This window comes from Coptis chinensis, chromosome 7, assembly GCF_015680905.1.
Source record: "Coptis chinensis isolate HL-2020 chromosome 7, ASM1568090v1, whole genome shotgun sequence".
Classification (NCBI taxonomy): Eukaryota; Viridiplantae; Streptophyta; class Magnoliopsida; order Ranunculales; family Ranunculaceae; genus Coptis; species Coptis chinensis.
Window position 1 is genome coordinate 92,148,879 of NC_141462.1, and position 72,089 is coordinate 92,220,967.

Sequence of the window (72,089 nt, forward strand, 5' to 3'; positions counted from 1 at the left end):
CTTTCCCCTGATTTCTCATCTCAGCTGCCTCTTGCTTAGCTTTCTTTGACCTTTGTTCTACTACCCTTTTGCTTCTCCTAACCCATCCAACTCCCCCATTCAACACCATATCCCCTTCCTTGACACAACTCAGATCTAATTTTCTCTTTTCTTTTCTTTTAAAGATCTCTCCTTGCTCCCTTTCGTCTCTTTCCAGCCTTGCTTTAAGCTCAGCTCTGGAGCCCTTTTCTCTTCCACCTCGAGAAACCATGAGTTTAAAGCCTCTACCACGTGTTGGTCTGTTGTGGTTGGTTGCTTGCTTGCCAGCTTGGTCCTCTTGCATATGTAGCTTCTGGCTTGGTTGGCCTGATACAGATCTTTTGAGGCTCGAGGCACCATTTTTGAAAACAAGCGTAGGTTTTTTGGGAGATGGATAATCACTCTGCTCACTTAATCTATCTTCCTCTGTCCTACTCCTATCGCACTCATCAACCATTCCTTCCACCTGATCTCCTTTATAAGCGGTATCCAAAACCCAAACCGCTTCTATGTGAGAGGCCTCCATCTTATTATCCCAAGTATTTCCAGAGTGGGCTAAGCCCAAAGTCGTTTGAGCATCCATCATCATGAGACCTAGACTCATCTGGTTAACTTGTGGGCTTAGGTGTTTCCCCCTTTCAGTTAGGTCCTTTAGCCCACTTCCCTGTTTCTGTACTTCTACCTTTTGGGCCTGAGGCCCATGTCCTTGTTCCCCATTTGAATTGGTCTCAGCTCCCATGGCGACCTTTGACTCACTAGCCGTTGGGGTATCCGTTGAGGTAGCCGTTGAGACTGTAGTTCTGAATCCTGTTCCTGACACCACTGCTCCTTCCTTGTTTTTTACTTTTTCTTCCCCTGTGTCAGCTGCCATAGGCCCTACCCAGCTGTCCTGTTTATTCCTTACCATATTTTTCCGGCCACCATATTCCCAGATCATTCTTTCTGATGCCGGAGTTTCTTCAAATCGTAGCTTATATGGGATCCCAGCTATAACGAGAGATTGTTTCCCCGTAAAAGCAACTCCATTGTAAAACTTATTGGCTTTAATTTGGCTGTTAAAATTTTGTTTGACATCCTTCAAAGATCCTCCACATTTCATCAGATCATATCGGTGTTGATTGCGCAATCTACATGCTAGCTGGTCGTGTCCAATAACACCGCAGAAATAGCAAAACAACTCCAACTTCTCATACCTGAATCTAACCACTATCTCTTCTCCTGTTTCCAACTTGATCTGTTGGTCCTTCTGCAGTCTTTCTTTAACATCCATCTCTATTTGGATCCGAGCTACCTGTTGATTGAACTCAAGTGGACAGGATATGTCCACTTCCAAGACCTTCCCCAGCCCATCCCCAATCTTCCAGACATTAACCTTGTTTATTCTTTCCTTTGGAAGATCCCAGACTTGTACCCAGAAATGGACTAGGTCAAACTGGTAGTCATCTAAACTCCATCCTCTACACCATACCTTTACAAAGAATACCTGACCTTCCAGCATCCACGGACCATTATGTAGCACATGTTGCCATTCCTTATCAGATTCAAAAACCATCTTTACATGTTCCCTATCCAGGCGCTCAAGAGTTATTCTGCCTTTTGTTTGCCAGATTCTATGGATATCTTTTCCGACCTCCTCCAGCTTTAGTGGGTATCTACCAAGAAACTTTCCAATCAGAGTAAGCTCCTCAATGACGGTTTCCTCTATATTAATGCAGTTGAGCTCTATAACTTTATTCCTTTTCTTTCCAAAGAACAGGTTTTTCATGTTCTGTTGAAGGGTCTCAATCTGATTGGTGTTGCTATTATCTTCTTTTTGGACTATTTCTATCTCAGTTGAGATGCTCATGGTTCCCCCTGTTCACCGCTAAACCCAAAAACCTCACAACCAGAGTTAGAAACTCCACTATCTTCAGGCCAGGCCTTGGTTCCAAGCCAAAGAAAGGGTTTGGGGGAGGAGAGAGGGAGGAGGAGGTTTGAAGTTATGGCTAGCAAGGTAGCCCCAAAGGAAGAGGAAAAGTGCTGCTATCTCCCATAGCAAGGAATTCTTTTTTTTTTTTTTTTTTTTTTTTTTATAGCAAACATGCACTCAACTAGATAGGCTGCTGCTACTATTCTTCTATAATTTGAGCTCGAGCTCAGCTCATATAGTTAAACGAGCGAGCTCGAGCTGAGCTTAAACGAGCCAAGCCCAAACCGAGCTCCGATCCCTCGGCTCAAATTCCACCCTTAATAGCAAGGAAAAAAGTTGCACCAAATATAGTGAAAACAACAATACATTATGGAACCATGTGGGAAGCTGACAATACAGTACACTGTTCCTCGGCTTCCAATGAATACTATTTCCTCTCACTCCCTCTATAAATACCACGTACACTCTTGCTTGTATTATCATATCACTTGATAGCTCCTCGTTCCTTTTTTTAGCTTCTCTTTTACAATGGGTTTTAAATTCATGAGAAAGTAAGAAATTTCTCTATCCCTCTTTTTCAGATTTGTGTTACCATATCACTTGACAGCTCCTCGTTCCTTTTTTAGCTTCTCTTTTACAATGGGTTTTAAATTCATGAGAAAGTAAGAAAATTCTCTATCCCTCTTTTTCAGATTTGTACTGATTGTTTCTTGTTTGGAGGTATCTGGTGAGGAATCGTTGTTTGTAGGTATATCTGGTGAGGAATCATAATGTAGATGTCCTCTATCCCACTCCGAAATTAAAACAAATCTCTTTTTCAGATTTGTACGCTGAATTGTTTCCATAACTAAGAAATGTTGTGTTTATTTAACTATAATGAGTTTACTGCTTGATCTTTGTACTTTATTAGACATTTTACGTGAAAGCTCTGTCAAGGCTCCTACACTCCTCCTGTGAAGCCTCCCCGCCAAGGCCCCCTGTTAAGGCTCCAAGCCCAGCCTCGGTCAAGGCACCTGCTCCATCCATAAAATTGTTGCCTCCGGTGCTGCATAACAGGTGAAATAAAATGCCTTAATTGTCTCATTTAATTAAGATCATGTGATCCGAATTCCCAAGTCCATCTTTGGACCTAAGTATTACTTCACGACTCTTAATTGGACCATTTTAAAGAGGTGATCATGGATCGGGTTTCACTTTGCTACTTTTGTATTGTGGTGAAAATTTTGTTTAAAAGCAAAAGCCAATGCCAATGATGGCTAGAAATCATCGAAAGGTGTCAATTAACTTTGTAGGATGTTGATGATATTTTTCATGGTTGGTCGCGGTGTCCAACACTTTGTGGAGGAAGGTGCAAACCGCATTCGAATTAGGCACCGCACAAGAGTTTGTGTTACATCTTTGTCGTGATGCAAATGTGTTCCACCTGGTACATTTGGCAACAAGGAGATGTGTGGGAAGTGCTATCTTGAAATGACTACCCATGGAAATAGGCCTAAGTGCCCTTGAAGGTATTTCTTTGAAGCTTCAACACTCTTATGCACCCTAGTCTCAATTAGTAGCAAGGACATGTGCCATGATATGTATTATGTAATAGTTCTAAATTTCTAGGTGCCATGATATGTAAAAGTTTTAAGTTTCTAATTAACAATGAAAAGTATTAATTTCAGACTTTCAGCTACTTAGGTCTGTGATTTTACAATTTTTTTTTTCTTCCAGTTTTTTCTGTTTTTTCCATTTGTTTGTCCAAGTGCGTGCACAACCAAATGGAGTTTGGGTTTGGGACTAAAGATGAAGCATTATGCAGAGTGTGTTTAAGACTTAAGTTAGAGGCCTTTTTATTGGTAATGAAAACTTCATGGGCGGGGCCATGAGAGGTTTCAGCCTTTTATTGATCTCGACATGATTATGAGTATATAACAACTAAATAGGGATCACCAATTTTAATTTTAATTTTAATTTTGATTTTAATTTTAATTATTATTTAATTATTTATTTTTAATGGAAGAAAACATTCAAGCTATATGGTCCTCGTAATCTCTTATGAGTTACTTGAAAAGTATATATTATGCATCCTTAAATATTATAGTCAAGTTATGTTTTCTGACATCAACAATCTAAGAACACGAGGGGATCTTAGTATCTTCAAGCCATTTAGGCATATAGGCATCACTACTTGCAACTTTGCAAGTTACAACTTTGGGGCTGAGTTTACATATTGGAAAGATAGCGATATACCCAAAACCGATATATATCGGAAAAATCGGATCAAGTTTAGAGAAATTACATATCGGAAAGATAACGATATATATCGGTTTTGGTCCCTATAAAATGGAATGGTGTCTCACAGGTTTTTGATAGAGTGAAGTTCGACGCTTTGCTTAGTTTAGAGAAATGGCAAATTGGGTAAAAAAAAATTAAAAAAACATTAAGTCTTGTGCAAGCATACATCATAGTATTATCTGCAATGTGTGCCAAAATAATAAGGCGGTGGGTAGCTACAAAGGGCTACAAGCCCACAGGAAATAAATGCATAATACTATGATGTATGCTTGCACAAGACTTAAGAATTGGGATGACGGAACAAAACGGGCGTGCGGATCTCTGTTTCATACTAAGAAGGAGTTGGATATGCATCGTCTTAACGACTATGCTCACAAGAACAAGAAAGAAGAGTAACAGTCTGTTTTCGTTGTAATAGAGTTGGGGGAGTGGAGGTGTTTTGTTTTATTGTTTTCCTTTTGTAACAGAAGAGTTGGGGGATCAACTCTGAATCCTAGCTTGTTTATTATGTTTATTTGATATATGGTAATAGCCACTTATTAAAATATTTGTCTCTGTTCTGTAAGTTAGCATTTTAATATGAAGAAATTTAGTATTTGCTACTTATATATGCCTTTTATGAGGATCGATGAAATTCCAACCATCAAACTCAACATAGAAGACTTTGCATCGAACTTTCTGAATTATATGCAAAAGAACATGGAACTCCAAGATGGTGACGTGTCAAAGGCTTTAGTAGCTTTAACTCCGAAAGTCGCTTCTATCCCTACAAAAATTTGAAGAATGTGAGCCAACTTAGAACTGAGCATCAAGTGTAAGTAGTTTATTGGTTGCACCGTCTTCCTACATGCACGCGATTTACAATTGAGAAGTTGAGAAAATAGTAATATCAGAGTTGGTAGAGAGAAGCTTGTACTCCCAGTAATAACTTACACTATCTTTTGCTGGATGTAGCTATGAACTTCCAGGCTCGCATCCTCTTCTGAAAGGAGTCAGTTATTTCTATCCACTAGTCAATTTGAGGGTAAAACTTGCATGATCTATATGAAAAACTTTTAATTGGTTTAGGTTTCTAGTTTACAGATGGATAAAAGAGTTCATGGTGAAGTTTGTTCTTATCTTCTTGACTATAAGGAGGCAATACCATTAGATCCAATAAAACAGTTTTCATGTTAGTCACTTGCATAATAAACCATGTGGTATGTCAAACTTACTTAAATAATAAAACAGTTCTTTGTTATTTGGCCAAAAATGATTGTGGTTCATTCGTTTGCGTGATGACAAATTCATCAAAGCACAACAACCATTTCATGATATTGCTCACAGTGATTTCAGACGGACAACTAATACTTTACCAACCTTTTGCGACTAATTCTGTACAAATTGTCAAGTGAAACTGCTGAATCCATTCAACCACCTGAAAGATGTTGCGGTTCACAAATATCAGGTGACCTATGCAGTGAGAAAACATGTTTCTCATGCAACGGTATACGAGAAGCAAACGCACAAACAGTCAGAGGAACACTTCTTGTAAGGACATACAACTGTGTTCTTGTAGAATCCAAATGTATCTCTGATATGTGGGTGTTTTTATACTCACACTTGTTATGCATTGCCAGATACCAAGCAAGACGGCGATAAGCAGGGGAAGTTTTCCGCTCAATGGCGGCACTTATTTTCAAGTTAATGAGGTACTCCTTTACTAAACAAAGGCACAGTATAGAATGCAATTGCTAGACACCTAGTCCATATTCTCTGACATTTTTCATTCTATATCATCAAATAATTCAATCGTGTGTACATGTTTTTTGAAAGAAAGAATATTTTCTTGTAGGTATTTGCTGATCACGCTTCCAGTCTTAAACCAATTGATGTTCCAAGAGCCTGGCTATGGAATCTGCCACGGCGAACTGTTTTTTTTTTTGGCACCTCCATACCAACTATATTTAAAGGTATGATTCATTTTTAGTAGTCCAGCCTTTTATTTCATTATTGGGAAAAAACCTAATTTGACAAAAAAAAAAATCTAGGCCAAACAACAGAGCAAATTCAAAGTTGCTTCTGGAGAGGTATGGGTGACAACCCTTATCATTACACCTATTAAAGATTTAAAGCAAGTCTATGATTTTGAATTTTGAAGCTCATCATCTATCATAAGCAAATGAAGAATGCATAAGCAAGTGAATAAATAAGTTGGGATTAATTATTGTAGGGAAGACAATAAACTTACTTTGCATGCAATAAATTTCTGTACTACTTCAAGCACAACAGACCTCTAGGTTATCCATACAAAATGGAAATGTCTCTGACTGATCATTCTAGTTGGCCTATTCTCATTTTTCATCGACTGACTGCTGCACATCTGAATCTTAGTTGGCTACTGTGATTGATTCATCCTATTCTTTCAAAGGAATATGAAAATCATCCAAAGTTTTGATGTGATCTCAACTTTGCCTCAAATTTCTCGGTCTAAGATTAGAAAAAACCAACTACTTTAGCGTTTGCTGTAGTTTCTGAAATTAAATATGATGCAGGGTATGTTTGCTTATGGGGGTTTGACCAAAACACTAGTGCACCGCAGCCTCTGTTAGCTAGGTTACACTTTCCGGCAAGCAGGTTGGCAGCAAATATTAAGCGAAAAGAATTGAAAAGTAGTCATCAGTGGTTTGGAAGAAGTTGGTGAAGATGATCAGGATCTATTTGATGTCAAGGAACTGACCAAAGTTGCTACACAGTTAATGGCAACTTCAGTATGGGAGGCCATTCGGCAGCAATGACAAGCACAGAGTTCTTGGACAATGAGAGAAAAAGAGGCAAAACTAATGTATAAAAAAATCCCATCAGAAAATGGATTGTAGTTTTACATAGTCAACAGTAAGATGATTAGTTCATTTCTGCTCGACATCGAGCCATTCATCCAACAGGTAGTTGACGTCACATGGATGTCAGGTGGGAGTAATCAGCTCTTTCTTCCCATTTGATTTTCAGTGTACAATCTGCTAACTTAGAAAAATAAATTTATGTATCACAGGGAGATGAGGTATTTGCCTCTTTATTCCCATTTGGTTCCTACCGTACATCTTTACTCTGTAAAGAAAACTCTTCAAGCAACAGTAGTGTTTTTGGTCGACTGGATTTTTTGTTTTCCAAATTTGCCCTCGTTCATATTTTCTATTTACAACAATCTAATCTGATTTTATTTGTAATTTGTTGTATTTGACAAGAGTAAATATGTAAATGTAATATTCAACTCTAATTAGAGTGGTCAACAATTGCAGGCTGGGCTTCTACTGGAATTTCGATGGGCTTTTTGCTACTAGGTTTTGGTTTCGCTTATTTTGAATGGGCTTCGGTTGTAATTTCTTAAAAATCAACCTTGCCACATTGACTGGTCTTTTGTTGGGCTTGCTTTCGTGGATTGGTTAATTGGACAGCTCTCAATTTCGCGTGCCCAAAATGCTAGTACTGATAAAGCCAACTCCATCCCTTCTCTCTCTCCTAGTGTTGATCCCATTGCAAACCAAAAGGATTTATTTTATTTTATTTTTTTCGATAATAATCCTGCTCATATTAGATGTTTCCTAAAGGTGTTACTGAGTCATAGACCCATACAGGAGGAGGGCCAATGCCCGCATATTTTTTAGCCAATTTACATAACTTATGGGCTCTAGTATTATCATTTCTCTTAATCTAACAAAATAGTTCATTAGAATCCAAAACTGCATATCTAAAAGAATCAGCACTCCTGATTATTGACTCCTAGAATTGCCATCCCGCTCCAGCTCTTTTATTTCTAAGCATCTGCATAAGGTATTTGTTGTCACCCAAAATAAGCACATGATCTAGCTTCAGGCTCTTTAGTAGTTCAGCTACTATCTCAACTCCAATATATACACTCTGATTCTAGTGCATTAGCTACTACTGCCACCAACATATTTCCACTTTTGTCCTGACACAAAGCTGCAGCAGCTCCACGACTAGTATTCCTATCATAAGCACCATCAAAGAAGGTCTTATTCCAATCATAATAAGTAACATTCCCTATCCTATTTTCAGAAAAGTTAAATTCAATGCCATTGTCAAGATTATTCTAAGAGTTAGAAAGTTCTTCTGAATTGTATGCATTAAGAGCCTCTAAAGTCCTTCTTCCCGCTCTTTCATAAATCAAATGGTTTTGAGGGGCCATTTTTTCAAACCAGAGAGAGTTCCTACTCGACCATATTTCCTTTAGCAACAAGATACTATAGTAGCCTGCAAACCTAAAATCTTGATCCTCCTTTGTTATACACCAATTCACAAACTGTTCGATCTATCCATTTTTTTCAAAGATCTATATTGCTGCTCATCTGTTCTCATTCTCACCTGTGATCCAAACCAAAGCTTTCTAGCCCATTCACAATGGATCATTAGGTGATCATCTGTTTCCATAGCCTTCCAACATAGCTTACAATAGTGTCTCTCAACCCGAACTCTGTGTAACCAAAAAGCAGATACTGCTGCGTCAAAATTTGTATACTCAAGTCACTTCTATGCACTTCATACCTAGTCAACTAACAAACCTAATCATTCTAATCTCCTACCAAACGAGTACTTATACATCAACTTGTGCTGTTAGTTTGTGAAACAATTTAATTGTAAAGTAAATTGTGAAAAATTGAACACGTAGATTCGAACCTTGGCCTGTCACTCTGGTGGCAGTAAACTAGCTCTAAAACCAGCCGGCCAATACTAAACTTATGAGGTATATTAACAAATATAATGATATAACACCAAGCAATGACCCACTGATTAAACCAATCACCCACTGGTTGAATCGATGACCCAGTGCCTTTGTCGGGTCGGTGTCTGGGCTGGGTCTGATAACAGTGTATACACTTTATGTTTAATGATTAATCACAATATTTTTAAAGAAACAATGAATCCAAACGAACAGAACAATCACATATAATTAAATCCAATAGTTCTAAAATGTAGCTAACCTCTAATTCACTAATTAAATAAAAGTTAAGGTAGAATGAATAATACATACATGAAATTGCATATCGTTAAATCTCCATAACTTGCTCCGTATTCCATTCATGACTCCGTAATCCGTATCATACAATCACTAAAAGTGTTTATGATTGGTAGATTTGTTCACATAAAATGAATCTAAATTTTAACTAAAACAAACAAGTGTGTTGCCCTTCACTCATCAAACAAAGGTTACGAACTATGAGGTAAGTATTGTCAAAGAGTTTAATATAAGGAGTTAGGTTCTCAGGTAACTTGAAGGATACACTTCAACGAGTTCAAAGCAACAGTGCTTATATTAGCAGTGGGAAATGTTTCAGAAGAAAGCTTACTCGAGAAATCTGTGTACAACTTCTCACTGTCGTTTTATAACGAAAGAACCAAAAAGTCAAGACACTGCACAAATGTACAGTATCTGTGTGATCTTGCAAATTTACTCGGTACCTCATTCCATAGTACAAAATATCATGATATAGGTATTTATCGATATTCAATTTCTAGATATGTATTGTGGATATATCCTCTTCTTTGGGGATATTTGACATTGTTTCATATGTAAATATCATGGATATATCCAAAATATCGACAAATATCGTAGATATTATGGATATTTATTGATATATAATGATACATTATTTATATTTATTTAAAATATAATGGTAAATATTAAATAAAATTATTATATACACAAAATATTGCAAAATATCTTCAAATATCATAAATATTGTCAAAATATCACCGATATTTATAGTCGTATATATCTCTAAACATATTGTGATATTTATATATCTTTCTCTGAAATCTGGATAGATATCTCTAAATATCACAATATATCGGGATATTTTGTACTATGATTGTTATTATCTAGAACGACTGATGAACCGATGAACCTAAATTGTTAGCTGCTCAATTTGTTTTGTCTGGCTAGAAACATTGTTTCATTGTTTCTAAGAATCCTCACCAGTAGAAAGTGAAATCTCACCAAATGCTCTCCTTCTCTCTACCTAAACGAGTTTCTTTTAGCCTTTGGCAACTTCATTTTACTTTAGCTTCTAACCGAAGTCTCATGATAGCTTCCAACAAACATCGTTGCTTTCAGCTTTCCCACCACTTTTAGTCTGCTTTTGATTTCTTCTTTATCTTTTATTATGCAAAATCCGATTTTATCATTCCAGCTTTTTCTTTAACTTATAATTGTTCTAAATCTAAAGCCATATATAGCAACTACGAGATGTATAATTTGCATCCTCTAATATGTGAGGCCTGCTAGGGGGCACTCCCACCTTTTTTGTTAAGACGTACACTCCACTATAAGATCACTTTCTTTTTTTGTTCGATTGCAACATATAGATCACGCGTCCACTTATCTAGATTCTAGATGCATAATCCATCCACAAAATTTGCGGCGGGGATTATAATTATTTTGTGAGAGAACTATCTGATAATTTTTGCTTATAATAAATACAAGTTACACACTTTCCAAACTAACAAAAATATTTTTTCATACACCCTTACAACCTAATCATTACCTAATATCAGACTAATAAACTCACTTGGTATACCTAAAACTTATATTAATTTGGAACTTACCCCACATTTGAAAGTTCTTTGAAGAGATATGCAACCGTGTTCATCCACTATCCACGTACATTAACATAAGCACTACACATTACACATTTCAAACTTTCAGTATTTATCACGATACATGTGAATTGCAGGGATTTAACACATTTGTTTTATTTTTGTGATTATGCTTGACTAAAATCTTTTGACACAATTGATGAATTTTGCTTTGATGGCCTAAGAATTTGGCACCTAGCATTTGGGAGGAAGTAGGAACAAGTCATGGAGCGAGCCCATTTTTGCTGCAATTTTGCTATGCCTAGTTTGCTTCTGGCCCTATGAGAAAGCGCCACGTGCCCATAACTAAAACAGACTCCGCCCAGTTTTCCCAAAACAAAAACCCAACCAAATACAATACCAAACTAACCCCCAAAAACCATCTAATTACCAAACATACCACAAAATGATTTTAGATCAACTGTAGCTTTGTCTTCCCAAAAACACTTCCATTCCCACCCCAGTTCATTTCTTTTAGTGATTCTTCATCTTCATCCCCTCAACTTATACAATTGGGTTTTAAGAAATTAAACTTTTTTTTTATCAAATGTTATATTCAACTCAAACTTTTTCGATTAAAATTCTAGAAATTGAAGAGTGGGCTGTTTTTTTTTGCCGGCGAACAAAGCCGACGAAAAAGAAAAAAAAAAAACAGAAAAAGTGGTGGTGGTGGACTGGTTGGTAGTGGTGGTGGTGGGAGAGGTGGATAATAAGGGCAAAATGGGGAGTTTATTATTACATAACAGTACCAGTTTTTCTAATTTAATTTCCACGCGTGTTATGTTTTGGTTGGGCTGGAAGCAAACTAAGCATTCCAAACATTGCAGCAAAAATGAATCCGTCATGGAGCTATGCAGTTTAATCGGTGAGTAAACGTGGCTTTGAAAAAGTGCCAATTTAGTCCGATTAACTGCACACTCAATTTAGTTCTTCTTATTTTCCATTATTCATGTTTATAAATTTAATATATATCAAAAAATTGTTTATTGTATTTACTATTTAATTAAGTAGTCATTAAATACCATAGTAAATAAATTAAATTAAAATTAAAACTAATCCCCGATTAATTGCTATAGGTTCTTGGAGCGATTTGATTAATGCTTAAACTGCACAGTCATAGGAGCACACATTATCACGTCTACCAACCAAAGATTATTGCGTTTTTATAACATTTAAAAGTCAAAATTCCACGTGGGCACTTGGCTTAAAATCGTAACCCAAAAAACAAGGCAGCAAAAGAAGTGGCGTACTGAAAAATGAAGTCACCCATCTCTTCATCTTCTCTTCGAAAAGCTCGTCTTTCTTCCTACTTCTTTTCCTTACTAGCTATAATCATTCTCTTCATTGTTCTCTACACAGAAGATTACACTTATGTCTTCAAACAACACCCTTCACGGTTCGAACCCGAACTCGAAAACCATAAACTAGACCGACCCATTACAAGAAAAGGTGAGTATGTTTACATTGATTAGTGAGTTGTTGTTTTTTCCGCAATCTGAGATGGGTTTTGTGTTTTTTGGGTAGAGAAGAACAATGTGGCATTTGCAGTTGGAGAGACGGACAAAGAGTGTGATTTGTTCAATGGGAAGTGGGTCAGGGATGAGTTAAATCGGCCCATTTATGATGAGTCAGAATGTCCTTATATACAACCACAACTTACCTGTCAAGAGCATGGAAGGCCTGAGAAAGATTATCAGTTTTTCAGATGGCAGCCACATTCTTGCAATTTACCAAGGTTGCTTCTCCAATTTCGTTTATTCTTCTTCCTTCATTTTTAATCAAATTTAGACATTTAATTAATTGTTTTCTTCTAACGACATTGCACAATTTCATATTTGGCTATAAATGCATGAAAACAACTAGTTGCATACCTAACACCCCTTATAATGCCGAGGGCGTGGGCTAAAATATCACAAAATAATACCTCATCGAGTTATCTTTTTTTCGCTAAAAAAAAAAAGAGAGCGCGAAAAAAATAATACAGTTTCGAGTTCGATACTGTTGAACTATGATTATACGAAATATTGAATTGATATATTAAGTTCCAGGCAAAATTGAGAACAAAGCAGTAAAATCTGTCGCTTACCTGATACTTTGGTAGGTGTCACTGATATATATTTCGTGATGTGGAGAGTATGGTGCTTCTCTTAGAATAAAAAGCGTTGTTTCTTCTAAGCAGTCCCCACTTTCTTACAATAATTGGGTACGGATACATGTGGCCATTTCTTCTTGTTTAGAGATGGCCATAGTTCGTGATTCCAAGTGAAACTTCAGAATTTCGTCTGAAATTTCAGTTTTTTTAAAAAATTGAATTCCGAATATAAAGTTAAAATATCCAAATGTGATAGGAGTTGAAATTTAATAAATTTCAGATTTTAGATTTGTCGGAATTTCAAAAATTTCAAAATTCCGAATTATGGAGATGGCAACTCATAATTAATATTTATTGACCGGCATTTACTTCTCAAGGAATGCTAAGAAACAACCCTTCGGAGTTGAATCGTCTAGACATCAATTTTGTGGGGGATGTCCGAAGTGGCACAACGCACAATGCACAATGCAATTTTTTTGCTTAGGCGTGTTGATATCAATATTTGTATAGAATTAAACAACTAATTAAAGAAACAACACATAAAAATTTATAGTGGTTCATACCAATGCGGCAACCTACATCCACAGGAGAAGAAATAATTTGCTTGATGATTTTGATTTGTATTACAGAGTAGGGGTGGGCAATGGGCCGGGTCGGGCTAGCCCGGCCCTAAACATTTAAAGCCTTTCAGATATTAGGGTTGGAATTCGATGGACCCGCCCTAAAGTCGGCATAGGACCGGTCGGGCGGGTCACAAGTCTAAACCTCAAGCCACGACCACGACCACTAGCCCTCTTTAAGGGCTTTAGGGTCGAGCTTTAGGGCCGGCTATATATATTTTTTTTTTTTACTACATCGGGTTTAAAACTCATTTATATTACAAAATGTACAATAATCTACAAACTCAAAATCCAACCAATCTAGTAATAATCCGTATAAGTCCAAAAATTTAAAATGCACATCCACAATCTAATGAATCAAGTACATCGAGAGTTGAATTTGTTCTTCCTTGTACTCAAACCTATTTTGAAATTACATTTAACATTGAAATACATAGACAAATAATTATATTATCATTTTTAAAGGAAGAAGTAATAGATATAAAGAAGAAACATAATAGTTTTGGTTAAGAGTCATGGAAGTTGTTAAACTATTTGTAATATCATAAATTATTTCTATAATAGATTCAAACAAATATAATATTACCTTTCTTCTAATTTAAAAGTGATTCAAGCTTTGTATATGGAAATGAAAATATTGGCTTTTGAACAAGTGATGGAGAAAGGTTTGAGATTACAAATGTCATTTTTCTGACAAAGGGTGTTTTTTGGTTTCTATGTTATAAATGTTTGTTCTGTATTTTGCTTTAATGGTGTGGAAGGAAACCTTTAGTTTTAGACTTGGCTTGGATGTGAATAAAAATATAATTTATAAGAAATAAGTGAGAAAAGAAATTGAGAATAATAAGTTATGGACTTTGACTTGATGATCAAAGGAATAAAGTCTTATTTTTATTAGGCTAGTGCTCATTGTTCTTCATAGGCTGCTTAAGTTGACAAGTTTTTGTTATATAAAACAAGTTATTGGAAGTACCCTTGGGTGTAAGTGATAAATTACAAAGGACAATGTTATTTTAATTGAAAATATTTAACAAAGAGTTGGACAATTATGGTATGTGTATTTATAGTGAAAGTATGAAATAGGGCCGGTTAGGGCTTGGTTAGGGTCGGGCCTATGTTTTAGAATCTTAGCCCTAGCCACCGCCTCTAGAAGGCATTAGGGTAGGGCGGCCCGACCCTAAACTCTATGAGGGCTTTAGTTGTGAGGGCTTTATAGGGCTTAGGGTCGGGTCGGTCAGGGCCGGGTTAGGGTCGTTAGGGCCAAATTCCCACCCCTATTACAGAGGTGTCTATATAGCACAATATGAAAACATACGAATCTATCAACCTCTGTCAAAACCAACTTAGGCGCAACCCGCGCTCATATTAGTCTTGCTCAAGGCGCGACCCACGCTCTTGTCTTGACGAACTTCCAGGCAATTGAGTGCACCCCGCCCTCGACTTTGCCTGGCCAAAAACGCGACCCGCGCTTTCTCTTACTTCTCCCACAGTATGGGTTGTCTACTTTATTTTATTTTTAGTAAAGATGGGTTATCTACTTATCTACATAGTCTTGCTACGAATTAGCAGAAAAATAAATAAATGAAATCTCTACACTATATGATAGCCGGGTTTGTAGGAACCACACTTCTCAACCGAACCGTGTATTTCTAATATCACAATTTTAAGATTTTAGAACCACCTCCCTAAGTTTATTTAAATTACATCTCTCCTCAACCGAACCATGTATTTCTAATCTCTCAATTTTAAGATTTTAGAACCACCTCCCTAAGTTTATTTAAATTACATCTCTCCTATTTATTAATAATTACAATTGGCTCCCTGATCTCTATTAAAATTGAACCACCTTCTTCTTCAATAATTGTAGGATAGTCTTCTTAATTTAAAAGCTAAAATTTATTTATAGGAATTGTATATCTTTCCCATTTTTAGAAAATTGTTTCTCTTTTCTTAGTGAGAGATTCACAAAAAATTGTCTCTCTTTAGTTTTTTTAACAATTTTCATTTTAGTTCTTTACAACTTGGCGAACTGATGCTTAGCACAGGACACATGCTAGTGATTAAGGGAAAGTTACTTCCCTCCATCCTCTCATGTCAAGGTGTAAAGTTACTTCAAAGACATTTGGGCCCAACCAACCAAGGTTAGTCAGACTAATCTTTCTGCAAGGGATCGCTCCGAGCTGACAATAGTAACTTTTTTTTCTAAGCCGAGTGCTTCGGCTTCTCATCAAATCAAGGTGAAGTTTAGCACTAGAAGCCCAGATTATACCCCGAGGCTTTTTTGGACCTAAACCTGTTATCCAATCTTTGTTAGGGCGTATTGGTCAGTATTATCAGACCCAGCCAAGAGGTCAACCCAGTGAAGGAACTGCGGGTTATTAGTTGGACCAGTGGGTCACTACTTGTAGTAAATGTATATATGTACCTTTATATATTAGCAACACTTTGTGGAAAATGTGGCACATCAGTTGAAGAATAAGATAAGTCGGTAGTGGAACCAAGGTTTGAGTCGGTTTGTAAACAATATATTTTAGATTTCTAAGAATAACAGAATTAGCCAGACCGGTATTAGTCCGGCCCACTAGTTAACCATCTGGTTTATCTGGGTTAATAGAGAACTGCCCGAGCTAACCAGCTCCACACTGAGTCAACTGCTTAAACAATCTGATCATAAACCCAGCCCGATCAAAGATCCGGGTCTGATAACACTGGCATTGGTGCATACTGGGTTTGAGCCCAATTTTTAATTTTCTGCCTATGTGCATTGAGAGACTCTTGTGACGTTGTTTATGGGCCTCTGAAACGACAAACAACATTTTCTTGTGACGAATTACATGAACTGATGAACATTCCCATGTGTTAAGCATTTTGTCACCGACCGATGCGTTTTTGTCATTTAGAAAATTTCATGATTGGTCCGGTCCATACATCTTCCTCATGGCAAGTCCAAGTGCCACCCAGAGGAAGTGAGAACATTTAAAAAATCGTGATTCTCATGTTAGTCTATGTCTGTGTGGATGATGAAGTGTAGCAGGTTTAGTCCAAGCCATATTAATTATTAAGGTCTGTAGGCCCACAGCTATTAAAAAACCTTGTGCAAGACTAAACTTCCCACAGGAAGCGTTTTTATTACAATTTTGAAACAAAGGGAATTATTATAATAACTGGCAACCTTATCCAACACTAAACCCACCTCACCACCTTTATATACATATATATAAAAAGGCCCAGCTAGATTGTATGAAAGTTGAATAAATTGGAACTTGGAAGTGATAGGAAACAGTTTGGAAGAGATTATTTCACTTGTCTTTAAGAGGGAGAATAAATATGGCAGATATAGCTATTTTGATTGCTGAGGAGTATGAGAGGAGGGTCAAGGAGTATCAGAAGGGTGAGGATATAACTTTGGTTTCTTGTGTTTCTGTTATGGGACAGAGACTTAATGAGCTTTCTTGGGCTAAGGTTGAAGTGAAGACAGAACTTGCAAAAAGGGTCTTGGATCCCAAAAGCTCTTTTGGTTTAGCAGCCTGTAATGGATTATTTTCAGCTTGAAGTTCAGTGTGTTTTCCGAAGTACTTGCATGATCTTTTTTAGCTGTTATATATATGATTATTGTGTATATTTGAGACCTCGTTTTGTAATTAAGTAATACTGTATGTCTGTATATTGTTGAAATAATAAAATGTGTATTATTCAATTTTAGGTATTTTTGTAAACAACAAATAGTGTCCTTTATTTGAATGGAAAAAACAAAGTTCTACTAGACCCTGGAAAACAGTCGATGCAAAACAAAGTTGCCTATTTTTTGTGAGTTATGGAATATAATGCGCTTGAATAAGAACCAGCATCATATGCCACAAGTTCAGAGCAACATTCCTGCTGGGAGTTATGTGTTCATTTTGAAATCCGAACTGATTACTCAGTCTGCAAATCTAGAAACAAATAGTGGGTTCCAGACTTCCAGTTCAGGCTTAGCTCTAATTTGGAAAAAAATTAAGTACTGGCTATGAAAAGAACCTTATATTTTGGTGAGTTCTGTGCACAACGGCATTTAACATATTTGGCATTTTTGGTACTTAAACACAGATTCAATGCAACTTTCATGATGGAAAAGCTTAGAGGAAAGAGGATGATGTTTGTAGGGGACTCCTTGAATCGCGGTCAGTATGTATCAATGGTCTGTTTATTGCACAGAATTCTACCTGAGAGTGCTAAATCCATGGAAACGTTTGACTCACTTACAGTTTTCAGAGCTGAGGTAACGTTACTAAATCATTCTTATTCCTCGAAAACTATATATTCATGTAATTTAAATATCTTTTTTTTTGTTTAATATCTTATTGCATGCTTTTTGCTTGATGATCATTTCAGGAATACAATGCAACCATTGAGTTCTATTGGGCTCCATTTCTTTTAGAATCAAATTCGGATAATGCTGTAATCCACAGAGTGACAAACAGAATTGTTCGTAAGGGTTCCATTAATAAGCATGGTAAATACTGGCTGGGAGCTGATATTTTGGTGTTCAATACCTACCTTTGGTGGTTAACCGGCATGAAGATGAAGATCCTGTAACTTTCCGTGTCCACACTTATACTGAGTTCTTGGTTAATTTTTAAGACTTATTAGCTAGTTGCTTTATGTTTTGGATACTGAACACATGGTTCTCCACAGCAAGGGATCCTTTGATGAAGAGAGGAAAGATATATTGGAGATGGAGACAGAAGACGCCTATCGCATGGCCATGAAGAGTCTGGTGAAATGGGCACAAAGAAATGTGGATCCTGAGAAGACTAGGGTCTTCTTTACCGGCATGTCACCATCCCATGGGAGGTAAGGTCAATTGTCAATTTTTTTTATAGTTTATATGCTAGGTCCAGGGGCGGATCTATGAGTTGGCTGACCCGGGCTGTAGCCCCCCCTAACTTTGCTCAAAACCCAAAAGTACAGTGGTAACTATTCACTCCAAAAAAAAAAAAAAAAAAAAAAAAAAGTAGTGAGAATTAGTGTTAGTAGCCCCCCCTATTGTTGAATCCTGCATCCGCCCCTGGCTAGGTCTATTGGCCCATGCTCAGTGTGGGTCTTTTTTGATCCAGAATATAAGAGGTTTTTTGAGGAGAATCAATGTTGTATCTATAAGATTAGAAATTTAGAATAGTACGTGACTGGAAAGTTGTAGATCTAATGAAATAGTATCAGTGTATGAACCGTTGCATCTGTCTTGGTTCTTCATATATGTACGTATCATGCACTGATGCTATTCGGCATTCGGAGAAGCTCACACTGCCAGCAAACTCTATATTGCTTATTGGGCTTAGGCCCTTACCCCCAGATTAATTTAGAAATACAGTTGTCAAGGCCTCATGTGCCAGGCTTGGACGTAGTATGTTGTAATGATACCAATAACCAATTCACCATTTCCCAATAACCCAATCAGGTAGTTGCAAATTTTCCTTAATAGACCGGTCATCATCGATGAGTTCTCTATGCAATGTTGATTGGTATCATGGGAGCTTCCCGTGTATTATAACTGACCCTGCTTTAAGTACTCATGTCGCAACTTGGTACACCCGCGTTATATGCAAGTTCCTAAGTATGCTGAAATAGATCGAATTAAACAGGAAGCCCAGTACTGAAATTATCAAATTGTCATTTAACATCAAATAAATCATAATCTAGTACTGATTTTGGATGGCATGGCAGGAGCATTGAGTGGGGCGGTGATCCAAATGGAAACTGTTACAATCACACTTCTCCCATTGAAGATCCCACATATTGGGGAGAGAGTTCGCGCAAGAGCATTATGAAGGTGATTGGAGAAGTATTTAGTAAATCTATGGTACCAATTACGTTCCTCAACATCACACAGCTCTCAGAGTATCGGAAGGACGCACATACATCGATCTACAAGAAGCAATGGAGTCCATTAACCCCTGAACAAATAGCTAACCCTGTAACCTATGCTGATTGTGTGCATTGGTGTTTACCTGGACTGCAAGACACATGGAACGAACTCTTGTACACTAAGCTTTTCTATCCTTGAAAATCTTCAACCTTGCTCATTTTGCGTTTTGTGTATTTATTCATGTCAGATGGCAATTTTAACTCTTCGTTGAAGGTTGTGCCATTTTTATAGGAAAAGCTATATTGTTGATTGCCCCTCTCCCTCTCCCTCCCTATACATATTTTGATTGTAAAATGTTTGAACCATCAAGCTAATTCTTGGGCAGCGGTATTAACACCCTATAAAATGGGATTAGCATCTCTTGACTAAAATCACTGGTATTGGTACTCTCTTTTAATTGATACTTTAATTGTACAACTCTCTATTTAATAAAAATAACGGGAAAATGATATCAATCGATCTCCACTAAGATAGTTTGTACTTGAACAATCTACTACTTCAATCGAAAAATCTAAACTTTCACTACAACCAACCTAGCAAGTCCAACACTCTAAACAATCAATAACTATCACAAAGAAAATAAAACATACCATAACATAAGATGTAACGTGGTTCGGCCAATGATACCTAATCCACAAGAGCAAATCCTTTATAAGATTGGGAAGAAAGATTGCAATCACTCTTCACAAGTCTTTTCAACACTTACTAGATCTCTCTTCTACAAATCTCTCTTTTACAAATTTTATCTCTTTGCAAGGGTTTTATCTCAATTTTAGTTGCTCTCAAAATTGGTTTTTCTTATTTCTGTGTTATACTAACATATGAGAGTATTTATATACTCCCAAGTTCCAATTTGGTTTCCTAAAAGAATTAGAAACCCAAGTCCAATAGGCAACTCCAATTGGTTTCCAAAATGAAACCATTTTCCAATACTTCACGAGGTGAGGGACCAACAACACCCCAATCCAATTATCTCAATCGGCCAAGCCAAAGGGAAAAAAAAACAAAAACTAAGAAAGAGGCCACAAAAAAGAAAATTTCATGCCAAACTCGTGACAACTCTCCCCTCCATAATCAATCTCTCCACACTTTTATACCTTCAGTAATACTATCACAAAGACCAAATAGAAGTTGAAGAAGCAATAGAAGAGATTTGATTTGCATTTTTCAACAAGTTTTGGGTTTCTGCCTGATGTATGAGATCTTTAAATGATACAAACACTTTATCTTAGTTCATAACTTGATTACTTAGAGTTGGTTAATGAAACTTCTATAGTTCTATTGTCCAATTCCTTTTAAAGCGTTTGAAGCGTAAATACCAATCATGATAAATTCTAATCCAAACTCTCAAAAAAATTGGGGTTTTATTCTGTTTGGGGAAAACTCATCAAAGAGCCTCAACTCTTTTGGATTAGTGGCTAGCTTGCTATTTTGATTAAAAACTACATAAGAAAAAAGGGAGCTACAATAGTGGGTTGTCATGGGTGTTGACTTTTGGCGGCATCCTTGTGCCATGAGTTTTTTCTGTTGCAGGATGTGTCTGTTGTGGCATTCCAGTAGAGTTAAAAAACAAAAGAAGCGACGACAATGATATGTTGTGGGTGCTGTCTTTTGGCGGGCACTCTTGTGTCGTGGTTATTGCCTTTTGGTGGCACCTTTGTACCATGGGTTTTCTTTGTTGGCGGAATGTGTGTGTTGTGGCATTTCATTATGGGTAATAAGAAAATATGAGCTACAACATTGGGATGCCGTGGGTATTACATTTCATCACTTATATTTGAAGGAAGTAAATTTTGGAAGATGAGGTATCCAAAAAAATCATTTGCGGCAACTCGTTACCATAGAATATGGGATCTCGCAGCAATCCGATGTCGTGGAATGCGAGATCTCGCGGCAACTCACTACTGTGAAACTATCGAATATGTGAGTTGTAAAAGAACATATAGGAAATAACCATTATTTTTGTACCATTTTACCAAAGGGTGTCAATCCTATAAAGGTGTAAATACTGCGACCCATTCTTTATTTAAGTTTTTCAATTTTTATTTAGTTTTCACCCTCCATTTAAAATAGTCTTGATTCGATCCCCCAAGTCTAATTAAACTGTCAAATAGTGGTGTCAAATGAGCCAGGCCGGGCTAGCCCTACCCTCATTTACCTCGAGGGCCGGGTCAGGTTGGGCCAATGCTTAAATCTCGAAGCCTTTACCCGCCCCTCAACCCTCTCGAGAGGGCTTGAAGGGATGGGCTTAAAGGCCAAACATAAGGGCCGGATACTATGTTATATATTTGATTTACAAAATAAATTTAGAAACATTAGTTAAAAATGATTAAATCGAATGCACTTCACAATTAAAACTTCAAACTACTAAAAAAACTTGTTAAAGTTGTATTAGTCAATTAAGATCAATTAAATTCATTTCATAAAATATAAAAGATATAAATATTATAATAAAATTATAAGGTTGGCAAATTTAATAGATAAACGTTCTTTTAAGTGATTTTTAGCATATTAATGCTAAAATGAAATATATTGTAAAAAAATTTATTAAAATATATGTAATAAATATTGAGGGCCTAATGAGGGCTAGTTTTAAAGGAGGGCTTAAGTTTCAAAGTCTAGGCCCTTATGCTCCCCTCAAAGGCTTGAGAGATGGGTAGGCCCAGCCTATGAATGTGTGAAGGCCTCATTTTGAGAGTTTTTTCTGCCCATGGGTCGGGTCGGGACGGACAGGCTGAAAGTTTGAGGGCCATTTTGACACCCGTACTGTCAAATAGCCTGGGTGGCTGGTCTGCACCACACGCAGGAGACAAGAACCTTGTTTGTCCCTTTTGCTGCCTGAATAGTTTACTTTGACAAGAAGCATAAAAGAAATATCTTCTAAAAAAGTAACTACAGAAATCGATCAGATGCATGCACAGTGGGTTGTTGTTATTGATTACTAGTACTTAATTGAAGATACCCCTAACTCATCCAGAGAATATTAGTGTACCGTTTAGCTCATTATCGGCATGAATCTATGACGAAAGTTCCATAAGACTTAAATTATATATACATTTGGTGCAGTTGCATGTTGCAACTATTTTACTAAAGAAAGATTCCGCTTGAAGCAGAAAACTCTCAATTTGAGTGATACAAATTTTTCCTACTTGATGAACTCACCATAGAAACCGGTCAAATTTAAACAATGTTGATTAAATGAATCTTTGGATGGGTCTAAATTGGATGAATACATTGTTCCACAAACCGAAACTGAAGTCGGAACCTGTTTGGGAAATGGTAAGTCATGTTTCCAGCTTGAAATACTTATTCCGTTCTACATCATTGAGCACACACCAGATTTTGCAAAATAAATTAGAACAAAAATTTTCATCAAGGGGATTTATGTGCGTGGCAAATAGCTAGTGAAATTCCAAGAATCAATGGAAAGCTCATTTGTGTTGAGTGAAAAAGTCAAGAAAATTATGGTTCAACATAAGTGGCAAGTGCACTGTGCGGATATTCCTTTCTTTTTCAAGTGAACAAATTTGTTCACTCTCTCAAAAAATATGTACAGTGACACCGGTGGTTAATAATTAGCACCGAAGCCTTTACCGGTTAGAACTAAAAACAACTACGCCGTGTATCAAAACCAGTGGTGGTTAGTGTTGGAATCTCTAATGAGTATTTCAAAATACTTGTGTGTTGTTTAGTCCCACATTGGTGAATCACCATTAGCAAGTGAGGTATATGAGGTGATCCTCTAGCATAAGGGCGTGCTCTTAGGGTACAAAGGCTTTTGTGTTAGGAGGGAGGACTTACCCAAAGCCACACACACGCCCGCACCGAGCCGAGTCGTTTCGGGATTGGGCTTGAACTTTTTGTCTAGTGGGTAGTGAATTACCAATTGCCTAAACTTTTTCTTTTTGAACAAGTTTCGGCTGGAGTCCCACTTCTAGTTGGATTATGTCTCATAGCTTAAGAGTTCTACTTCAACTTGGTTTTGTGAAACCGACTTGGAGAGGTGTCCTTCTCCATCTATGATAACCGATCATACTCTATATAAACACTGCTGTGTTCATAGAGAGAGATCAACACAGAACAGAGAGAGAGAGACGCAGAGAGAGAGAACTCGTGTATATCGGTCGTCTTCTTTGGCCGCCTCTATATTGAGAGAGATGTAGTCGTCTTCGCCGCCTCTATACACACCAGCGAATCCAATTCAAGAGAAAACCAGAAATCATGAATACTCTATCTGTCTTCATCCCACTTCTCATAAACAGAGATTCACACCTATTCTTCTTCTCTTCTTCCTATCACCGTTGAGAGAGAGTTATATTGTCGTTCTAGAGGGTAGTCTATTATTCTAGTGCAAAGTCAGACTCAAGTTAACCATTGAATCATGTGAGGAAGATGCCATCGTTGCCTTCTCGCACCATTGGAAGGGGCTTAAATCTTTCATTAAGGGACGACCTAATCCGCTTTGGTTATTACCTTTTATTCTCGTCCTTGTCTTCTATTGTTTTCTTTTATCTGCATACAACAATCTTAAAGAAAGATCAAGATGTCTACACCTGTTGACACCACGCCGATCAAAGAAACCAATTCTGGAGTCATGGAAGTTACTTCGTCTATTAGAGATGCCGCGACCTCTGAATGCTGCATAAAGTTACCTAATGTGTCAAAGATTGAATCCTTCAACGGTTCACACTTCAAGAGATGGAGAGAAAGGGTGTTCACAGCCCTAGATGTACTCAACTATGCAAAGTATCTCACTGATACAACACCCGTGGAGGGTTCTTGTCGCGTCTCGGTTTTCCAGACAATTGAATATTCCGATAAAAGAGCTCGATCCAAATATTCAACCGTCTAATAAACCAAGACGTGAGCAGGTTTGACTCATACGAGTCCAAACTATAACTAAAATATAAAAAAACCCCCCTTTGAACATCGCGTTCAAAGAAATTTCGACAGAGTTTCCTCTGTATTTCTAACATTTCATAAATTTACAACCTGCTCTAACCTGAAAAATCAAATAACACACTTCCATTTATCATATTAAGACCTCAACCGTAAACCCAACTACTAAAGATATTGATTCGTGGCACCGACTACTTAACCATCTCGACAAATGCCAGTTAAATCAAGTAGCTACAGCGCCCCGAAACAAATCTCATACCCCAGATCGGTCTTTCACAATTGACGCTAATCCCTGTCCTAGTTTCTAACTAATGGATTCATTATTAAAGACAATAAAGAAATACTAAATTATTACAAAACAACTTAAATGAATAAATTTATAAACAAGAAAGAGCTAAAAGAACCGCCCCGCCAATCAGAGTGCACTTCACGTTAAATTGTTCTTAATTAGCCCGTACACCTTTTCTTGTCTTATGGGAGCACCTGTGAAGATATTCCAACGCTCAACGTTGGATACGTAGTCAATATATAATAATCAACTTGAAATGAAATTGAAAACAAAAGATGAGGTTAACACATACCTTTAGCTGCTTAATACCACTTACCGTTTCCTTATTAAATCACCGTAATTATATCGATTAACATAATCTAAAAAAAAAACGTTAGCATTCAATATAATTCATACTCACAAGATTTCTATCATGCTTAACACATAGGCAATTGAATTGTACTAGAATTAACCAGTAATAAAATAACTTGAACAACCGATTTTCTTACTACAAGGGGTGGGGGTTTTCCTATGGAAGCGGCTGAGCCGGGTGGCTGCCTACGTACCCTTTTAGGGATCAAGCCAATCGTAGTTCTCCAATTCGGGTAAGGATCTATGGGAATGGATTAAGCCATTCCGATGAGGACGGCACTCCTGTTCTAATCATGTTTCTCTGTTAACAACTATTCACGGTTCCTCCGTAACTAATCACTAATTGAACCCGCTATAACTATTTACGGCTCCACCGAACTATTCAGCCTATGCAAATTATCGCACTAATACTATTTGATTTACTAATAATAACAAATATTCTCATTCTAACGCCCAACTTTGTAAGAAACTAAGAATCATATTACCAAGATATCATTAATAATATAAGCAACTTAACCCTCTATTCATCAATCTAGTGAAAACACTATCACAGACTTTAAGTAAGTCGTTAGCTAAGTACTAGAATCCTAGTTCACTATCAAGTAAGGATACCTGAATTTATCTTATGTTAAAATGCTACTAATACAGCTATAATAATACAGCTATAATACGATGATGTTAGCGTAAAACGTGAGACTTTCATATACTATCAGAAACATGATTCTATATCAACCTAACAAGCTAATAAAACTAACCAGCGCAGTGTATCCTCATCAGTACCCGATAACCATATCACTCTATAAAGTACTAAGAGTGACCTACTTCAATGTAAAGACAATTAAAATAATAACTATACCCTACTTCTATCCTGTACCCAACGTTCTTCCAAGTCGTTGTTCCTTCACCTCATGTGTTCAGCAAGCCAAGCAACAACTAAGCAAGACCGAATTAATCTATGGTTAATTAGTCCACCAGATTATATAAACCCAATAAATGGCGCTTAACCAACATCAATATCCAGAGCAACCACTTACATATTAATGAAGATTGTTACTGGCCTTGAGCGCAAGAAACTATACTTATTATCAAGTACTCACTTATTAATATCTGCTTCGACTATAACCAATCCGACCAATATGGACAAGTTAACAATTCAATGGGCGTTTTGAACCAGTTAGACATCGACTTAGTTCTTTGATGGTTTATAATGCTTTCCTCGTTCAAAGTAATTAAAGTTAGAAAAAGAGTAGGAAATTAAATAACCCCAAACAATGTAACTGAACAAGTGTCTTCATAAACGAATATAATTCGAAACCCCTTTTTTGTTTTTCCATTGCATGCAACTCTCTTTATTCATAAGATACTAAAATAACTAGCTTGATCCCTTACCTGAACTTACCTTTGATATACCTAACCTGGTGGCGCTCAAAGTGAGGGCCAGAGATCCCATATTCCAGAGAGCGATAGAGAGAGAGTCGTCCCCCAAAATCTTCAATAATCGGTAACCAGCGCATCTTTTTTTCGAAGCAGGAGGTGTTTCTGCTTATCCCCTCCATAAGCTCTCTGTCGCTCTAATAAAACGGGCCCAAACATATATAGCCCACTCCCTAATCTCCTAGGTCCACTATACTTAACAGGCCCACTAACATAAAAGGTGGCCCAATAATATAGAGCAAGCCCAATAATTATCTAAATGACCCAAATGTAATAACAAGCCCACTACAATAACCAGCCCAATATAAAAAAATAACCATCAATGAAAACCCCATATCAATTAATCAAGCCCGCCAAATGATAAATGTTCAACCTCGCCATATACGTAATTACCTAGAGTGGCACTGAACTAACACGAAAAATGTCCGGTTTACCCGTAGGTAAAATTCCGGGTCATTATAGTTCTAATGATTTCGAAAGAAATCAAGCCGTTTGGCTCAATGGGAATAAGGTATGTCGTCATGCTATTTTGAGTACCTTGTCCAATGAAATTTTGATATTTATTGTTCAAATAAGAATGCACATGATATATGGGAGAGTTTGAACAAGAAATACATAATAGAGGATCTTTGGTACTTAAATAAATATGCTATTGGGACTTTTCTAAAGTTCCATATGAGAGAGGATAGAGATGTAACGCCTCAAATCCATGATTTTCATGTGCTGATTAATGATTTGAAAACTGAGGGTATTAATTTACCCGAAACCTTTGTTGCTGGATGTTTGATTGAGAAACTCCCCGAGTCTTGGAAACACTATAAAAATAGTATGAAGCATAAGCGTAAGCAGATGACTCTTGAGGATGTGATCATTCACATTCACATAGAGGAAAAGAACAAGACTCGGGATGAGGTGTTGTCTAAGGAATTTCATTCTAAAGCCAATATCATTGAAGGTAATCCCAGCAAATCTAACAAAACCTCTAAAAAGCAGAAGTACAACAAAAATAAGAATTTCAAGGTCAAAGGCACTTCTTTTAAAAGGAGTGGTACTGGCAATGGAAATTGTTATGTTTGTGGTAAACCTGGACATAGGGCTTTTCAGTGCACACAAGAAAGACACTGATGATCCTCCCAATGCTAATCTAGTTGAGGGAGATGATATTGTTGCTGCTGTGGTGTCACAAGTGTTCATAGCCACTGGGAAGAGGAACTGGGTACTAGATTCTGGTGCCACCCGCCACGTCTGTGGTGATGTTGAAGCCTTCTCAGACTACATACTAGTGAAAGATGAAAAGGTCTATATGGGTGACTCTAGGTCTGTTCCTGTTGAAGGAACAGGCAAGGTTCTTCTGAAGTTAACTTCAGGGAAAACCCTTTCACTTAGTAATGTTCTTCATGTTCCTCAGATTCGTCAGAATCTGATTTCGTGGTCACCACTTGGGAAAAGTCAAGGTCAAGGTGACTTTTGAGAGTGACAAGTTTGTTCTGACAAAGAATGAGGGTTTTGTTGGTAAAGGTTATTGTAATAACAGTGGTCTTTTCATGTTGAATGTACTTGACAACATTATTATTAATAAGAATGAATCTGCTTCTGCTTACTTGCTTGACTCTTTTAATATATGGCATGGTAGACTAGGACATGTGAATGTTCAGTATATGAAAAGGATGAAAGCATGTGGTTTATTGTCTGATATTTCTGATTTTTCTAATGATAAATGTGAGATATGTGCTGAGACTAAAGCCACGAAGAAACCCTGCAGAACTGTGTCTAGAGATAAAACTGGATTACTAACTCTTATTCATACGGATTTGGGTGAATTCAGAAGTACCATGTCTAGAGGGGGGAAGTTTTATTATATTACATTCATAGATGACTTCTCTAGGTACACCATGGTATATTTACTTAGACACAAGCATGAGGTAGGTGAGATGTTTCTCAAGTACAAAGCTGAAGTTGAAAACCAGCTTAACTGTAAGATTAAGAGACTTCGGTCTGATAGGGGTGGAGAATATGAGTCTAACCCCTTCCAGGACTTTTGTGACAAGAGTGGCATTATTCATGAGACTACTCCACCATACTTTCCTGAGTCTAATGGAGTAGCCGAACGGAAAAACAGAACACTAAAAGAGATGATGAATGCTATGCTTGTAAGTTCTGGAGCTTCCCTGAACTTGTGGGGGGGAAGCAATCATATCTGCTTGCCATATACAGAATAGGATACCCAATAAGAAAACAGGGAATAAGACACCATATGAGTTATGGAAAGGTCATGTACCTAACCTGACATACTTAAAAATGTGGGGGTGTCTTGCTAAGGTTCTTGTGAACGAACCTAAAAAGAGAAAATTGGGACCTAGAACTGTTGATTGTATGTTCATTGGTTATGCTCATAATAGTGCTGCATATATATTTTTAGTAATAAAATCTAATATTAACCTTGTCGATGCTAACACTATTATAGAGAGTAAAAATGCTGATTTCTTTGAGAATTTGTTTCCCTTGAAAATTGGCATTGAGAGGTTGGTTGCTCCTAGTGAACAACAATCAACAGATCCTGAAATTTCTGAACAAGAAATTCGGAAGAGTAAAAGAGACAGGAAATCCACCAATTTTGGTGATGACTTTTACACATTTATTCTTGATGATGATCCTGTGACGTATAATGAGGCAATCAGTTCTCGAGATGCTCCTTTCTGGAAGGATGCTATACACTCAGAACTAGATTCGATTATAGCTAACCACACATGAGAGATAGTTGATCTACCTCCTGGGGCGAAACCTATACGTTACAAGTGGATCTTCAAAAAGAAATTGAAACTAGATGGTTCCATTGAGAAATACAAGGCTAGACTTGTAGTCAAGGGATTCTCCCAGAGAAAAAAGGCATTGACTATTTTGATACTTATGCTCCTGTAACTAGGATTTCTTCTATAAGAGTTCTAATGGCTCTAGCTGCTATTCATAATTTATTTATTCATCAAATGGATGTAAAAACTGTATTTCTGAATGGTGATCTTGATGAAGAAATATATATGATCTCGAGTGGAATGATAGTACCAGTGGAATGAGCATAAGGTATGCAAGTTAGTTAAGTCTTTATATGGGTTGAAACAAGCCAAAACAATGGCATGAAAAGTTTGACAGTGTCATGATGTCTAATGGATATCACATAAATGATGTTGATAAATGTATTTACTTTAAATCTTTTGATGTGAATACATATGTGATTATCTGTCTATATGTGGATGACATGTTAATCATGAATCCTAGCCTTGATGTTGTGAGAAACACCAAGATATTTTTATCCTCCCAATTTGAAATGAAGGATTTGGGAGAAGCTGATGTGATTCTTGGAATCAAAATCATCAGAAACTGTGATGGCTATACGCTTTCACAAGAGCATTATGTTGAGAAGTTTTTTAAGAAGTTTAACTTTTATGATAGTAAGCCCGTGGTCGACACCTTATGAGGCCAAATAGTGAACTTCAGAAAAATGCTCAACATGGTGTCCTTTCATCTAGATATGCCCAAATTATTGGTAGTCTCATGTACTTGATGAATTGCACTAGACGACATTGCTTATGCAGTTAGCGTGCTAAGCAGATACACTTATTGTCCTAGCCAGGAACATTGGAGTGTCTTAGAGAGACTAGCCAAGTACTTGAGAGGAACAATGAATTACGGCATAAAATTTAGACAAACTCCACCTGTGATAGAGGGTTATTGTGATGCAAACTGGATATCTGATTCTCATGATATCAAGTCCACTAGTGGTTATATTTTCACCCTAGGTGGAGGTGTAGTTGCTTGGAAATCTTCTAAGCAGACCTTGATAGCTCGTTCAACCATGGAGTCCGAGCTTATTGCTTTAGATAAAGCAAGTGCTGAGGCTGAGTGGCTTAGAAACCTCTTGGCGATCTTCCTATTAGTACAAAACCGCCTCCAAATTGTACCTATGCATTGATCGCCGCAATAGCAAAGGCAAAGAGCAAATTGTATAATGGGAAAAGGGCATATTAAATCGAGACTATAGTCTATAAAGCATTTCTTTGAATCTGGAGTTGTGGCTCTAGATTATGTGAGGTCGAGTTAAATTTGGCCGATCCTCCGACAAAACCACTTAACAGAGACAAGTGGTTGATACGCCGAGGGGATGGGACTTTTGCCTTAGATAGAGGGCTTACATCGACGGTAATCCCACCTATGTGATTGGAGATCCCATGAAGTAGGTTCAAAGGGAAAAACAAGTCACCCCGCCGCCCGGTATGCTATTGTCTTTCTTTGAGACGTCCCACCCTATGACTAGATAGCATTATTGTATACTTTGTATAACTTGAATAGCAATGAGAAAAGGATGAGTTATTTTACTCTTAATGGAATCCATAGTCCATTATTTTTATGAGATAGTGTATTTTAACTGCTATGTACACTTGATGGATATCCACCTACGTGAATGTAGAACTGGGTCGGTTCTTATGAGTATTCAGGCAAGTACTCTAGAGCATTCACATAACACAGGCAGCGCAAGGGCCAAAAAGCGCAACACCGCAGAACAGGCATATAATGAAAGAGCAATGTGGGTGCATGTCCTCTATTTTACTACAAGGGAATGTTGGTTCAAAGATTTTTTAATCCACCACTTTCAAGTATTATAAGACATGTTACCCTATGTTGGTTCAAGCCGAAAAGCACCAAGATCTTATGCATGGTTTTTTCGATTCTCTCTGGCATTTTGTTAACCCACTTCTTTTGTAATATCCTATTCCAAAATAGTGGGGGACTATTAGTATTTTGAAATAATGGGGGATTGTTGGAATCTCTAATGAGTATTTCAAAATACTTGTGTGTTGTTTAGTCCCACATTGGTGAATCACCATTAGCAAGTGAGGTATATGAGGTGATCCTCTAGCATAAGGGCGTGCCCTTAGGGTACAAAGGCTTTTGTGTTAGGAGGGAGGACTCACCCAAAGCCACACGCGCGCGCCCGCCCGCCCCGCACCGAGTCGCGTCGTGTCGGGTTCGGGCTTGGGCTTGGGCTGTTTGTCTAGTGGGTAGTTGGATTATGTCTCATAGCTTAAGAGTTCTACTTCAACTTGGTTTTGTGAAACCGACTTGGAGAGGTGTCCTTCTCCATCTATGATAACCGATCATACTCTATATAAACACTGCTGTGTTCATAAAGAGAGATCAACATAGAACAGAGAGAAAGAGACGTAGAGAGAGAGAACTCGTGTATACCAGAAGTCGTGCTGCTGCTGCCTCTATATCGAGAGAGACAGAAGTCGTGCTGCTGCCTCTATACACACCAGCGAATCCAATTCAAGAGAAAACCAGAAATCATGAATACTCTATCTGTCTTCATCCCACTTCTCATAAACAGAGATTCACACCTATTCTTCTTCTCTTCTTCCTGTCAGCCGCCAGAGAGAGTTATATTGCTATTCTAGAGGGTAGTCTGTTCTAGTGCAAAGTCAGACTACTGTTAACCATTGAATCCTGTGAGGAAGACGCCACTGTTGCCTTTCTGTACCATTAGAAGGGACGAAATCTTTCCTTAAGGACAGCCTAATCCGCGCCTTGGTTATTACCTTTTATTCTGTCCTTGTCTTCTATTGTTTTCTTTTATCTGCATATAACAGTTAGGTGGATAGAGTTGCAGATACATGGACCAGTATCGGAGCCTGGATTCAACTTTCAATTAGGAGTGGTGGTAGTTAAATGGGTAGAATTGGTTTGGGAGTCCAGGTGTGGTGGTTGAGCTGGTAGCTTATCAGCATGGCAAAAAATTGTATCAGATCGGAGATCCTTAATTATTGGTCAGATACATTATGGTAATTATTGGTTAGATACATTATGGCATCTCAGCTTACATTTAGTGAAAAACCAGGGTCAGAAATATAATCAAATATCTATATTATGGCAATCTGTGCTATGCACCAGTTCTTTTAAATTCTTCCACCCATTACTACAACTAGCCTTTTGGGCACGCTCGTTGAGCGTGAACTGGTAAGGTGGTTTTGAGTTATTGTTTCTATTTGAGTATTTGACGGAGGACGTTTGCTCTGGTATTTTGCAATATCGATATGTTGACATGATGACATGTGCTGGAGAACGTAGAGATAACCAAAAATTTGAATATTTAAACAAAATCTTCCTTGTGTATCTCAAATACATGGTAGCAAATTAAAGAAAATAGCGATATACATGGTAAGAGAAAAAATGACAAAGATATGTTGGTCAGAAGAGAAGGGAAGAAGCCTAAAGAACTGGATACCACTTCAAGATGGCAAATGCTCCAACCAAGTAATATGGCACATGGAGTAGCGTTCTACAGTAGAAGCACAAATTTGTATATCTTATCACCACGATCCATTATGTTAACTATTTTACTTGCCAAAGCAATGGCACCAATCCCAAATATAAGAAGCACTAAAAGCCTTGTAACTGATATACAAAATGTTGTTTTTATTCCAAGTTTACAATCATTTGGCCATTAAGCAAGCATGCTTGCAAGAATTAGGATCACTGAAGGTACGATGCACCACTCAAAATTTCTAGACTACATGTGAAGAACGATAGAGGAGCATCATATCCCAAAAATAGATCATTTAGTAGTAACAGAGATGCTATAGTTGGGGGTTGAAGGATATGTTGTATAGTCCAAACACGTTTTACGCTTTATTCAAACCTTCTGAAAGAGCCCACCAATGTTTAACAGTGGTATTTCCGAATGAGCTCATAGCTCAAAAAGCTTGGATCATCTTCACAGCACTCACCTTCCAGTGAAGATATGTTCACGTACGCCGAGAATCGAAGGTGGGCGCACTCCATGATACTCATTGAATTCTTCCAGAAGATTACGCATTTTAAAAGCTTCTTCCAGGTAATTGTCCTACCATAATTCAGTAATATTAGATTAGTTAAACAACTCATTGCTAATGAAGGTAAGTTCCAAGCACATAGGGATTACCTGGTTCATATCAATGGTCCAAGAGCTTCCCCTCGAGTAAAAATTATTGCATGGGTCCGGTTTTCGGGTTTTCCTTCCCCTATCTTAGCAGGACCGCAATTTTATACGATAGATTTCCTATTTAGAACAGAAAGGTATACATCAGTTGACATATCCGTAAGATAGTCACTCATGACATTTCATTTGCTTTGAAATATTCAATGATATGATTACGGTCAAGATTATTAATGCTTTGACCAAGAAGAAGAGTAGACCTTTCGCGACGCCACCTTCTTTCTTCAACTTCATCAATGTATGCTACTTTCGAAGAGATGGATTACTGCATGCGAAGTCAAGAACTTAGATTATGACTGAATTGAACATGATGTCAACAATAAACTTACTTTAGTATATATATTAATCCACACAATTCTTAATGATTATAAGGAAAATTTAACGATGCTTGACCATCAAGTTTAGAATATCCGTTACGGCGGTCTCCACATTGCTTCGGTTGCCATAGTTACGACAGTAGCAACATATGTGAATTTTAAGTCAGCTCTGACCTCTAATTGGGCACAAAGAGATCTCCGGCTTTTTCGCTTCTTCTTCATTTGGAACGGTGACTGCCTTTGTAACCTTGTAGAATTTCGTGGTGCTTATGATAAGAGTAGTTAGAAAATTATACACCAATGCAAGAACGTGAACTATCTCATACATATTCATCTCTCTTGTCTTTACCACTTTACCTCTTTTCGTCAGCCATGTCAAGGAAAGCTTGAAGCTTCAATGCCCTCCTCAGAGTACATCATTCCTCCGACCGCGAAAATCAAATGATTTTATCGTAACGTAAATAGTAATATCTGAAAAAAGATTATAAAAGAAAGAAGAATCTTCTTGCGGTTACCTATTCTGCACAGAGTTTGACCTCTTAGAGACACCCAATGACGAAGATGCATGTTCTCCTCATTTTCCCAAACCTCACTCGTTTTTTTGCAGTTGATCCTCTCCATGAAGTTGGTCCATTCGTCTATCAAAGATATATCGTTAACCACATCAATTTGATAGAATCAACGAAAAATCAAATCGAAAGTAAATAGACAGTAACTCTTTTGATTCTTGAGCAAGCGAGAAGAGAGGAATAAGATCAATTCCTTAACAACATATCCTCAGTGGTATCACCCATCAATGTAGCAGAAACATGAGAAGTAACCTTAGAGCTACAGATTGACCCAACAAAGTTACTTTCTTTTGCAACGGCCCACGTAATATCCAAAACTTGGTCAACAATCAAGAGAACAGCCTTTGGTTCCGCAGGACTAACTGGGTGAATGTAGGGTGTTTCCTCGTAAGTTAATCGCTAAGTTCGCTGGTCGCTTTGCTCAAGATCCCATGTTCAAAGACCAAGTTTCCTTCACACGGCCTATGCATCGGTGTTTCCTTTTCTTCACTCCCACTTTCAACTTCTACAGTAAAATGAAACTTCTAAGTGTGAGGATTCAATGATTTTCGTGTTATCATTTTTAACCACATGATCCAAATTTTCACCTTTTGGGCTTCCCTCGTGGCTTCGATTTAGAATCCTCCCGACTTATTCTCTTGGACATGGCATGTCTCATTATCCAGTGGTGCAACTGTTGTAATGGATCTAGTGATCCAATCACATGCTTCGTGTTTCAAGATGGCTTGTCTCACCGCATGATGTGGATGTTCTAATGAATGTTGTGATCCAATGTTTGTTTCTCTTCTTGAGCATAGCTTGTCTCTATGTCCAACTGTTGGACTCGCTGTAATAGATCTAGTGATCCAATAACATGCTTCCATTCAGTGTGGCTTGTCTCATTGCACACTGTGAATGTTCTAATGGATCTTGTGGCTCGATCAGGTGCTTTTCTTCTTGAGCACGCGACTTGTCGATCTCTATGTCTAACCATCGTGGGTGTTGTAATGGATCTAAAGATCTAATTAGATGGTTCTCTTGTACTAAAACATCCATATGTTTTGATTGTACCGAAAACCTACATAACCGCAATCTTCATTTGTTGAATTGAACTCTACTTCCGGTTGAGCGTGGTTCAACATACCGATTTTCATCCAAAACCAAGACCGCTCCCTCAAATTCACTTGACTTTGGACCATCCGTAAGTCATCCCCTTCTTCTTCAACCCTCCACGGATGAGCCTTGACGATTGACACCGCCTCCTATCCCGGTTTGGCTCCTCGGTTAAAGTGTAATAGGTCGGTTGCCAACGAAGTTTTTATCTGTCTCCATTGAGCAAGTAATTCCATGGCCTTTCAATGTACCGAATTCAACTTTCGTGCCATAATCATTGTTAATGGAATTTTCCTTACATGAAGTATCCGATCTGAATAAATCTTCTCCCATTCTCTGCTTCTTCTTCCATGATCTCCACCTTCGAAAGCAAAGAATGTTCTTGTAATGGGCTTCAAAGTAAGCTTTTTTCATAGCTATCGATCCGGGGTTGAACACTTTCAACTTCTTCCAAGTACTTGTGTTCGTGGAAAACGACGACCATCTTTCCCAAGATAATAAATCGTTCTCAAATCTTCCAAATGAAACTGATTACTTGAATCTAGGATCAGAGGCAATTGGTTTTTCTATCTGCTTATATCATTTTCAGTGCAAAACCCATCAACAATTTTCAAAAACAATGAACATCATCTAAAAATTCAATTGAGAATCACAATATAAGAATTCAACAATCATGAATCAAAACTCATGCAGGTAGTATGAAAAATGAAGAAAGTTCAAAAAATAATACTGAGATCAAATTAAACAAAGGGTATTGCAGATATCATACAAAGGAGATATGGGTTTACCTCAAATTCATTTCGAGAGTCTCGCCATCATTTTTCACCCATAACTCTTCCAGATCAAGTTTCAAGAGCTATTACTCGATGCGTAAAAGAGAGTGATTCCCTACCGAATTGTCTTGACCGTAGGCTTTTGATGGGCTCCTTTCTGAAATTTTAACGACGCTAGAAACCACCCACGATAATGCTGAAATTTGTCCCAAGTCCTTCTTTAGTTCCGATCTCGATCTAACCGAATTGGAAGCATAAAGCAAAACCAAGATCGGAAAGAGTTCATGAAGAAAGGAGGGAAGTTGAAAGAACTCAAGATTAATGGTAGTTAAGTAGGTATTAATGGTATTTAAGTGGGTATTAATGGCAAGACAACACCGCTGCGACATGTCAATATATAGGATTGGATTTGGTTTTGCCCCAATTTACATAAAACTCCTTTGTCCGTGTGTTGTAATTGAAGGGTATAAATAGAAATAAAAATTAAATGACGAAATAGTTCTTTTTAAAGACATTGAATAATATTTTTTTGTATTTAATTAGGGGTATTAGGTGGTAGAAAAAAGGCTGGTCTAATTTAAAAGGCCAGGTTAATTATGGTGTATTTTACTAATAGAGATTTATATTACATGAAAATTACATCGTGCGGGTTTTACACTAATGTGGAGCGAAAAGATTATCTCCCAATGGAAATTGTTATTTATTTGCAAATAAATTGGATACAGGGAGGTGTAACTAAGTAATTGAAATAGAATTGGATAATTATTTGCATAAATTGGATACAGGAACAAAGGTGTTAGTAAATAATGAAAAAAAACTTAGCAATTGAGAGGGGATTGCGGAAAGTCCATCAATCTTATAGTATAAAGATCGGTGTGGACCTTGACAATTAATATGTATCAGATACCAGGGTTTATCATTTCAGTTTTGTCAACTATGCACTGCACAGAGGGGGCCTGTGCAAAGTTTGGTGATGAGTGCTGCTCCTCAAATGGACCAAACTATACAGTGAGAGCAGCACTTCAATTAATTCTTAACAAAGACGTAAGATAGGTAAAAGCACAACGTTACGCAGGTATAAGAATCATATCACATTATCACATCGAGAGCCAAAAGTGGAACACCGAGAATCTCAAGCACATATTTTTACAGTCTCTCGCGTCACATACCTTAAAGATTTCATTTGATCATTCTTTTTTCTATTTCTTGTAATACCGTGCATGCAGTACCAAAGGAGTCGAGATCAGTGTGAACCGAATCAACCGACCATAGAATGCCTAATAAAAAGGGAGCACTACTGCTTATTTTAAGCTTTCATGGTACAGAACAGTGGGATTACACTGCAGTTCGAACCGAGGCCTCTTTAGAATATAAAATAATACTAAACCCATGGCCAAGTTGTGACTCGAACCGTCTGAGTAATTAAGTATTGAAGTGGCCAATATTGGGAGTTTGGGACAATATGAATATTAGCTAGTAACCAAGGACGGACCGGACCAGGACTACCTAGGGTATTCAATTGTAGAGGAATTTTTTTGTTGAGGGATTTTTTATTTGAACCAAAGCTCAAAATATTGAATTCGGTTAATATTTCAGTGTAACCGATATATATTTGATATATTGGAAATATCGGATATATCCATTTTTTTTGTCATCAGTCTAAACTATCTAAAATATCATAAATATAAGAAATATCGGTAAAAATATATTGAAAAATATCGGATATTTATATTAAAAAATGGTAAAAAAGTCAAACGATATATATCGTAAATATCGCATATATCGGTTATATCGGTAATATAAAGTTTTATATCGGAAATTTTTATATATATCGAAAAAAAGGATTCAATATTCAGTGGATATATATCATATATATTGATGTCGGTGTACCAAAAAAACAATATATATCGGCGATATTTTGGGCCTTGATTTGAACTTAGCCAGCCACATAGCACTTTGACTCAACTAATATTACTAACACAAATACAAAGATTATTGATATATATACTTTTCCTTTCCCTTTTTCCCTAATCCTTTTATTTTTAATGTACATTCTCTCTTCATGTTCACAATCTCACCTTTTTTTCTCTCAATTTACTTCGTCGGTTCTTGAAAAAAATTCTTGCAAATTCTGCTTTTGTAATATTCTACGGATCTTTTTTAAAAAATTTACATAAAACTAGGTTCAAAACCCTGATTCTAGTCTTTATTAACCTAAAATCCGTTGACTTTATGAATTATGTCTAAAGCCCACCCGATTTTTAAATGTGCGAAATAAAGGTTTCATTTTCAGTAAGGTGCGAGATAAAACCAACCGTACCTTATTAGTTTTTTTAAAATACCGTATATACCCTTTTATGGTATTTCTTATTCATTTCTTCAAAATTCCAAAATTGAACACAGTAAACTTCAATTCCAATGACAGAAATGAAAGAAGAAGAAGAAAAGAGTGTTATCTAATTAGACGAAGAAGTTAAAAATGGAGACTTCAAAAAATTAGAAGACTTGTTTTTCAAAAAAATTAGTCATTTCATTCCTTTAAAACCTCAACCTTTCACTTTCGATCTTTAAAACCCACCAACACATCCATTAGCAGTATCAGAAAACCCTCTAGCTCTATTTCTCGCTCATTCTCAAGGTAAAACTTTTTATTTATTGTTAATTAGGGTTTTATCTTATTAATTGAATTGTAATTTTTTAGGGTTTTATGTGGCGAGAACTAAAGATGGTATCAAAGGGGCGAAAGAGAAAAAGGGTTGTTGTATTGAGGAGATGAATGTTGTTGATGTACAAATTGGTAGAGTTCATATTGTAGTTGTGCCCAGAGATTGTTCGACATTGGCGGCTTGTGTTGGTGCGAAGATTTACTTCTTCGAGATTGAGTTGCTTTTGAATAAGGTATAATGTTGTTGAAATTTTGAATTTGTCGGTGTTGTTTTGGATTTTGTGGTAATTATTTTCCTGTATTTGTGACATATATTAGATTGGAAAATTGGGCAAATGCATACTTTCGCGGTGTTAGATACAGTAAGATGTGCTCGACACTAGTTGAATGTTTCAATACATGGATCACTAAGGAGTGTTTCCTACCTATTACTCGTATGCTTTTTGGAATCATGGAAAAGATGATGGAAATGAGTTGGAACAGATTGGAGGAGTCTATGAAATAGAATTCCATTTTATGTCCAAAAATAGAGATAGTATTGGCTAACAAGGTTGAAGCTGCAAGGACTTTGAGGATGGTTAGATCTAATGAAAATAAATTTCTAGTTCATAGCGACGTTATTCATTCAGACTTGGAATATTTTTCTTGGCAATGACTTACGTGGTAGTGGAGCTTTTCAAAGTTCAGGGGGTGCGACCGCCCCCACATGCACCCCCTAGTTCCATCTATGCATTCAATTGATTTGATGAATAGAAAATGTACTTGTAATTATTGGCGTATCGATAATTTCCCTTGCATACATGTTATCGCCTGTATTGGTAGTAAAGGTGATGAAGGATATACGATGATTGCGTTTAGGCAATGTTATGGTTACATTGATGAAGGATATATAGTGATCGCGTTTAGGCAATGTTACTCACATTCTATCAAGCCAGTTCCGAATAGTTCAATGCCAAGACGTATGCTTGATTCTCCTGTGGTTTATCCGTGCAGTCCGAAGATTGATCTTGGTAGACCCAAGAAGAAAAGAATTGAAAGCACCGATGTGATTCGTTAGTCTGTGATCAGTTTTGATGTTCTCAGCAAACCATATTTTTTTTTGTTATCTTAATTAAGATATTTAAGTTTGGTCTTCTGACATTTGTTAATGAGAAATTGATACTCATTGTATACTTTTATTGAATGTTGATACTCATTTGAGATTATTCGCTAGTCGGTTTGTTTTATTTTTCATTTGTTATAATGAAATTTCATAATCTGTGAAATGATTCATGTTGCAGTCGTCATTGACAATGCAACATCCATATTGTAGTCGTAATTGACAGTGCAACATTCATATTGCAGAGTGTAACATTCATGTTGCAGTCGTAATTGACAATGCAACATTCATGTTGTTGTAGGAGTTGAGAGTGCAACATCCATGTTGTAGTCGTCATTGACAGTGCAACAATCACGTTGTTGTAGGAGTTGACAGTGCAACATTCATGTTACAGTCATAATTGATAATGCAACATTCATGTTGCTGTAGGAGTTGAGAGTGCAACATCTATCCATGTTGCAATGGGATATTGCACAAGAACCATGCGTAAGACTTACTTTTTTTGAACCCATCTCTTTTAGAGGAGACTTCTCCTTTTAAACTGAGTGTTTTTGTCTTTGGAATCATGTACTCATAATACAGACAAAGTTAAACCCATTTATTGGAAATTTGGAATTTAGGAAGCAATTGGCTGAGGTATTCAACATGAACAAACATAGGATATTAGCATTTAAGAATAAGCCACCACCAACTGCTTGTGACCGTCAATAATTGTAAACGTCAACAATTAGAAGATTCTTTTAGAAACATGGATGTTACACAATTGTCACTACACGGTACACCTGATAAACGATATTACAAAAATAATGCCATATACACATATAAAATAATCTTGGTGGATTTGAACCACCATCCTCTTGGAATTCTTCTCCCAAGTGCTCTACCTTTTTGAGCTAAAGATCCATTCTTTTTATGTTAATTTCATCACGACAATACTAAGAGTACATTTTCTTTTTATGTTAATTTCATCACAACAATACTTAGAGTACATTTGAATCAAAAGTAATAAGTACACTTTCTATTGTGTATAGCCATTAAGTTCTTTAACATTCATATATGAGTGCACGTAATCTCAATTATTTGATGTTAATTTAACAGTGCAACATCCATCTCGCAGTAGAGGTGACAGTGTAACATCTATGTTGCAGTGGTAATTGACAGTGCAACATTCATGTTGCAATGGGAGTTGACAATAGTTGTTGCAGTAGCAATTGACTGTGCAACATCCATGTTGTAGTAGTAATTGATAGTGCAACATTCATATTGCAGTAGGAGTTGACAGTGGTTGTTGGAATGGTAATTGATTGTGCTACATCTATGTTACAGTGATAATTGACAGTGCAACAACCATGTTGTAGTGGGAGTTGACAGTTGAAAACAACATGTAAAATCAAACAACAAGCATCAACAGTTAAGTTTCATATTCATCTAAGCAAGAAACAAGTTCATTTAACCAAATCACAAAATAAATTGACCTTTGGAGAGAGAGAGTTTTTAAATTTAGTTTCTTACTTTTGTAGTAGTTGGTTGTCTTTTGTTTCGAATAGATCTCAGTTTTTATTGCACAAAATTGGTAGAATCGTCATTAATTTCAAATTTCCATGTTACACATTTTAAACTTTCAATTCAATTTAGGGGTAGGGTTTTTTTTTTTTTTTTTTTTTTAAACTATTTAGATTTATGTTTGGAGAAGATGGGGTGAGGGACAAATTTATAATCAAGAAATTGGGCTAGAGAGTCCCATTTAAAAAAAAAAACTCAAAAGCCCTATCCATAATTTTTTTGGGTTTTAATACCCCTCCATTGTTTTTATCCGGCCGTAAGTGTTTTTTTATAGAAAATCTTTAGAATCTAAGCTTTTGACTCGAGACTAGGTGCCACATGTTATTTTTTAATATAAATTATTCTCTTTTTCACCCTTCCAAGATAACTACTTGTTGATAAGATAACTACCATAATAAAATTGAATAAGATAACTACTTTTAGATAAGATAACTACTAGAACAAAAAGAGTAGATTTTGGGTTTGAATAAAATTTAGCAAAAAGTACCGTGTATTGCTCCAAAAGTTAAATTTTCATCCGAATATGGACGTTATAAACTTATACATTTTAAAATGCAGATGCACCATGTTATAAACTTATATATTTTAAAATGCAGATGCACCACGTTATAAACTTATATATTTTAAAATGCAGATGCACCACGTTATAAACTTATACATTTTAAAATGTATACACACCACGCATTTTAAAATGCAGATACAAAATGCATTTGATTATTTATTTTGTGGGTTTGATTAACTACTATTAAATGAAACGGGTTGGTTTAGGGTTTAATGTTTATAAATTTAGGATATAGGGATTAGGGTTTAGTGTCTTAAGGTTTAGGCTTTAGGCTTAGGGTCTAGTTTATAGGGGTTAGGGTTTAGTGTCTTAAGGTTTAGGGTTTAGGCTTAGGGTCTAGTTTATAATGATTTTGGGTTTAGTGTCTAGTGGTTTGGAGTTTAGACTTAACGACTAGTATCAAATGCCTCTACAAAATATTGGAGGCATAATATTTTTTAGTTTTTTCATTACCGAAAAGCTAGTGTGCTAGGGTGTACTCACCAGATAGCATCCGGGCCACTCATATAGGCACAAGATCTTGGTGTATTTCAAAGAAAGAAGCATCGGGTCCAAGGGCTCTCATTCCTCAAGCAAGACTCATACACTCGATGCACCCTAGATGTCCTCTTTTCATTATATCTATTTTAAAAATGTGAAGGGTGTAGTTATAAGTGAATTTTTTGTGTGAAATTCAATTTTTTTGTTTTGTATCCCACTATGTTACTGGGTAGATAGTCGGTTATGTTTGTTTCCAAATGAGGATATTTTCGTCTATTCCTGGTAAAGTTGGATAACAGGTGGTTAGTTCCATATTCTGGTCAAATTGGAGTATTAAATTCTAAACAAATTTAAGAGGAGTCGTAGGACTACTAAATATTTATAACTAACTCTTCTAGACTAATTTTCTGAATTTATAATATTACCAATAAATTGACCGGATGAGCTTTTGATATAATTAGAAAAGGCCGTGTTTTTATCCGAAATTAAATTTTAACATTGGACTTCAAGCCCAATCTCTGAAAAATTTAAAGTCAATGGTTATGAAGAATGCATGTATATTGAATTTCAAGAAAACAATTGGATGAAAAAAAATATGGTATTAACAACGCAATTTGAAGTTTATGACTTAGTTGTTGACTTGAATATCCTTGATAAAAACCATGGGTCCATCCCTGCTAGTAACATAGATCCGGTATGCTCTCCAGAGGTTAATTTGGCATTTTGCAACCCTAACACCAAGTCATAATTTCTGGGATTATTGAAAACATTTACCATTTTTGCCATAATTTCTTGGAGGCATACGTACGTATGTTCATTATAATCCTCCTAAATTGATCTAAGGTGCAGCCTAGCATGCATCTCTAGACTTTATATTTTGCCTGTGAAGGAATATGTGCACTTGCAACTGACCACTAAAGTCTTATTTGCACTTCCTAAATTGACAGGTACTTTGTTGTCTTCCTCTCTTAATATTCTTCCACTTGCTCTTCATATCCCTACTCAATTTGTTAGATTCTTCCATAAACAAATTGACACATTCTGAAAAGAAAACAGAGCCATTACGCTTTCTTTTTGAAATTGAACAACATAAATGCATGATATAGGGAGTTGTTCATATGATTAGGACAAACATTTAACGTGGTATTGATATTACCACTAAGGGTACAAGCATACATAAGCTTTATGAAGATTCAAGGATCAAATCAAGTCACCATCTGGAAATAGTTATAAGCCAAATGGCGCACCATATTTGTTGAGCACGCACATCACATGCAAATAAAGATTTCAAGAATATTTTCGCAAAAAGAATTTATGTGGCAAATAGCTAGCAAAAATTCTAAGAATAAATTGGTAAAAACACATTTAGAGTACACCAAAAAAGTTCGAATGTCAAGAAGAGAATAGAACAAGGAAATTGAGGACCAGTCTATGTATGTGGAAGTATGATAGCTCAACATCAATGGCAGATGCATCTACGCCTTTCTTTTCAAATGCAGCTTTATAGTGATGCTTACATGTGCTCCATAGGGTTTTTTTTCAGTCTCATACAGTCTTGCTTGCAACTTGGAACTGCCGTTCGGAAACTCGCGCCGCGCATAGCATCAAATTGGAGCTAATTACATAATTGAATCATCATAGAAAAAAGTCTATTATTAATTATTATTATTATCATTTAATAATACATTTTATTTTATATCTAAAATGTGTACATCATATAAAGGATTTTTATCCTCCTATGATCCTATCCTTCTATATATATTTATTTTTTTAAACAAAAAACACATATTTTATTAAACAGATTGGCTACGTTGACATACAAAAATGATATACGCAATCTAAAAGCGGACTTGTACATTGCTCTAAGGACTAATTTTTGGTAGATATTATCTCCCTGCCATGGATAGTATCTCCACAAAAAATCAGTTCAATCGGATGTGTCTAGTCTTGTCAAAAGTGTTAAAATTCTGGACCGTCAAATAAATTTCTAATTTGAACTCAATTTTTGATAGGGTTTAGACATGTTCAATTTTATTAAACGGCCGGCTACGTCGACATACAGAAATGACATACACAATCTAAAAGCGGACTTGCACATTGCTCTAAGGGCTGATTTTTGGTAGTTATTATCTTCCTACCATAGATAGTATCTCCACAAAAAATCAATTCAATCGGATGTGTCTAGTCTTGTCAAAAGAGTGTCAAAATTCTGGACCGTCAGATAAATTTCTAATTTGAAACATACGCAATCTGAAAGCGGGCTTGCACATTGCTCTAAGGGCTGATTTTTTGTAGATATTATCTCCCTACCATGGATAATATCTCCACAAAAAATCAGTTCAATCGGATGTGTCTAGTCTTTGTCAAAAGAGTGTCAAAATTCTGGACCGTCAGATAAATTTCTAATTTGAACTCAATTTTTGGTAGGATTATACATATTCAAATAAACTAATTTTTTGTGGAGATAATCTCCATATTGTGGAAATCACATCTCTCTAAATTTGACTTTTAGTTCATTATGTAGGTAGATAGGATTGCGTATGTTAATTCCGAATGTCGACGTAGCCAGTCCATTTATTAAATATACCATATATACATAGCTAGTAGGTTACAAATGCATTACAATTTATTTATTTTTGGGTCCTTTAGCCTTCCCTCCCCACCACACACACACAAAATCCAACTGTTAAGCTACTCCAAGTGAAAGAAAATATTTATCTTGTAGCCGTTTGATAGTAGATTTGGTTCTTTCTATTTACTTTCATTAATTTTCCTCTTTCTAATCAAAATTACCCTTTAGCAAAATTGAGTGGGGGCCGGGGGATGACTTACTTTAGCAAAATATTGGATTGGGGGGGATGACTAATTTCACCATAGTTGTGGGGTATGTCTAAAAAGTCCTTTTTTTTCCCATAAAAATTATTAAAATTTAATAATCAATTACAGCGAGCACATCATATATGGGATTGTTACAACTTACAAACCATATTAAAACTAGGATCTACCATGTAGCAGCCTACTCAAAATGACACTCTAGAGAGGCAATGAGCTTGGCCAGCCGGGATGGTGACTCCAATGCTCAATGAAGAACTAGCCCTTTTTTGCTACAGCATCAGATATGTATGTGATGTACACCAGCAGTTCGTCTCGTTTGTAAATTGCTCTTATCCATCTTGCTTTCAACATCTAAGCCACCTGCTTATTTGCTTATGGTGGTGTAGTATAAGGGCATCTCCAATGGGGGGTGTAAACCGTATAGAGTGGAAATTTTACACTCTAAATATCAAAAAACTCTTTCCAATGAAAGTGTTATACCGTAGGTAATAGTGTATTAGATAATAGAGAGGGTGAGAAATTCCCCCTCTCGCTATTAGTTAATAAAAAGCCCGGACATCACTTAAAATAACGTCTGTTTAACTTAAAAACTCGGACGTCACTTCAACACACGTTTGAAGCTTTATTTTTCTGTTTGCGACGGTCTAAGTCCGTCGCTCAGTGATATATTAAACTTAAAAACACGGACGTTGCTTTGAATGACGTTTGAAAGTGGACCACTATTTGTTTTAAGCTTTTGCGACGGACCAAATCTGTTATTTTACATTATTTTGAATGGGCTGTGACAGTTTAAATCCGTTGCTATTTATTTTTACACATTTACCTCCACCTACCATTAGAATAGCCACAAATAGTAAATATACACTTTATGTATTTGGGATTTCTCTAGAGTATATAATCCTAATGACGCCTATGTGGAGGTGGATTTTTCCACTCTCCATTGGAGATGCCCTAAGAGTGGGTTTAAACTCTTTACCAAGTGGAGGGGACCTAGGTAGTCTCGCAGCTAAAGCCGCACGATATTTATTTAATTTAAAGAATCTTCAAATTCAAAGTGTATTCAAAATTTAAAACGATGATATTTATGGAGAAACCATGCTAGAGAGGAAGCACTTAGTCACTTAGACAGTTAGACATGATGATCATATTTAGAAGACCACTTGCTTCTTCTTCTTTTTTCCGATAGAAAAAGACCACTTGCTTGAGGATCAAGTAGTTGCAGTTGGTGGGTGTGATTAAACATGTTAAAAATATATGTGATGTTCAAAGACCAACTTGGGCTGTGTGGATTAGCCACAAAAAAAAAAGACCAACTTGGGCCGTGTGGAAATTGTAAAAAGTAAAAGAAGGAAAAGTTGGTACTAGAACCAGGTAGAGTCAAGAGTTCTTTGTCGTTGTTAGGGTAATGTGAAGAGAAACCCCTCACTATAGGGATAAATGGAGAAAATTTTCTACTCCTACACGCCCACTTGTCTATATCTGCCCTTCAAAACAATTAGAAATAAAAAAAAATTGTGAAGCCTGAAATACGGAAAAAAATTAAAGGATGCTTCTTATCCTTATCCACCGATCACACATCTCTTCGCAGGTTTCAACTTTCAAGTGGCTGGGTCGTCCATTTGCAGATTTGCTAACTACGTCTTTTCCTGTTCTCTACTAAACCAAATAACTACTCCAATGTCCTCGTAATATTACGATATTGTCACTCTTCATTAGTCACATTTCAGGAAAAAAAAAATCAGAAAAATTAGATGTAGCTCCGAATACTATTCAATTAAAAGATCCTTAAAATATAAGAGCATCATCATTCATCACCGCATCGTTAAAAGTTATCTTGATTTTTTTTTTGTACATAACAGAGCTCATCAAATGGCAAGAAATGGCTGAGATAGATTAAATTCACATTTCATAGGGTTGGGTTGCTGAACTATGGGTTTATTAAGGGCATAAGTTTTTTATGATAGCAAAATTGGAGCTGTGCAAAATGTATACAACAAATTAGAATTGTATTTCGTCCAAAAAGATATTTAGAACTTGTAATAGTATACAATAAGGACAAGAAGCAGGACTAGGCCTAATATTGTAACTTCAAAAACTTCCCACTAGCTCTATTTTATTAACCCCACATGAATTTTAATACAACCAACACGAAGAAATCCATCCCATCCCTCCCCCTCTCCCTCTCAACTTCACACCTCTCTCGTTTAACTCTCCTCTTTCTCTCTATATAAATAACACCAAAAACCCATAAACCCAAACCTTTCATCTCCGTAACCAAATTACAAACAAACAATCTTGACCAGAAAAAACAAAAATGCCTTCACAAATTCCAAAATCATCTTTCCAACTCCATAGAATCACCACCACCACCAACAAACAAACTCAACAATCATGCACAATTCCATTACCGGAAAACGTAGCGCGATACCACGCACAATCGGCCGGACCAAACCAATGCCGCTCGTCCGTGGTCCAAACCATATATGCACCCGTATCAACCGTATGGTCCGTAGTACGTCGCTTTGACAACCCTCAAGCATACAAACACTTTGTAAAAAGTTGCAATGTAATTGTAGGTGATGGAGATGTTGGTACATTAAGAGAAATTCATGTGGTTTCAGGATTACCAGCTGCAAGAAGCACTGAACGTCTCGAGATACTCGACGATGAAAGACATGTTTTGAGTTTTAGTGTAGTTGGTGGTGATCACCGGCTTGCAAATTACCGTTCAGTTACAACTCTTCATCCAACCGCTAATGGATTAGGAACGGTTGTTGTTGAATCGTATGTTGTTGATATTCCTTCAGGTAATACTACAGAAGATACTTGTGTGTTTGTTGACACTATTGTACGTTGTAATCTTCAGTCATTAGCTCAAATTGCTGAAAATACCGTGAAACGGAATAGATCGCTGTGATTTACAATTGTGAGATCAAACGACCATAGTGGTTTTTGGAAGTATGAATTGCTTCAAATGTGTAGTGCCTTGGCTTACTGAAGCAATTGGACTGGTACCAAAACGTTATATTGGTGTCCCTCGTCACGGCTTTAATTAGCTTTTTCTTTCTTTTCTATTTTTGTTTTTGTTCTTGATGTAATAATGATTTGCACCATTGTGAATATCATCTTGTCTTCACTTACCTATGGGTTTTTGTGTAATTCAAAAATACTAGAAAGGAAATTTGTTTATTAATTGTATGTTATGTTTGGTTCATTCATCATAGCATTTTATTCCCTTTATATACATACATATATGAATCTTAAATGTTATAATGAAATAAACTTCTTTAATCTTATACACTGTCCAATTCAGCAAGATGCATTACAATGCAGGCTGGTGCCAATTAGGTTAGCTGGTAAAATCTTTGGGTAATGATATTAGAGATATGGGTTCAAACCTGCCCGCATTCCATCGGATCTTTGGGTAATGATATTAGAGGTATGGGTTCGAACCTGCCCGCATTCCATCGGATTGAGTTACTGATCTTATTTAAAATATACTTGCCAATTCAAAAAAAATGTGTTAGTTTATGGAACTCCATTTTCCAGAGAAAAATTGGTTCATTCTTAATTTGTTTCAATTTAGTTAGTTTTCTCAATGTACATTCTTGACAGAACAGAAAATGAAAATAGTTTTCTAGGAATATCTCTAGGGGTGACATATTTTATTTCATAATTTTGTTTCAATTTAGTTAGTTTTCTCAATGTACATTTCCTTTTTTGAGTAACTTTCTGAATGAAGAACATCAGTGCGTTCCTACCGAACAGAAAATGAAAATATCAAATAAAATTTGTAGTGAATATCTTTAACCTAACTCAATTGTACGTTCTTATTTGGGTTCTTATTTTTCCCCCAATTTCAAATTCTGTAATTCTATTCTGTTGAAGTTTTTCATTTAATTGCATCATGGCATGCGTACTTCATTTTGAATTTCAATTCAACAAAAGTAGAATAAGAAGATTTTTTTTTTTCATATATATAACTATATAAGCCTACAAGTTGTATGAGACTCAAGTTGTATATATGTACTTCCACTAGTACATTTAATAAACTGCGTGGAATCTTAGGTGAGTACATTGACTCATTCGGCTGGAAAATATTTGCAGCTGTGTCGGCCAAGTTGCACTGTTTGAATTATAATCACAAATCATAGTACAATTTTTTGTATAATTTATTTTAATAAGCATACTCGTGCGGCTGTCACAACTTGCAAAATCACAATAATAGCTATGTTCATCACCCCTCTTGGACTCATTATTCAATCAACATCCAAACAATACTTGGGGAGCTATTTTATTGCCAATTGTAAAAAAAAAATTCAACATTTTTCCCCTAATTATATCCAACTTTCAACCCAAGTGCTTTGAAGCGATCAGGCTGCTTTTGCGTTTGTTAGAGCCCATCGTGTACGTCAAAATTTATTTGTCTAACAAAATATCGAATGCATTCAAGCGGAGCTAGACGAGTGGATGAGGGGTCTATCTTTAGAAAGTTGAGTACGGTCTGGCGCATGAAGTTATTTGGCATTGCATGTTGGACAAGAAGACTCATTATTTGATGGGAATCAATAGTTGCTCTGCAACTTGCTTTTAATAACACAACTTGTTCTGAAAAGAAATGCAAGTTGGTGGGTTTATTTTCTAAGCTCTCATGTTTTGTTTTGAATGAGATGGGCATGCAGTTGCAACTTGGTTAGCAAGTGGGTAATGAAAGCTTTAATTATCTTCTCTGATCTGTTTGAATGCTTTTCATGCCACCCATTTCCTTAGGTCTCGTGGGTTTGCTTCTTTAGCTTTTTTTTTTATGAACTGACCACACAACAACAAACGCTGAAATATTGGAATCAGTCAATATATCGGGTTTCTAGAATAACGATAAATACTGTCTAACATAACGGTCTTCGAAGTGATCTTGTCTTAATATTGCGTGAAATGAAATACTAAAACAAACATCATATATTTCTATCGCTATGTTTATAGGGATCCCCTGATTATTATAACTATTGTTATTACGAAAATGATTAACCATCTATTGAAAACCTAGGCTAGGAGTCAGGACCAAAATTGGTCGAAATGTCAATGTTGATTGTTGAGTACTAAATTATTAGGTCCCACTTTCCCAGTGTCCCATACATAGTGTCACACTGTCACTGCATCAGCAAATGTGTCGGTTGATTTCAAACTTTCCAAAGCCAAAATAGAGGTACTTTAAATCCAGACGTATGTATTTGCAAATCATCACTAACAATGCCAAAATACATTTGACAGTTAGCGATCAATCTGATCACTATCGCAATGTTAATATCGTAATGTAATTTTTGGTTTTTTACAAACTATAAAACCATAAAAGGAATCCGTCCTGTAGCGCAATGTCTCACATTCTCTCCAAAATGAGACGGTAACCGATTTTTGGTTATTAGTACTTTTCTTCACTTTTTTTTATGTCCTTGCTTCATGTCTCAGGGAAACTAGTAAGTTGTAACTATTTCACATAATTTTCAGTTGGTCGACTAGCTAGAAAACAATAGCTATGTTTTCACTGAATGTGCCTTTTTAATCCAAATATAAGAACCAAAAAAAAAGCCAAAGATAAGATACTGTTGAAAATTTTGTCCATCGGCTTGTTTTTAGTTTCCTTTTCATTTTCACAACCGTACGAGTTTATTGTTGTTCAGCAATTGGCTTATACTAGTATCGAAGAAAATTGTCTGTTTCTTTTCTTGTTTCTTTGCGTAGAAACCATTAAATATTTTAGGTCCAGTAAATGCACTCTTGTAGTCTTGTCCTCATTTCAGCTGAAAATCATCTTTTTCTTTCATTTTGAACTATAATAATTTTAATTTTAATATCAAAAATCAAAATGTACAATTTGAGACTCAATTTCTTAAAAAATTCTGAAAATTGCATAGAAATTGCAAACGTCAAATTATAGAATACAACGCGGTGGTGTTTTTCATCCTTGCAAATTTTGCAAAAGAATCTAGATTATATGATAAGTAATTGGGAATGCTGGATAGATGGACCAAATGCCCAATCACCGAAATCTGTTCAAGAGAAGCTCCCAGCCTCCCACACATTCTTCCAAATGCTTCTTTTTCTTACAGCCGTTACAGGTAAATTCTATCCAGAACAAGAACTACGGCTAAAAAAAACCATCAGGTACATGCAAAAGACAAGAGGTCCCCGACTCTCAAAAAAGAAGAAAAAACCAGACAAACCTCAAGTACTTTTGGCCAGGTGCCTCCAATATAAAGAGAGCCATGAAGGCGGGCGGTTCTACCCCATAGCATAATAAGCAGCCGTTTAGGGCCTCGTAGTCGAAGAGGCCCCCAATATATTTTAGTCTACTGTTCACTATTGCTTTATTAACAAAAATAAATAAATAAATAAACTATTATTATTTTTTATTTATTTTAATCCGTTAGATAAACGTTTTTTACATTAGAAAATTAGAAACTAGAACCTCATGTTAAACCATTTTGTTTTCCTTGCACTTTCGCCTTCTCCAACAAAAGAAACATACTTCCCTCTATAATTTATTAAAGTTTTTTTTTTATCACTCTATAATAAATAATCAAATATGAGCGAGGCATTTGAAGCCAACACTTCAACTTTATCTTTATCTTACTTTTGTCATTTTTGGTTTTCCCCTATAATCCCTCACTCTTTCTATATATTTTGTTTCATTTGGTATAGAATTTTTCTTCTCTGTCCTGTGCATTTATTTATTAAATAAATCTATTGAAGTTTCAAGTTTATGAGATGACTAAAAAAAAAAAAAAAAAAAAAATTGGGATCAATTTTTACAATAATTGTTATCTTCTAATTCTTTTGTTAAATAAAATAAGGTTTTTATTCATATAAAATAATAACGTAAACAAATCTATAAAATGTAACAATTTTATTGGTATATATTAATACTAGAATGCCCCATATTCAAACTTTGTTTAGGCCCGATTGCCTTAAACCGCCTTGCATGAAGGTTGACATCATAGATTACATAAACATCTCTCTAACATTTTGGTGGTAAAACATTATTATATTTTTCTTCGTTAATGAGATTTTATATGCATTTAACTGTTTAGTAAAAGCAGTCATTGCTAAATGTAGGCTGGGTGAAAAGTTTGAGCACTCAGACATTTTGCAATAATGCGAATACACTTTCGACAACCAGCTGCTTTGTGTAAGTTACTAAGTTATCACACTGTCGCTAGCGGCACGAATAAAGCTTGTGACTTATGAGTGACAGATGGACGAAAATGAAAGAGCTGATGATGGTCAGATTTTTAGGATGATTTGAAAGAAATGATTATGTTCGATCGGTTTCTACTACTAAATTTTAAAATATCGAAGTAACAAGAGCAAAAATGGTGAAACATGTCTGAATTCCTTGATTAAATCTTGAGAATGACCTTTCATTAATTAATTTGCCCCATTCCCTATTAATCGCAAGCCACATAACTGATAGCTCTCGTGTGTAGTTAGTGCATGTTGTGATGTAGATGCCCAATCCGGCAATGCCTCAACTTTAACTCTCATATGCGTTTTGCCAGTACATAGCTTCATGGTCATGCCCCAATTTTAGCGCTTGTGGCCACAAAATTTGAACTGTGATTTTACCATATTAGCCATCTTTGACCTACGTATCTATGAATACGATATTAAGTGATACAAAATGAACAAGGTATTACCTATCAAAGGTCACGATCTGATAAAAGTTGATATTTGACCAAAACTTTAAAGTGGTCATGCAACAATACTTGCAATTTGTTGTTTTTGAAGAAATTGATGAGCCTCGTGTTAATACAGTAGGTGAGCTTACGGATCAAACCTAAAATGTGATTCAAAGGTAAAGACGCTGTAACCCAATTCTTTGTGGATAAACAGGATACAATTATGCCGATCTTTATTTGCCAAACGAGAGTGATCAGATAAATTACGATCAGTGTTCACCGTTAAATCGGAAGTCGGACTCTTTTGTGGGCCTGTGACCAAATTGAGAGCCTAGGTATCATTGGGCCAACTTTCGGCCCCACATTGGAAGCCCAAAATTCTTACCAAAATGAGGCCCCACTTAATTAGTGTGGTCAGGCACTCAGGCCTGTTACTAAATTTGGGGGCCTAAGACAAGGTTGGGCCCGGATTTTTTCTAACTTCTAAATATAACCTCCTATTTTGTGAAAATTTTCTATGAAACAGATTATTTGGATTTTCAGTTTTGTTGCATTTTTTTTTGCTTTCTCACCTCTCGTTTTTCCTTTGGGTAATTGTCTGATTCGGCCATAATAAAAGCACATTGTGCTCCAACCGACCATGCCTTTTAATTTTGACCAATTCAACGGTTTTTTTTTATCCTTTTACCCTTCTTTGTAACACTCTCTCTCTCCTCCTGTCACACTCTCTCTCATATTTATATTTTTGATGTTGACATGCGCAGTTATAGTTACCCGTTAGATTCTCTTAGCGATACGTACCAACAATTTATGACCGTTGAATTCTAACCTACATAAAAAAAATTGTGGTAGTCATTTATACCATTACAATTAGCTATTGTGGAAACTAGAAAGTAGCAATTTACTGGTCTACTATCAGCAACATTTTCGTAGTATTTGTTGTACGGACATGAAACAATTTTTATCTCGATTTTTGTGCCAAACTCAATTTTTTTTTTTTTTACAAAACTCCAAAGCTTCCTGTTTTTTTTACTTCTTCTTGATCGTCTTCTCTTTCTCAATTTTTCTAAGATTTTTCATGGAAGACAACAACATAAATCCGATAATGGTATAGTTCTCATTATTTATTGACATGTTTTAAACTTTGTTTTGTTGTCTTCAGTGTCGGTTTGGTTCTAGGTAGTGTGGGGTTTGTTTTACGTAGTTGATTTTGGATTTGTTTAAATTTCCATTGCTGTGTATACCCTTTCCATGTTGATTTTGTTCTTATTGTTACGATATTTATAGAAGTTTTACTCTCATTTATCTTTATTAGTTCTTTTAATTCCTATTTTGTCACTCACCTTTCCAATTTTCCAATTTTCCATTTTCATTTCACATATATTTATATTCTTTATTGAATAACTCATCTCTCACAACCAATTATATTTTCCATTTTTAGTAATATTTTTTTATAATTCACATGAATTAAAAAAAGAAAATTCGTGTTTTCTTTTTGTTTGGTTTTGCTTATATCTTCATTAGTCATCTATAAAAATTCACTTTAGTTATATATGTGTAAAAGTTATTTCAACAATAATTGGTAAACTAACCCATCATTTAGTTTAGTTACACTAGAAGTTGTACAAAAAATGATATGATGATCATGAAATATGTGCTCCAAAAGAACTTGAAAGTGAACTTATGTTTTTTTTTTAATATATTTTGTGTAAAGTTTTTCTTGAATGTAATATATGAATATGATAGTTATTTTCATATAATATCTTAACAACTAATATGATTTTTGGTATTGAACTGGTGGTGATTGGTTTTTTTTTTTTTTTTTTTTGGCATATTAAATTATCTTATAAGTTGCAATTTGTTGATTTGTGATCGAGTTACAAACTATTGGTGATTATTTTATTTCAATATTTTTTTTTAAAGTTTCTCTAAGTTTTAATTTGTTGATTTTTGAGTGAGTTACGTACATACTGAGGAATCTGTTTGTTATGTATATATGATATTTGTTGACTTCTGAGCTCGTGTTGTTTTAGTATATTTTTTTCTAATAAGTTTATCTTGGATGTAATATATATATAGTAGTTATTTTCAAAACATATATATGTTAGCTACTTTATGGGAGGTGGACATTATTACCTAACAAAATATTGAGCAATAGGTGAAGAATGCTAAAGATGGTAGATAAAATGGGGTCACATTGCCCTACAGAATGTTGAGCAAGATGGGAACAATGTTGAAGATGGTAACTGTATGTACATGCTTTTGTAGCTGACAATTATGAACGTTTTGTTTACTAGATGGTCCGCTTTATCAACAATCAACTAGGACTCATCAATTGGAAGATGTGGAGATTTATGACGTCATTGAAAAGGTCACACACAGCTTGTCGACGTTCGAAAAGGTCATTGCAGGTGAGGGTTGGCCAACATGTTGTATGAGCGTAAATGAGAAAGTTATTGATACATTCCTGTACAATTACTGACGGTTCGTTACCATTTTGGATTTTCAAAGTTTTTATAGTTGGGAATCGAAGTAATACCATTTTGTAATTGGGTAATTTGGGAATCAAAGTAAAGATTTTCAAAGTTTTTATATATTTGGAAATCGAAGTAATGTCATTTCATAATTTTGAAACTGACAGGTTCACATGTAGTGACTATTAACAACTGGTGACTATTTGAAATACAAGTTCATCTTAGAAGATATTTACTTATGAAGACTTATATTTTTCACATCACAGCCCATCTTATAGTTTTTTGGGATTTTCAAAGTTTTTATAGTGACTTTATATATTTGAGAATCGAAGTAATGTCATTTCGTAATTTTGAAACTGACAGGTTCATATGTAGTAACTATCAGCAACTGGTCTATTTGAAATACAAGTTCCTCTTAGAAGATATTTTACTTATGAAGACTTATGTTTTTCACATCATAATTCACATTATAGTTTTTTGGGATATTCAAAGTTTTTATAGTGATTTTATATGTTTGTGAATCGAAGTAATGTCATTTTGTAATTTTGAAACTGACAGGTTCATATGTAGTGACTATTAGCAACTGGTAGCTATTTGAAATATAAGTTTCTCTTAGAAGATATTTTACTTATGAAGACCTTGTTGGTGTTTTCAATATAGCATCAGCATCTGCATTGCTTGCCTTCCTTGGCCTTCTAGTTCTAGGTCCTTGCACAACCTCAATCTCTGAACTTCTATCCCTTCTTCTATGTCCTTTCACACCCTGAACTTCAAAACTTCTACCCCTTGTTCTAGGTCCTTTCACAACCTCAACCTCTGAACTTTCCATACTACCTTTCAACCCACCATGAACAATCTCTTGAATTATTGTTTCCATGCCAGTCCTTATTTCACTATGGAGTATATCCCCAACAATCCTAACCTCCTTAGTAACCTATTTTAGATTAATCAGAGCACATAACAATACATATAATTAAGATCCCACTTCACTAATTGTAAACCACAACAAAAAAAACAATATATTCATTATTGCTGACATATATTGTTCAACAATATATCAATCATGGTACAGTAACATATTAGTGCTTCATATATGAACAAATGCGGAGACATGTAGTTCAACAACAACACACTATCAGTGCTTCATATAACAACCAGTTTTTAACATTTGCAATTCCAATTCAAGACTATATAATAGGGTACCCATATCATATTACAACTTCTATAACATTATAAGATTATATGAGTACTTCAAATGTCAAAAACTGATTACCGATATATTATCAGTAATTCTTATAAGTATTGCTAAGATATTCGGGGATACAACATGCAACATTGTTGAAAATAGTAAAGAAAACAAGTTACTTACAAGGCCTTTAATTATTTTTGTCTGTCTTTGAAACAATTTCTCATTGTTGTATTTCCCTGAAACTGCTGCACCACTTTGCATGTGATGTTGTGCCAAAGCATTCTTTATCACTTCTTCATTCAGTTCTCCTTCAGACAGATCTAGACTTTCCAACACCACGTACTGCCTTCCCCTTAAGAGGCTGAATCTTTTTCTTATAAGTATGTAGATGTATGTTTCTAGAATGCAAGTCTACCCAATCTAGTATTCTTGGGAACCTACCATCAACTCGTCTCCGAGCCCCAAGAGATGGGATGTGAAGATATACCTAAATAACAAAACAAATTAAACAACCATAAACTGCGAAAGAATCCTTCCTGACACTCACATGATTAGATATGTCTTCCAAAGACTCCTCCAACATTTCAAACAGAGGTGTGCTCCAAAGAAAGTTGTCAAATGCATTTAAATTCTCGGCCAAATCAATATACCTCCCATCAACCGTCCTAGCAGATCCTGAAAGCACAACTTGCAACAGTACATACAACCTATTCAGCCTAAACACATCATTCTGAATTTCTTCACCAACACTTGATTTTGCCAACTTTATAGCTTCCAATATTTTTGTTTCAGAAACCGTGGTTCCTTTAAAAAACCTTGCACGAAATTAGGATGGGATCTTCACGTCTACCGTGTAGAATAAATTAGAAACTGCCTTCACACTAAGACCCATTATAAGAGCAACATCACTTTTTTTAAACACCAAATCCTTCTTACCGATTTGGTAGCAAAGTTTACCCACTTGGTGTCCCAATACAACCCAAACTAGTGTAGTGGTGGTGTATATTCTCTCGTTAATGCTTAAGAACTTTCCGAAGCAAGACTTCTCAAAATCTTCTTTCTCTGCAGTAGTGAATGTCTTGAACAATTTATGTATTTTATCGAGTACATATAACAAGTCAAATTAAGCTTTCTCATTTTTGAAAGATTGGAAATGGTCGGAAAATTAGGGCTTCAAGGGTTTCAATTCGGGTGATTTTTATGGTCTGAAAATGAACATTAAACAGTCCTTATAGCACATACATATTACTACCGACACGTGCTAGTAAAAAGGTTAAAAAACCATCATTTCTTCAATTGTTCGGCAAATAATTAATGCTATCGTATCGTACCTAACACATGGCAAATATTTTTCCCACCCAAACTAGATTCTTCATCTCACCAGTTTATCTACGTACAAACATATTCCAAGGTACTAACCATCAGCAACTTCGAATTCGATCAATTTTACAAAGGGTGGGACTTCGAAACATTTTGGCTATTTGTATAAGAAAACTTTTTAAATATTGAGCAATGGTCAAGCTGTAATTGAGTTGGGTGGGAACAATGGTGAAATATGGTACTGAGATGCTAGTTACTACTTCTCAACTTCAGTATGTGTTATTAAATGCTACACTTTTGCTTTACTTGATATTGGATAAACTTATCGAAGTTAACTTTTGTTTCACACTTGTTATTGGATAATACTATTTTGTACATAAGTTATGGGTGTATATTAAAGTCAACCTAATAGTCTTAATTGTGTTCTTGTTTATGGCTTCAGTTGCTGATGTATCATACATTATAGGTTGGCAGTTACCTAAGTTTAGAATGGCACATCCAGCCCAATTTTGTGAATGCTAAATACATATTTTCTTATTGAGTTTCCATACAGATTTCTCTCTTATTTATCTCCTTATAAACAACAACACTATATAAGGGTACCCCTGATATAATTACAAACAAAACATGTAAACATTAACAGTTACTGTGCTGACACTCAAGCACACTGAACCGGCCTCTTCACAAACCACAAAATACTATTACATCGATTCATTCCCAAACTTATACAGTGAAACATACTTCCAAAACTCCATAAGGTGATCTGTGAAGTAGAAGTGGGATTTCCAAAAAAACCCAAGTTGCTAACGGTACATGTAAATGTAGCTGATGGTGGCATCCAAACAGTTTTCATTGCTAAAACCTGACGGAACTGCGGCTGAAAAGGCAATCCAAACTCACCACAATGACTGCACAGTTGTCTTATTCTGCTTTTGAATCATATTCAAATAGTTAGTTTTTTTCATCGATCTATAAAGGGACTTGTTCATCAAGTACATCACATAACAACTCAATTTCATGCACTTGGACAAACCTTCCACAAGACACATGAATCCTTCTAAGGAAATATACACATTAAATACTTTCAATTTCACCTCACTCGTTACATACTTCTTCACTCTATGTAGCAAGAACAAAATCAATATGGAAATAGTAAACACAACTATGGAAACCTTAAAAAACTCTATACACTACTAAGTAAAAACAAACCCAAAGACGACCTAGAAACAAACCAACACTGACAACAACAAACGAAAGTTCAAAATATATCAATAAACAATGAGAACCGTAGAAGGAGAGGATAATCAAGAAGATGAACCTTAGAAAAATCCATTATCAAGATTTGTGTTCTTATCCTCCATGAAAAACCTTACCAAAATCACGGAAGGAGAAGTAAAAAAACTAGAAGCTTTGTAAAAACTTTTATAGTTTGGCACAAAAATTGAGGTCAACATTGTTTCATGTCCATACAACAAAAACTACGAAACAGTTGCTGATAGTAGAACAATAAATTGCTACTCCCTCATTCCCATAATAGGTAATTTTACTGGTTTAAATGACTACCAGGTTTTTATTTTTGTTGGGTTGAATCTAATGGTCAACAATCGTCAGTGCGTATCGCAAAGAGAATCTAACGGGCAACTATCAATGTGCTTGTCAACATCACAAGTACAAGATGAGAGAGAGTGTATGTGTTGCAGATGAGAGAGAGTGTGGCAGGAAAAAAGAGAGTGTTGAAAGGAAGGATAAAAAGGTAAAAAATCCATTGAGTTGGTCAAAATTAAAAGGCTTGGCCGGTTGGAGCTCAATGTGCTTTTATCATGGCCGAATCAGGCAATTACCCTTTTCCTTTTTCCTCCAAATGGAAAAACAACTTAATAATGGTGTTCTTTATACTGTGTTGATAAGGCAGATTAAGGTACTTTAAGAATCGTTGAACCACTCATAACTGTGTTTTGCTTCATAACATTTATGGGGTCAGGAGTCAGGTTAAATAGAAATGAACGAACCATGAACACTATTACTTTGATCATTTTGGTTTTCCTTTCCTTTTCTCTGCGAAAGAAGGAGAACTTGAAGAGAAATTATGCATGTAGGTCATTCAAAGCCTTATCACTCTTATATTAATGGGCAGGCTACCTTGACATCTTATTTTGACACCTTATCTTGATATCCACAACTTACACAATGAATTAAGGGCTGATTTTTCTGGGAATATGTTTTCCATACATCATCTCCATAAAATATCATATCAAGACATTTTTTTTTTTTTTTGAAACATTTATGAGGTTTTGGCTGACCCCAACCTGTATTGATCAAACTCTTTGGTACAACTTACCTATAGCATCTTCCTCAACTATAACATTAAGCTCATACATAAGAGGAGGGATACTTACAACCGTTACTCCAGGATTTATAGTTCCATCCCAAGTTGTACTAGACTTAGCCATCAAATCTGCCGCTCATACATTAAGCTCAAGACATTTGAACATATCTAACATTGTCAAAAGTTGTGTTTAAGTTCGATATTTATCTAACGGTCCACAATTTTAGCACTTTTTTTTAATAAAGCTAGACATATCCAACTGAGATGAGTTTTGGTGGAGATTCTATCTATGGTAGGAAGATATTCTCTACAAAAAATGAGCCCTTAGTTTAATGTGCAAGTTCAATTTTAGGTTGTGGATGTCAAAATAAGATGTCAAAGTAGTCTCACCCTATATTAATTAGTTGAAAAACTACAAAAGTAACATCCTTAATTCCTTATCTAATAATATCTACGAACATTCTACATCTAAAATTTTTGTCCATGGGTTAACTTTTAGCTTTTACATCTTATTTTTTTTATTGGCAAGTCTCTTTTAAATGTTATAGTAACTCTTTGACAGCTGGCAAGTTCGAGTCCCATACTTTTAGTATCACTAGCCATTTGGCCCGGCCAATGGTCGGACTTGCTACATAGATAGCTAATGACTCAAAAATCTAAAAGTCCACTTGAATAAATAGACTTACCCCCCCCATTACTAGTTGCAATTAGTGTTACCCCCTCCCGTTTTCAAAAATATTAGTGATACCCCCCAATTGCAAGATCCAACGGTTACGAGATGATTTTTTTTTTCAGATGAAAAAATCTGACCGTTGGATCACTCAAATGGGGGTATCACTAATATTTTTGAAAACGGAGGGGTAACACTAATTGCAACTAGTAATAGGGTAAGTCTAACTAACCCTAAATAATATATGTATATTGATAGCTAATGATTCATTGTATACTTTGTTTGAAGAGTTTATGTTTTTCTATTTTTTTTGAAGGATTTTTACAAAAGATTTTATTTTTATTTTTGGGTTATTATTATCCTAAATAACAATTTTTATCATCCTCACCTATATAAACTATATCAAAATATAACGCAACAATCAAAGAATATAACACATTCTCAAAACATACCATATGTTTAAGTGATAACTGAATTATATTCATTACGCACAATGGTCTCTCCATCTGCATATGATTCTGAAGTTTTATAGTAGGTCGGTCAAAGAGCCATTTCAAAAAGATATCTTCTGGTATAATACAATAATCCCAAGCTAAAAAATTCATACAAAAAAAATCCAATTAATCTACTTTATTTCTTCATTTGAACTTCAATTGAATAAGCAGCTACACTCTCTTAACAAATAACTAACACAATTGAGACGTTCCACAACCATTTTTTTTTATCCGACTCCAAGTTCAGTGGCCGGTTACATTTTGAAGGAATAAAACTGCAAAACTGAAACAATGGTAATCCCCCTTTAAATGCTTACATTCATCCCGCCAGATTAGGGGTTGTTAAGTAGTAGCTACTGACAAATGATCCCACTTGACAATAAAATCTAAAAATTTCTAGCCACTTCTTGCAACAAAATCCTAAATGCAAAGATATATTAATCCTTTCACAATAACAAAAATTAGGTATCTTGTAATTCTAGCTACACAAACCCATTACTAAAAAAAAAAAAAGTCACCAATATGAAGCCCAAAAAGTTGTATTACGAACAATTTTAATCTGAAAGTAGTTTTATTGACCTATGAGACTTATAAGTTAAATATGCTGACGCTTATATGACAATATGACTCAATTCTGAATAGATCCGACCATAAACCTCAAATCACGCTATGGAAGGATAGATTTACTTGATCAAAGTCAACACCAACATAGGATCAGGCATCGTAGTTATATCTAGAATCTAGCTAGTGTTTGCCTAAACATCAACAACAATATAAATAAATACCAGTTGCCTTTTCTACATGTCTTTCGGCTGTTCACAAAATTCAACATCTAATGCCTTCACTTTTAACATTTCCAAGTACTGCAAAGCATGGAACTTAATAGTACTCTACATTATCAGCCTGCCTGAACTCAGAAAGAGAAATTTAAATAAGATTCTTTTTCTTTTGCTAAAAAGAATACATGTATTAATAGCAAAAGGTGGCTACATTGTCTTACATATATATAGTAAGCTCCAAAGAGGTAGCTTTATTAGACTTCACTCTTTTATATTAGTTCATAAATCTATAATAAGTGAGTCCATCTTGTTCCACCTTGTGTAGGAAGCCAGGCTTACCTTCTCACCATTGTGCAATTCCTTTGGCCATGGATGTTCCTAATATAGTACATAAGTTAGCTCCATAATGAACTTCCCTCCAACTTGTTGTTAAGTTGATCCAAGTTGTTGTTAAGTTGCTCCAAGTTGTCTGATCTAACCTTCCAGTGCACCTTGTTTGCTTGGAATGCTTTTACTGCTTCACCAGAATCACTCAATCCATAAATAATTCCATTCCAGTTCATTGGCCTTGCTAGTCCCTTTGACAATGGCCTTAACTTTTACAATTGGTATTAAGTCAGATACAATGGGTGCAAAGGACTTAATCAGATAGAACTTGATAAAATCAACAACACATAATCAAAAACTTTTACCACACAATAACATAGTAAACGCAAAGTCATTATACTATGTGAATAACTTAACACCACATAATAGCATTGTAACAATCAACAATCTCAATGACATCTTTTAAAATCAAAATAACTTTAGACACTCATTGGCATGAGGCATAGTAAAATCAAATAAGATGAGGAAACAGAGATAGAAGAAGGAGATTAGAGATCGAGCACGATTATTACCTTTCAAGTGAAAGCTTTGTGCAAAACGCTTGAAGCTTGAGTTTCCATAAAGAAATAGTTTGGGTGTTGTTTTCACAAAGAAAGTGTTGAGTTTAGTGTTTAGGGTCTAACTTTCTTAAGCGTTAGGAGTTTCCCAATAGCACTAATACTCTATAGAAAGTTTGCCACCATCGGATGTGCCCAAACAATTTTCTCCTTGACCATCCGATGTAGGCTTCACAGATTTTGAGTAAAATATACCTTGAAATCGTCACTTCATTCTTCTTCAATTCTCTTTCGGAGCTTTTCTCCTTTAAGTTGTATCTGCCGCTTAGGTTTTATGTTGACTACACGCACTACGATGAACAAAATACAAACAAATTGAGATGATCAGCAGAGAATCTGTCAAACATTTGTTTGAATCAAGTAAGGTTGTTAGGACCTGCAAGCAGCCGATCCCGTATCCCATAGCTCCCATAGAGGCTTATCCGCCTTTGAGATATCACTTGTGATTGGCTGCTGTAATTGGTTTCACGACAAAGAAGTATTGCAAAGAGGCCGGAAAAAAAAACTGCTCGGAGAAGGAAAACAACAACAATAATAGTATCTTAATGTTATTATCATTATTATAATCCTTCGTATACCAACATGGAGATGGAAAGGATTACCTGGACGGCCAGAATAAGAAGTTATTTTTTTCATTTGGGCTTGGACCCTCAATTAAGTTCTTATCAACAAAGATTGATTTGCTTCCATTAAAAACGACTTCTGTAATCATCCCCACCAAAACTTCAATCAATCAATCAGTTTGTTTGATATACATGAGCAAATTAAAACAATAATGACCACTGCTTGAAATAGCAAAGAGGAAGTAAATGTCACTTCCCTGCTAATTCGAGTGAAGAAGACGATAGAAAAGTTTGAGGTTAAGTTAGATAAAATTCCACTGATGAAGCTGCGAAGAAGAAGATTCAATGCATTAAACCGATCAACAACTATCTAATTGAGAATGGAGACGGAGTGAATTTTAATGAAGGCATTTGATAAGATTTCGGCAAAGATTGAGAGAGGAAAGAAATTGATCCATAGTGGTCCGGGGAGGGGTTTAACAAAGGGTTTTGTTTTTGTTTTGATTTTTCAAGCTCAAAATGGGTAAACTTCTTTTTTCGTCTCATGAGTTTTTGTAATTCCCCTACTTTCCATTTTGAGTAGGAGCAGTTTTTCTCTTCACAAGTTTTTCTCATTTTTTTTAGCAATTTTTTTCTCCTGACTTTTCGTAATACCCCTGTGGCAAAACCAATTGTGCTGAGTGTGATAGAAGCAACTCAAAAGCTCAAAAGAAAATGATGAATTCTTGTAATGTTAAGGTACTCTCCCTAAGTTAGTACTTGTAAGCAACTAGGGGTGGGCAATGGGCCGAGTCGGGCTAGCCCGGCCCTAAACATTTAAAGCCCTTCAAATATTAAGGTCGGGTTGGCCCGGCCCTAAAGTCAGCATAGGGTCGGGTCGGGCCGGGTCACAAGTCTAAACCTCAAGCCCTTACCCTACCCTAAGCCCTCTTTAAAGGCTTTAGGGCCGGGCTTTAGGGCCGGGCCTATATATTTTCTTTTTTTTTACTACATCAGTTTTAAAACTCATTTATATTACAAAAATGTACAATAATCTACAAACTCAAAGTCCAACCAATCTAGTAATAATCCTGTATAAGTCCAAAAATTTAAAATGCACATCCACAATCTAATGAACTGAAGTACATCGAGAGTTCGGAATTTGTTCTTCCTTGTACTCAAACCTCACTAAAATTACATTTTAAATTGAAATACATAGACAAATAATTATATTATCATTTTAAAGGAAGAAGTAATAGATATAAAGAAGAAACATAATAGTTTTGGTTAAGGGTCATAGAAGTTGTTAAACTATTTGTAATATCATAAATTATTTCTATAATAGATTCAAACAAATATAATATTACCTTTCTTCTAATTTAAAAGTGATTCAAGCTTTGTATATGGAAATGAAAATATTGGCTTTTGAACAAGTGATGGAGAAAGGTTTGAGATTACAAATGTCATTTTTCTGACAAAGGTTGTTTTTTGGTTTCTATGTTACAAATGTCCGCTCTCTGTATTTTTGCTTTAATGGTGTGGAAGGAAATCTTTAGTTTTAGACTTGGCTTGGATGTGAATAAAAATATAATTTATAAGAAATAAGTGAGAAAAGAAATTGAGAATAATAAGTTATGGACTTTGACTTGATGATCAAAGGAATAAAGTCTTATTTTTTATTAGGCTAGTGCTCATTGTTCTTCATGGCTGTTAAGTTGACAAGTTTTTGTTATATAAGACAAGTTATTGAAAGTACCCTTGGTGTAAGTGATAAATTACAAAGGACAATGTTATTTTAATTGAAAATATTTAACAAATAGTTGGACAATTATAGTATGTGTATTTATAGTGAAAGTGTAAAACAGGGCCGGTTAGGGCTTGGTTAGGGTCAGGCCTATGTTTTAGAATCTTAGCCCTAGCCCTGCCCTAGAAGGCATTAGGTAGGGCCGGCCGGCCCTAAACTCTGTGAGGGCTTTATAGGGCTTAGGGTCGGGTCGGTCAGGGCCGGGTTAGGGTCGTTAGGGCCAAATTCCCACCCCTATAAGCAACCTGTCAGAATTAGGAAACAGGCCATCACCAAATTAACTAACCTTTAGGCTGCTATCGGAAGAAGAAGAGAGAAGGTTGGAAGAGATGGGTTTTTCCATTATATAAGTGTGCTACGGTAATGAAGTTAGCCCCAAACCAAACATACAAAGAAGAGATGGTATGATGTTTCAGAGTGCTGAAAACACAGGTAGCAAGCGTTATCGACGATAAAGCGATGAGAAGCAAGGAGGTCCGCTTTAGACACAATTATGCATTGCCATAAGAAAACTATCAACTCATATTCCAAATTCTTGTGAAGGCTGTAATTTCCTCACCACATCCAAAATAAATTAAATGAAAACACCCTCCAATTGTTAGTTAAGGACAAAATCAACTTAAAAAGAAAATATTTATGATTCAACACAAAACCTTTTCTTATTAGTAAGCATGCATGTCTATGTTTCTTACTGCTACTTTGTTTATTGTCACCTTTTGTTCGATTCTTATTGCATTTGCATTCACTTGAAGTAAAGCACAATACTCATACCACTTAATTTTAACAATAATTTAAATTCATCGGGTTGAGAATATAATAACTCTCAATATATAGCTCAATTAAAATAAGTAACTATCAAGAACTAAACCACATGATTTAACAAACACGCATGCATTGTAGCCTATTACCATATTTTCTTTCAACTTTTGTCGGTCACATTTAATTTGTAGGCTTAATATACTTAAAACACACCTTGAGGTCTAACATAAAACCCAGACCACCGAAGACCTATCTAAGCTTGAATATGCTCCAATTGATTACACTTACCATCCTATCCATAACAATTTATTTGTAAATAAATCGCTCTGGTGAGCCTAAGTAATGAAACACCCTATGGTCTCATAACGTTCCTTTAGGTTGCAAGAAATACTCCTATCTATCATATTCATGCATGTAACAAATTTTATATCAAGTATATGTTAAACTATTACAAAAACTTAGTAACAAAAGTATGTTTGAAGAATGCATACCTTGTAACAGAAGTCTTCTTCCCGTTCTTTGCTAATTGGTATTGATCAATTATGCTCCACCTTGTGTCACCCGCTGTAAATCCTGATCATTTTCGAGCAGCAATCCCTAGACATTGCTCAATTGCTTCTGCAATGAACCTTACAACTTTCATTGAGTTGTTCCACAACTGTTTGTATCATTATATGATTGAAAGAGTATGTGTTAAGTAAGTGTAAAAGTTTATTAGAAGGTTGCACACTTACAAAGATTTTCAATTAACAAAGTGTTTACAAAAAGTGACAAAAGAAGTAAAAGTCCACTACAAAACCGTACATCTTCATTCTCCTTCGGGTAGTGTTTATATACTTCTAGATCTCTCTTCGACCTAGGCTTTTGGCTAAGATAATGGTCCTTCTAGGGCCTCCATCAACACTTTTTTAAAAAAAAGCCCATGTTTTCAGAATATTTACTTTTCTACACACCAAAACACCCCTAAAATTGGTCTACTTTGTAATTTTATATAAGTCCATTTGGTCTTTTCAAGTGTTATGGAAAAAGAAAAACCAACCCCACGCTTTTTATTTGAATTGTATGCTGGGGGTAAGTAAGTAATTAACAGCCCAAAGACCTAATACAAAAAAACCAATGCAGGCCCACATGTACACGCATTCAATCAAACCTCCTCTTCTGCACTATCCTAAGAGAATAATTAATGAAAAAAGTACCAAAGAGAATAAAACATTTGTTATCACAACAGTGTGTATGCTCGATGATCTCACCTGTACAATCAATACATTTTTCATGTAACGTAATTTCAATTTCAGCACAGGGCTTGCCTTAGCTTATTAAAGCATTGTCAATTTGTCACGCAATTCCAATTTCACCAACAACAATATAACATGTATTAATTCTCGTATACATGAATATTTATCATACTTGATGAACAGGTAACATTGAATAGAAAGATATAATAAAAGTGAATGGTAAATTAGAAAATGGTTATCATAGGAAATAAACAGTCGTACCTGATTCAGAATCAGAACCATGATTGAGCTACAATATCAGTGATATGTTGGTTTACCACCATCAAGACCCTGGAACGGAATAATACGATAAAATCAATTGACAAACTAGCGCAAAAAAATAATTCAAAGAGAATGGAGAAAAAAAAAAAAAAACAATTAACTATTTTATTTTGGTGAGGTTTTGAGATATTATTCTTTAAATAGTAATGAAAACAGTAAAGTAAAGCAATCGATGAATTGAACTTACAAAAAAAATAGTTCAAAGAGAATGACGAATCCTTGATTCGATTTCTTCTCAAGCGAAGCTCATTGGCAAAATTGAGGATTCTCCTTCCCTTGAAGAAGATGGGTGTGATTGAATTAAATTGTTTAAAACATGTGAGTCTTTTGGTTGAATTTCGGAAGATGAAGAGAGGGTTTGGAAGAGATGTGGTTTTTAGTACGAAGGGTTATTTTGATAATTCCGGAGGTGCCATTCCCACTGAATACTCATTTTAATTCACAACGAAATAAGTCCCCTAACTAAAGCACAAGCAAAGAAAAATCATGCGTTGTTTAATTGATTTACAACTGCAAGTCCAATAACAATTACACCATTCAAGTACCATTAACTTTATTAAAATATTATTATCGCACTCATAACGCATCAACTCGTCAACACCATACATACAATTATAAACAATTGGGTTAGTGTCAAAAATTTCATCTAAAGGTTTTGGGATATTGTACATTGGTACTAAGTTTTAATGAATGCTTAGATTGATACTGAACAAATAAAAGGGTAATTATATTATTAAGAAAAGGAGAGAGCTTACCAGAGGTAGATCTGACCAAGAGTGAGATTTAATGTTTATTGCTCTTGTAACATAAATGTACTACTGAACCTATTTGTAGATGAGCATTCCAATGCCCATTAGCAATAACTGCAGCCTTCACTGTGATTATCGCATGGCCGTCACATTAGTTAGCATTTGTCATTCCAACACCTAACATTAATATCACACCAAAATGTACTTAATAATCCATTCATCGCCAAGTAAAGTGTAAGCAAACATAGCCTAAACTTAGGCCAGAGATAGCAATATCTCTAACAACAAATAACCTATCGTACTTGAGCAATTATCATGAAAAGAAGCACCTGAGTATTATTTATATATAAAAAAAACCCCTTGAAAGTTTCAGTACCTAAACCTGGTTGATATATTCTCTAATCGGTTAATCTATTTTTCTTGTAAGGCAAAACTGTTTACATTTTGCATATGATATGAAAGTGGTAAAATTTAAACCCACACATCTTCAACATAATAAATCTTGGAGCATGTTACATGCTTACAATTTTTTTGAGATGCGTAGAAAAAAGAAGAAGAAGAAACCTTACTTCATAAACATTAGGTGTTGGGCCGTTGGGGGAAACGTTGAGTTGTTCTCACATTGGTTGTCCGTCAAATTGGAAAGTCGATGATGAAGAAAGTTATAGTCAACATTTCTCACACAGCTGTGGGAGGCATGGAGCAACTTGCTGAATTGCAAAGAAACCACCTCCATGCTACATGAGAATCCATAAAACAATATTAAAACTCATTCAATTATGAGACATAAAATCTGTTGGAAGACAACTACTAATTGAAAAGAAAAATACCAACGCTTATAAGGATAGAATATTACTTGGGTTGTGAATGTTGACGGTTATGGCTATGTTGCCACTACTTGATCTGTTATGTAGAAAGCTTAGTCAAACCCTCAAAGGCCACCGGTTATTTGTGCAGCCTAATATGGGATCTATGTTAGGTAACCTTGTAGTCTATACTCGCTGTTTCTAAATGGTGCATTGCAATTATATAACCTTACAGTTTAGAATGGTGAAATCGAAGAATTACCATTGTTGTCTAGATTGTCAAATTCCTGTAATGAAAAAAAAAACAGGCTAAAAAATAAACCAAATTGCAAAAAAAGAGAAAGAAAATCAGGATGAACAGCTAACGCTCATAATGTTAACAAAAGGTCTTCCAAATTTACTTATTGGGATTCCTAGTGCATCTACATGTATACCGTTCAAGTAATGGTCTCGCATTCACAACATGAAGTCATCTCCATTGACCATAAGCATAGAAGAGCATATAAAATGTTTAAAATGAAAAATAATAAGAGTAGTTTTCATAAGAAAATAAAACTTTCAATTACAGTATAAGTCCTCACTAACATATAACCATACTAACATCTTCAAAACACATCCAATAAACAGAATACCTCATCCCCCCAAACCCATCCCATTATTGTGCTTTGGAGGTTTTGTTCCAAGTGGCATGCAAAAGAATGTAAGACCCAATTCATAATAGGGTAGTAGGGAGATGGTCATACAATTACATCTAACGTTGCTATTTTTTATAAGAGCTATGCAAAGTCTGGCATATAAACGCCATGCTTCAAAAAAAGGTTAATTAAATGACGCTTGTTGAATAAGGAAGAGTTTAAATATTAAACCTGATGACTTAACTATGTTTCCCGTATGTTAAATGACTAATTGCACTGATGAAGCAACTGAGACCTTTACAATTAAATAGAAAATTACTTCCAAACCTGAGAGTCCTATAACATACCCTAATATCGCGAGCACCATGTTGATTGCTTGCAATCTTTGGCCGAAATGCATTTGGATTCGGCTCTCTAGAGTAGCCGGATGACCTCCTGCCTGGCGACCTCATTCTCAACGTTATTCTGACAATTTACACGCAGTTACACCCATCACAAGATATTCACGGAAGCAAAGCACTCCACGATTACTGCGCATTCATTAGTTTTCTTTTGAGTAAGAACCATAAGTTGGCAAAAACAACAGAGAATAAAATACCAACTAAAGAAAGAAACAAAATAAGTTATCCAAGGAAAAAAACTGGTAGTCCCAAATTATATAGTACTGAAGTATTGGCAATCGGTAAGAACTTTTAGTTGGGCAAGGCTCTGCCTACACCAAATTTGGAATCATTGATCTCCTAATCATTTTGGTAATGGATGGACGACAAAGCTAAAAGGCCAACTCATGATCAGATTAAGAAATTAAGGATATTTGTGTAAATCTGTAACTTCCACAAAATAGAAAATCACAAATGTTAATCCTTGCACAGATAATAGTTAAAATGAGAAACTCATCCAAGATGAATAGCTTTATTATATGCTCATCTGAGGGCATTGTTTTTTCCTTTTTGGGTAATCCGTCGCATTTCTATAGGAACCCCCTACCCCTCCCACCTCCTTTTCTTTAAAATAAACAGAGTTCACTACAACCAAACAGCACTTTTGTGACGGCTAGGAGGCGTCAGAATTATTTTTTGTGACGCCTACAAGGCGTTGGAATTTAGGCGTCTGTGTTGGTGTCAGAAATATTTGTGCACCAAACTGCCGTCTAATTGACATATTTATCGACGGCCTTTCATGCGCCGTCACTAAATATGCATTACTAACTAACTTTGACCCGTCACTAAATGTGCATTACTAACGCTCTTACCCGTCACTAAATTTGCATTCTTGGCCTCTACGCCGTCAGTAATTATAAATTTGTTTTTTTTTAAATGCTTTATGGCCTTTGTCAGCGTCCACAAATTATTATTTATTTTTTAAAAAAAGATATTTGTTTTTGGTTTCCATCCTAATATTTATATTTTTTTCCCCCTGAAATCGCCTGCATAAATACAACGACATAAACCCCAAACACATAATATAATTAAGACTTTATAAGCAATTATACGCAAAGAAAATCTTAGTAATAACCATCACCAAAATTTGACTAAGTATATATATCACTTAATGAATAACATGTAAATTAAAAGATATAGATGTATGGATATAGCATAATCTACCAACATACTATTTCAATATAATTTCTATACAACAACTCAATATCACATCTTAAGAAGCAAGAGCATGGGGGTCCTTCACGATTCTCCTGGCGGTCTCGCTCTAAAACATACGCCCTGGACCAAGCTGGCAGCTACAGATCTTCGGTGATGTTCATTTTTCCTTCATAAAAAGAAAAAAATTTATTTCAACTAGACCTTAGTCAATACAAGCTAAGGAACCACTAAAACAAACTATTGACTAGTCAATATACACAATTTTCACTAACCGTGCGTAAAAGTAACATAATATGCTCGCCACATGCATGATTTCACAAAAAAATGAAATTTACTAGCATTTAGATTTGTTAAGAGTA

At 35.7% G+C, this 72,089-nt stretch overlaps 3 protein-coding genes and 3 long non-coding RNA genes across 7 annotated transcripts in view; 4 read left to right on the forward strand and 2 right to left on the reverse strand.

Annotated features, from left to right (window-relative positions):
• Positions 1–4,816: 4,816 nt before the first annotated feature.
• LOC147489993 (DNA glycosylase/AP lyase ROS1-like) lies at positions 4,817–7,169 on the forward strand. The gene is given in 9 exon segments (XM_086571057.1): positions 4,817–4,976; positions 4,979–5,021; positions 5,162–5,198; positions 5,291–5,333; positions 5,583–5,737; positions 5,827–5,898; positions 6,042–6,159; positions 6,238–6,276; positions 6,742–7,169. Coding segments are annotated over 9 exon segments (816 nt in total). The 3' UTR covers positions 6,891–7,169.
• Positions 7,170–10,209: 3,040 nt separating this feature from the next.
• On the forward strand, positions 10,210–19,751 carry LOC147489994 (protein trichome birefringence-like 33). 2 transcript variants are annotated; one of them, XM_086570412.1, is made up of 8 exons: positions 10,210–11,062; positions 11,681–11,705; positions 12,200–12,289; positions 12,365–12,575; positions 17,639–17,810; positions 17,924–18,123; positions 18,227–18,385; positions 19,256–19,751. In XM_086570412.1, exons 2-8 carry the CDS (start codon positions 11,684–11,686, stop codon positions 19,593–19,595), a joined length of 1,194 nt encoding a protein of 397 aa, XP_086426538.1. In that variant the 5' UTR covers positions 10,210–11,062; positions 11,681–11,683; the 3' UTR covers positions 19,596–19,751. The 2 variants fall into 2 exon arrangements, with proteins under 2 accessions (XP_086426538.1, XP_086426537.1); XM_086570411.1 differs by lacking the exons at positions 10,210–11,062; positions 11,681–11,705 and having other exon boundaries at positions 11,759–12,289.
• A 13,100-nt stretch (positions 19,752–32,851) lies between these two features.
• On the reverse strand, positions 32,852–33,456 carry LOC147489995 (uncharacterized). Its single transcript, XR_015203043.1, has 2 exons — positions 33,404–33,456; positions 32,852–33,325 (listed from the first exon to the last, which is right to left on the reverse strand). It is a non-coding gene; the product is annotated as an uncharacterized LOC147489995 (long non-coding RNA).
• A 14,115-nt stretch (positions 33,457–47,571) lies between these two features.
• LOC147489996 (abscisic acid receptor PYL4-like) lies at positions 47,572–48,605 on the forward strand. The gene has a single exon (XM_086572177.1). The coding sequence runs from the start codon at positions 47,727–47,729 to the stop codon at positions 48,327–48,329; it is 603 nt and encodes a 200-aa protein (XP_086428303.1). The 5' UTR covers positions 47,572–47,726; the 3' UTR covers positions 48,330–48,605.
• A 5,483-nt stretch (positions 48,606–54,088) lies between these two features.
• Positions 54,089–55,805, forward strand: LOC147489997 (uncharacterized). Its single transcript, XR_015200741.1, has 2 exons — positions 54,089–54,193; positions 55,383–55,805. It is a non-coding gene; the product is annotated as an uncharacterized LOC147489997 (long non-coding RNA).
• A 15,873-nt stretch (positions 55,806–71,678) lies between these two features.
• LOC147489998 (uncharacterized) overlaps positions 71,679–72,089 on the reverse strand; it is a 479-nt gene continuing 68 nt past the window's right edge. The window contains exon 2 of the long non-coding RNA XR_015203315.1: positions 71,679–71,896. This is a non-coding gene — a long non-coding RNA (uncharacterized LOC147489998). The remainder of the gene's footprint in view (positions 71,897–72,089) is intronic.

What these genes read in the sequence shown, in the direction of transcription:
- LOC147489994 (XM_086570411.1), top strand. Translation starts at nt 12,097, where the DNA reads ATGAAGTCACCCATCTCTTCATCTTCTCTTCGAAAAGCTCGTCTTTCT. An exon ending in CCGACCCATTACAAGAAAAG is followed by an intron (nt 12,290 to 12,364) that starts GTGAGTATGTTT and finishes TTTTTTGGGTAG; the next exon opens with AGAAGAACAATGTGGCATTT. An exon ending in CATTCTTGCAATTTACCAAG is followed by an intron (nt 12,576 to 17,638) that starts GTTGCTTCTCCA and finishes ACTTAAACACAG; the next exon opens with ATTCAATGCAACTTTCATGA.
- LOC147489996 (XM_086572177.1), top strand. Translation starts at nt 47,727, where the DNA reads ATGCCTTCACAAATTCCAAAATCATCTTTCCAACTCCATAGAATCACC.